The 60,948-nt window shown below is 41.3% G+C and overlaps 2 protein-coding genes across 3 annotated transcripts in view; one reads left to right on the top strand and one right to left on the bottom strand.

Annotated features, from left to right (window-relative positions):
• Positions 1-5,804: 5,804 nt before the first annotated feature.
• On the bottom strand, positions 5,805-38,119 carry phc2b (polyhomeotic homolog 2b (Drosophila)). Of its 2 annotated transcripts, none has more exons than XM_053441652.1 (15): positions 37,990-38,119; positions 27,565-27,889; positions 24,437-24,598; positions 24,244-24,321; positions 23,625-23,786; positions 22,582-22,716; positions 22,002-22,296; positions 15,518-15,846; positions 14,539-14,917; positions 11,245-11,456; positions 10,617-10,746; positions 10,021-10,126; positions 9,815-9,929; positions 8,534-8,858; positions 5,805-8,411 (listed from the first exon to the last, which is right to left on the bottom strand). In XM_053441652.1, the coding sequence occupies exons 2-15, from the start codon at positions 27,829-27,831 to the stop codon at positions 8,257-8,259; spliced, it is 2,850 nt and encodes a 949-aa protein (XP_053297627.1). In that variant the 5' UTR covers positions 27,832-27,889; positions 37,990-38,119; the 3' UTR covers positions 5,805-8,256. The 2 variants fall into 2 exon arrangements, with proteins under 2 accessions (XP_053297627.1, XP_053297634.1); XM_053441659.1 differs by having other exon boundaries at positions 15,518-15,831.
• Positions 38,120-60,034: 21,915 nt separating this feature from the next.
• slc2a1b (solute carrier family 2 member 1b) overlaps positions 60,035-60,948 on the top strand; it is an 18,900-nt gene continuing 17,986 nt past the window's right edge. The window contains exon 1 of the mRNA XM_053433457.1: positions 60,035-60,412. Within this exon, the coding sequence (XP_053289432.1) occupies positions 60,398-60,412 (15 nt within the window). The 5' untranslated portion in view covers positions 60,035-60,397. The remainder of the gene's footprint in view (positions 60,413-60,948) is intronic.

The raw sequence follows: 60,948 nt of genomic DNA, 5'->3' as shown, positions 1-60,948 counted from the left end.
GATTCAATTTGGGTTTTTAAGCCCAGATGAGCAGCTGTTGAATAATAACACAGCCGTCACTAATATCAAGTCTGTGTTTGGTTTGTGATTTTAAGAAAATCAATAGGGGTTTTGAGGAAAAAGAAAAAAGTGCAAACTAATTGTGAACATATTTCTTGGTACTTTGTTTTTCCTGTTGACAGTGGACCAATCAACCAATATAATTGTAATGGTATAGCCCCGGAAAAACCCTATTAACACACATTACCCACCAAACTGCAACACCCTCTAATAATAATAATTCAGTACTTGAACTATCCTCAGGGGGGTCCAGATCTCCTTTGGCGGGACCGGCCTGCAGCAAGGCCCAGAGGAAGCCCTTCACCCTTCCTCCTGTGTTTGATGGAGAGAGAGAGAGAAAGTCAGTTTTCTGCAGCAGCAGCAGAGATAACCGATGCTACATGACGTTATAAGACATTTTTCTTTTGTTGAATAAAAATCAGAACGGACCAAGATATATCAAAACTTTCTAAAATGCAGTTTTAGCCCTGAAGGTTTTTTCTATCAAACTGAAATGTCAGAATTTTTGAAATATAAGGTGACGACCCTCAACCAGTGGTTAGCTGAATAAAGTTTTCAACATGGGATCAAACAATTAAAACAAAAAAATAAATATATAACATATATTACCATTGACAATTTTTGACAATTAATCAAATTTAATATATTTTAAGGTAAAACCACTGAACCTCTCCTGGTACCAGCTCCTAACACGTGAGGATCTAAAGCTTTAATGTAACACATGGTTTCAAACATACAAACATTAGTTCATCATTAGAAAAGAGCTGCAGCGATGGACAGTCTGAGGAAAGTCATGTGACTTCTATCAGAGCACGTGAACCTTTTCAAGTCTTAAGGAAGTTAAAATTATGACCCTGAATATGAGCAGAATAATAATGTCGACCCCAATAATAAATATTGACTGAGCTTTGAGGGGTTTGTATTCTCTATCATCTGTAAAACAATGTCCTGAGTACTCCTGAAATTAAATGAAAAAATAGCCACCTCTGATATCCAGCTATAAATACATGGAAATGTAAATATGACATAAGGAGTTAATGCATTTCCCCCTCATTGGTTCACCTGCAGCACAAGTTTCTCCCCGAGGCCCCAGGAGCGCCTCCTTCAGGTCCTCCTCCCTCCAGCAGCCACAAGCAGGCTTCATTAGATGTGCATTAGGTCACAGGGCAATTCACAAGCAATGCTGAGAGGTCTGGGACTCGCGCAGGTCAATAAATTTGGGTCTTAATAACATCTCGGTCTCTCAGGAGGTTTAGATTGAATAAAATTACATTTTAATAAAAGGTGATTAAGGAAGAAATGGCCTGTGCTACATGTTTTACTGCAGCTCAGCTCCGAGTGTGAACAGGCCTTTGGACTCACAAGCTGCTGTTCCTCATTTATCTACTAATCATGACAGGGCTTCTCCTGAACAGAAAGAATGAGGTCAGCTGGATCCGTTCTGACAGGCCTCTAGCCTCCTGTCACCTCCGTTGGTTTTCCTACTCGTACGACACCCGTTAGTCTTGACAGCCGGTGCATGCATCACCGTGTGCCCCTCTTACCTGGCCTGACTGTCCTCCAGCAAGGCAGCGGTGGATCTGCTTCAGCTCATCAACAAACCCCCTGCAGAAAGAAAACGCCTCCAGGACCAGGATCTGCAGCCGGAGGGCCACAGCGTCCAGGCGACCTTTGGTTCAACAGCACCATCTGGGTCGGGGTCACATGTGGTCAATCTCAAGGGGAATTTCAAGCTAAATAAGCCTCTGCATAAAAAAAAAAAACATCCTTATCTAGATGAAAACAATCTGGGTTGATAAAAGATTTGTTGTTTTTCACCAGTTTGTTTGATTCTTAGCAGGAATATGCAAAAAATGTAAAACAGATTAGCGCCAAACGTGTTGGGAGGATGTGATATGAGTCAAGAAAGACTTAATACACCCTGAACAATCAATAACTCATAATTCAAATTAAAAAAGGCCTAGTGTGTGAGGCTGCCGCTGACCTCAGGATACTTCTGGTCCTGCAGGTCCCAGTAGAGAAGACGCATGGTTGATGATGGTGTGGATTCTGACTTGACTCTTACACAGCTGCCTGAAGCCGAGCGATGGAATCATCCAGAACATCTATTAAAGAAAGACAGAAATACTGTAAATAAATGTTCATATGATAAAGAGGATGGATAAACTGCAGAGTCAGTGAATAACTCCCGTGTGGAAAGACCTGGATCATCTCTGAGATTTTGCTAAAGGAGGAAATGAGACCCTTGGTTTGTTTCTATTTGAATTAAACAGACGTAAAATCAATGTTTTCTTTGTTTTCTTGATCGGAAAATATTGAAAGTGTTTGAGCAACAAAGAGATTCTGCTCCGTCTGGAGACAACTGACTTCCGAAGGAAATGATTGAATGTTCTTCTGCTTATCAGCTGAAATTATTACTAAATTTGTCGAGCCGAAGAAAAGTTACAATGTTTTTTCATTATGTTTCAGGCTTTTTTGGACAAATAACACAAAAAAACTATCAAGTAACAATAAAACCCTTGATGATAAAACAATTGTTCGATACGGCAATATTTGACATATCAGCCAAAGTATTGATTTTGCTAATGATATCTGTCTTGGAGGACCGAGTCAGGAACAGACGACACAAAGTCACCTTTAGCATCTATCACTCGCATCGCAGCAGCCGGGGGAACAGAGGTCTGAAAACACATCTCTCCGGTCCAGTGCTGCAGCTCCTCTTTGCAGCCTCTGTCTGAAACACTTGGTTTTAGCGCCTTTCCCTTTTAGACCCGCGTCCCGTTGAAGTTACTGCTGGAAGTTCATTATGCCAATATCAGCCATTGAGATATCTGCCGGAACTACTGACACACAATGTTTCAGGAGCAGTGTTTCCTGCCGGACTACTGAGCTCCCTTTACACTCTGATCTTTCAAACTTTGCCGAACTTTCACATAAAATACTTATATGAGAAACCAAAAAAGCATCACGTGTCTCCTTTAAGCTTATTCTGCCAACATGGTTTGAATCCGAGCGTCACCTCGGCTTCCTCACAGGGTCCTTCAGGTCCCTCAGTAGCAGAATCAGCAGAAGGAACTGATGGGAAACAGGTGCAGTTTACATCCGTCAAGGTGAATGTGAGCATGAGTCCTCTGGATTAGTACAAAGAAGTTTGATCTGATAATAAAAAACAAACATATTATCAGAAGCTGCGCATAAGAATGATTTTATGGCATCATTGTCACTGCAGCTGTCGAAATAAAAACCGTTCATGTGTCTCTGCTGCATCGATGATAGAAAAACACTGATCATGCAGAATAAGCAACATTTTAATTTAGAGATTGGTTGTTATTGTTGATTATTGATTAGTTTGAAGAACTGGGCTTCTGTCAATATTTAACGTTTTTGCTTTATCACTTTTTAGGATATTCCATTACTCTGCTGCTTAAAATAAAATTTAACAAACCACAATTGACAAACGATGCGAAGCCAGTAGTGATGATAAGATTGTATAATATTATGTTTATCACAGAATGTTTTATGTACAATTATATCTCCTGTTTGCCAAAACCATCCAGTTGTGTAATAATAGTTCCTGGTGTCAGAATAAATTAAAGAGTAATGCTGAACTCTAGATCATTTAGAAAGTCATTAAAACAATGTTTCTTTTCTAATATTCAGATATAAAACTTTTAAAATATGAAGAAGTCTAAACAGAGTTTGGTTTATTCGTCAAAGGTGCAGCTCTTCTGGTTCAGGAGGCCGGGGGATCATGGGTAATATCATACATTTGCTTGTGTGTCAGTCAGAGTGATTGTGTTGTTTTTTCTCTTCATGAAAAGTCGTGAAAAGTCATGAAAGTGAACTTTCAGTCACTGTCTAAAAAATGATAATTAAGCAGCCTCCTGCACAAACGATCCAATATAACAACAACCTCACCTTAACTTAATGCACAAATAGCCCACTAGTATAGAAAAACACTTTATACAGCTAAATGTATTCAAGACTTCTGGACTTTAAAGGAAATTAGGATTAGAAGGAAGGAAGGAACTCTCAGATGGATTTTTAAAAACAAGAGTAACCAAGGTCAGGTGACTGAGGTGGAGTTTGCCGTGCCTGCCCGTGGGAGTCTTCTGGAATTCGAAGAAGCAGTTTAGGTTTCGTCACCATCTCGTACGCGAGGCTCATGTTGGAAAAAACGATTCTTCAGCTCCATCAGTCTGGATAATGAGGCGTAGGGCCGGCTCTCTGACACCACAGACAGAACCCACACCCACAGATAATTAAAACTGCCACCGTGGTTATAATTCAATCACTAATGGTCCCTGAACGTGCCTTAAAAACAATAAGTGCTATGATAAAGCTGCACACCTGCAGGAGGGTCACGCACATCCAGCTGGGGAAGGTCGTCTGCAGCCTTGTTGCTTTGATTTGCCATTTCAGCAACAGTCCAAACATTTCAAACAGTGAATCATAAATAAGACACAACTTGATGAAACTGGTCTTTGAGCAATTCAGCAATTTGGAGCAACAGTGATCAGTTGAGTGATCGATGATTTGATGAACAGAAAATCAATCAGAGCTTTGAAAAATTACTAAAGTGATCAATGAATTGACTTTGATCTTTTCAAAATGTGACAGTTTGCTGCTTTTCTTTGTTTTAAACAACAACAAACAGGATAGTGACGAGGTGTTCACTGTCTGTGGGACAAATGGAAACTTGTGATGGTGTCATTTCAATGTGGGTAGTATCAGATTCAGGAAACTGGAAGTCGTTGGGCGGATGGTCAGACAAAAGTAAACATTGGTTTGTGAGTCCTTTGATAGGAAATGATTCCACAACTCTGATGTTCTAAAAACTAAACAATCAATCAATAATGAAATATAATCTCTAGTCTACTTCTAATTTTGGAAGTTGTACATTATCTAAATCATATATTTAAGTAACTAAATTCAGTGCAGGTCTATAATATGACACAGTGGGATGTTTGTGCTTTGAACCTTTTCACAAATTAAGCATCATGATCGATGCCTCGTTATCATTTCTAAGTCTGAGTGAAGTTGTGGATTTAAATATTGTAGTACAAGATTTCATTATGTTGTGATGAGAATTGATGTTATTGCCCTAATCTGAGTATTGCCTATATGACCTGAACGCTTCATAGACTGTGTTTTGGATGTATATTTTTTTTACTTTTTATACAGTTTCTGAGATTCAAAAAATGTACGTCGATGAAAAAAATAAAATGAGACAAGTTTATTGATCTGATGTGTTTAAGTGTGTGTAATTATGTGCAGCTTGATTGAATTTAACAGAACGGTTGGACCTCGGAGGAGATATGTTCCCTTCTTGGAGATTTTCTGTTTTAGTTTAGGTCCAGATTTTTTTTTCTTTATTACTAGAATTTTATTGTAGTTTTAATAAGTTTTAGTTTTAGTTTTGAAGCAGCGACACTTAAACCTCCCTGTTGGTGACCACATTCAAGTACATCTCGTTTAAATATTATTACTATTAAAAACTACTTTTTTGGCCTGATCAATGATAGAATCATTCAAACATTTGATGTCTGAATGATTAACACATAACATAGAGTAGTAACATGTAACAAATAAAGGCCAACGCCTGAAAATACTTGAGAATAATAATGTTTCCTTTTTTATATACCATAGATGAACATAAGCAACTATAAAACTACCAAGAAGAAAATTCAAACATTTGTTAGTTCTACATACACACACTCAAATAATTTCCCAAGACACAAATGTACTGCAAATGATTTATAATTGCAAAATGTTGTGTAACAAACCATTTCGATAAATACGGGCATTAAACAAAGCATTATCTAAAAAAGTTGACCTTCCATCACAGCCACAGAACACAAATAGATATGAACATATTTTCATTAGAAAAGGAAAATAAAAGCATTAAAAAACAACTCCGGGGCCATATTTATATATTTGCATATTTCAAAATATTAAAACACCAATAAATTTCTGTTTTAAAATAACAAGGATAACTTAGAAAAAATTTCAGTTTCACACTTAGTTACAGTCTCTTTCCTCACTTGAGCTGCTATGTACAAGTACACTCGTTTGAGTCAGTGCGCGGACACGACTCATAAAACCGTAAAAGCAAATGAAAAAGAAAATAAGTGCCAAGAGCAGGGATGTGCAGGACGCAGCACACCCAGATTAGTTGTTTAGATAACTTAGAGTCCTATGAAAAAACAAATCGTAAGCAGTTTGAATCTATGGGAGAAAATTTCCTCATGAGAAAACTCAATGTCACAAAAGAAGCTGCTTGAATCGATTCACTGCATCAAGCTTTATATTCCAGAACAGTGGGAGTGCTGCTGAGAAAAAGGCAAAGGGACACCTACTGAATTAGAATGAGCAAGTTAACACACACCGGGCCTGATCCACTAAGATCCCAAATAAAGAGTGCGTAGTGTGCATTCAAACAGATTGCACACGTTTGGTTTGGGGGCGTTTTTTGCAGGTTAGCTACTAAAGATAATTGCGCAAATGATAACAGGTGCAATCATGGTCGAGGCAGTAGTATTTAAAGGAGTGTTTGGCCGGCGTTACTGGTTTTACTGGAGAGCAGAGTGACCACAAGCGCAAAGTGAAAATTGAATGCCATGGAATTGGAGGTGTTAGTGAAAGAGTCAAACAATCCGGTCGTTGAGCTACAGCTAACACAAATTAATACAGCTCAAAGAAACGCGACATTTGAGAGTACCTGTGAGAAAGTGACTGCTGGGGGTAAAACAAAAATAACAACCGATGAAATTGAGAAGATGGCAGGACATGAGAAAAGCTCATAATACAGGTGAAGTTCACTTTCTGAAGCAGGAGCGCTCAGGCCGGACAGATAGGTGAAATCAACATGTTTAGTAGATGAGCCCAGAGTCTTCTCTCTCATTCACACGCTAACAAAACTGTACGAATAACCTTTTCTAATAACATAACGATGAATCCAGATTTCACTCCCGTGTCTTAATGCCTCAATTCGCCAATGAGTGTGTTTCTGTGTGACCCAACCGACACACAACTGAACATTTTGTCGTACACTTCATCACCTCTTGTTCTTCCAGGCTTAATGTCTCCACTTGGTTTAACTGCCCTATTTACACCTGCTTCTATCATGTGATCTGTGTTCACAAGTGTGATCAGGTTGAAGACATTTGATGAAGACCTGTTAGCCGCTGCCTTCGTCCACACCTGGTATCAGTAAGTGCTTCTCTTATCTTAATTCAACCTGCATTGGGATCAGATCTTAGAACGCTAATGCACAGCAAGGCACGTGAAAGCAGTCTGAGTCGTCTGTTTAGTTGGGTGATCCATCAACTCGCCTTTTCAACCAGGAGGCCCCCCCCCCCCCCCCGACTTTTCTATGACTCACTAGCCAACTTGACTCAAGGCCATGCAGTGCAAACAGGCACAGCAGCCGATCATTTCATTTGGCATGAATGAATTTCTGGTCGTGTTTTTTTATAATTCTGTGAGGGTGACGTCGTTTATTTTTTTGTTGAAGAGAACTTTGTTTGTTGATGGATATCAGGACTTGAAGAGAATGTCAACAAATAAGATAAAAGGTGTTTCAAAAAAAACATTTTCCAACCTTGCCTTGAGCTGTATCTGGATCAGATATCAGCCACATCAAGTATATTCATATACTCATGTATATAATAATCCACGCTGTATAATTTGGCACAACTGTCACCGTGGCTGCAGCTAGTCAGCTGTTTGGCTGTTTCTTTGTTGTGTAGTGTGTTTAAATGCAGGCGACATCTTGCCTGGGGGGGGGATGTGCCCGAGGAAGGGTTGGTTTCGGTTCGAGATATTAATGCATCGTAAATAGATGTGGTGTTGAAGTGCTGGTGGTGAAAACACCATCGGTTCCAGTTCCAACAGTCACACGGTTTCTAAACATGAGCAGTTTGAGGAGTCGGGTCCAGTTAGAGTGAGATTCTGAATCAAGAGCACGAGTCCAGTTGTGGAGAGAAGGTCACAGTGCAGTCAGTGCTCTGTGTCGTCAGTGCTACAGTGACACATCCTCTGCCCTGTGCCAAGGGAAACACACGCAAACACAATCACTCACACACACACACACACACACACACACTCACGCACACACACACACACACACACACACACACATTCCCTCACGCACACAGATGAAGATGCACTGGGATCAATACATTCCTTTCACTGCTACGAGTCTTTAAGCATGTTGATGCGTGCAAAGATCTTGAGTGCAGGCCCCAGTTTAATGTTCATGGTGCTCATCAGGTGGTCTTCCTTCAACAGGAGCAGGGCCTGTCCATCGATCTCCTGAGACCGAAACTCGTCCGCGATCTCCTGACAACCTGCGTGAAGAGGAGGAAGAAAAACAGACTCGTGTCAATCCCAGTCAAACAGGATTCAAAGGCAGAAAGTGATTGATTCAGAATGTAAATCATTTTTTGGATGCACTTCCGGCAAAGCTGACCTTGCAGTGAACAAATGAACTCATAAACTTCCTCCACATTCCACCTGGTGGGGTCGTTGGGTAAGAACCGCTGACAGAGTGACGGTGCGTCTCTCCCAGCGCCGCCCTCCTGCTCCGAGGCTCGGCTCTGCTGCCGGCGAACAGGGACCTGAGCCGGGGCCGGGGTCGGAGCCAGGAGCCCCGAGCTGGCTGCCGACAGGGGAGACGCCGGCTCCTCGTAGCTGGACATGTCCGAGCACGGGCTGGACTCCTCCTGACTGGGCTGCGAGGGATGAGGCGAGGACACGGAGCCGCCTTGTGTCTGCTGCGGTGACGGGGACAGCTTCTGAGAAGGGACACATTCAGGTTTGACTTCAGGGTTCTATGTTTAGAGAAAGGTAACGGCTCATCAGTAAAACACTCCTGGGACATAAAGTTAGTCACAGCAAAGATTAAAAAGGGTAATAAGTAAGATTTATACTGTACATGACTGCTATATACCTGCAGGGAGATGATAGGAGTGCTGGACTGATACCAAAGCCTCAATGATTCATTTGCTTATAAATCTCACCGATTGGTCCAAACACGAGACAAAAGCCCCCCCCCCAACCGGATATTCTAGACCGAACCCTTGAGACATTATATAACTCGAACAGTTTTGGCTTGGAAAGATTGTCCATAAGCCAAATAAATATTTTCCAGCAATAAAGAGTGTAATGTTAGAGACTTTGGTATTTTAAGGGTAAGGGAAGAGCTGATAGAAGTAGACGTTCTGTCAGAGAGCTTAAAAAATGTTTAACTAACATGCGCAGGAGGCAGAAAACCTTAACCGACAGTTTCCCGTTTTTGATGGTCGCCAATAAAGGTTGACAAGGATCATAAAGCACGTAATGACCCTTTAAAGGCAGAGGGAGATGATCAGGCACCGGCACAAATGATGCTTCAATTCATTAAAAGGCACCAGGCGTGAAGAGTGCAGGGTACAAAATGTGCAGGAGAGGCAGAATGTAATGGAGGTAAAGTGTTGATGAGGAAGTTTTACAGCGCGGAAGGACAGTGTGTGTGTGTGTGTGTGTGTGTGTGTGTGTGTGTGTGTGTGTGTGTGTGTGTGTGTACAGTTGTTATAGATCCTGGTTGGGACTTTAGATGAGATACAAACTTTGTCGGGACCAAACATGGGGTCCCTCCAGTTTCTTTTTGAAGGCAGCAACTTGTATTTAGGGTTCTGGTTATTATTATTATTATTATTAGGTAAAGTTGAGATATATATATGTGATGGTTATGGTGTGTGTTTTTCTGTACCTGCTTCTTAGCCTCTACACCGGAACGACCCTGAGATCTTCGTCGCCAGCGGTTGGTTGGTTTACTCCTCTCTGGACGGAAGAGGCCTATCCGCTTCGTGCAGCCCACATTGTACCTGTTCACAAAGATTCATTACAGTTTTCATTTACAGAAGGAACAGCTGATGGTTTAACTTATAGAAAAATATGAAAAAAAAGGTGACTTGCCTCTTTGCACAAACCATGGAGCAGAATCTCTTCGAGGCCTTGAAGGTGTAGGCAAAGTCGACCCAGCCACAGTATTCACACGTCAGCTTCGGCTCTGGTTCTTTGTCTGTGGAAGTGGAAACGATATATAACCATGAGACACACATGAATGGACAGGAGCCAGGCAGGAGTTAGGTGAAGAGAAGCAGAAGCATGAGATTACGCTGAGACACAAAGAGGAGCAGTGAGTACAGCACCATCATCATTCATCTCAGAGGCTCCTGATCTATGTCAGGTCTGTACCACCAGGCATTTCACTACATTAAGTTAAGAACAGATGGGTCTGCTGGGGATGCTGTGTAATTTTGAACATTTATAACCCTTAAAAGAACTGCAAATAAAATGGTCAAGGTCGGTTCGGAGCTCGTAAACTGATATGCACACACACACACACACACACACACACACACACACACACACACACACACACACACACACACACACACACACACACACACACACACACACACACACACACACACACACACACACACACACACACACACACACACACACACACACACACAGGTGTACTTGTCGAATTCTCTTTGGCTCACCTGTCTGGTCCATGTCCTCCGGCTCGGAGTCTGTGTTTGCTGCGTTGCTGACTGGAGTTTGGTCGGGGTCGGAGGAGAGCTGATGATCCAGCTTCTTTGGGCTGTCGATGAGAATCGGCAGACGCTCCACCTGGTGTAGAAAACATTTACTTGTTTACATTTTATTTGTTTGGCTCTTTGTGTTTAGAGTGAGCATTTACACGCAATGTCCAGGAGGAGGCAGTGAGCCCAAAGTCTGAACAAAATGTTTAGTTTAACTTTGTTGTTTCTAAGATATTATTGAGATGCGATGATGCAAAAGTCAATGACAGTTCTGCAGTTACAATGTATAAACAATAACGTGATATTCATGGGAGCGACGAGGAATAAAGAAGGAATTCGATGCCTTAAGGTAAAATAGCTGAGTGACTTTGATGAAGCTCATTATACAAACACCCTCATCCATCTTCAGAGTTCTTACCCGACTATAATTAATGACTGAATCCAACACAAGCTGCGAGCTACCACAGGTAACAGGCCTGTGTCTGCCTGCTGACAGCTCCCTGCAGGCATGTACACTGAAGACACGCGGAGGCTTCAGGATGTTTATCACGTCTCCCTGCTGGCAGAACTGAGATCAGGTACTTACGCAGACCGGGAACGGCTCGGCGCCTTCCTGGATGACAAAGCCTTCGATGACATGTGTGAGGACCTGGGGCTTGACGATGGCCTGGGGCGGTTTGTTCTCCCCGTTGTGCGGCGCGCTGCCTGTCACGCTGGGCGCCTCGCTCTCATTTCCTGAGGTCATGGCTGGAGGTGGAGTCGCAGGTGCAGCGGACGGCTTCTTGGCCGAGCCCCCTCCTGACCGAGACATGAATAAAACACTGAGTGGTTAATATTTAAGAGCGTGTCCTCTTTGAAGAATAGTCCCTGCTGAGGTCAGTTTGAAATGACATCAGGGATAATTAGACAACTTATCATTTCTGTCATTTTGAAAAACAAAAAGCCAGACGTCACAAATCCAAACATTTGATGTTTGTTGGCAATCAATCAATAACTAATTAAAAAAGTGTAATTACCAGCCATTAGATAAATTGTCAGTTATTCTTTGAACAACAAAACAATACTCGGGCTGGGAGATAAATCCATTTGACCATTATTTCAAACTTCATTTAAAGGTTATTTTTTTGCACATTTTAGATTAAACAATTAATCAGCAGATTAATCATTTATTATATGTGATCCTAAATAAAGAACAGGTAAGATTTCAAAAGGTGAATATCCCAGTTTGATTTGAAGAACTATTCCCTGTGGAGAAAGTTAGAAGCTGGTTAATTCACTGTTAATCAGCATAATTAAACTGGTAACATGTCTGGAAACCTTTGACGAGGAACTTAGTTTTTAATTCATTGTATAAGAAGTGATTTGTATTCTTATAATCACACATTGAAGCATCGGGTACTAAACTAAACGTCACGTTAAATCATGCAAACTAACTCCCCAACACGCAGACACTAGATTGGCCATATCCACAACAACACTTTGTCCCTGTGTGAGTGACCCGCTGTCGGTCCCTGAACGCATCATGGATCCGTCGTCTCATGTCGACAACAACCACAAAGCGAAAGTAAACACCCGCCTTGTCTTTGTCCTCTGAAAAGCCTGCAGCGCTGAATGAGAACAGTTTCCTTACCCCATCAACTTCCTCCGCGTTCAGAAGGTGAACACGTGCGGTTTGGTCTGAGCTGGTCTCTGTAACACAACGCTCTCACAGACACACACACACAACGACCCGCTGCAGTTTGGGTCTGATCGGGGTTTTCACGCTGCAGCGCCGCTCGGACCCAGGATCCGCCTCCTGTTTCCTCCCACAGCAGCTCTGAGCCTCCACAGGCTGCTGGTGCAGGACCACATGTTCCAACCATCAATCTTTATGTCCCAGCCTCTAGAAGCAGTTCACCTATGACCACTCATCAAAGAGCCAGACCAACCGAGACACTTCTGCAGGGGCGTAGCACCGTTATCTGGGGCCCACACAGAGGGGGGTCTCTGATATTCTTTATACCTGAGTCCAAACATCCTGATTTTATGACAATAAAATTAGAGTAGCCAAAGCTCAATAGTCCCTTCATAAAGTCAGATTAAATCCACTAGATCTGGATCTTCATTTAGAACAGCACAATAATGTACCCCTAAATATGTCAGAATTTCCCCCCAAAGATTCACATCATTATCTGAGAAATCAATGAAAATGTTGAAAGACACTAACTCACAAGCTTTAAGAAAGAGAAAAACCTGAATCTGCACCAAATGTAATGGCTTTTTCCCCAGACACATACCTCACGACTTCAGCCAAGTTTGTGCTAATCAGTTAAGTTGTTTTTGTGTAAAGCTGCTAATAAATAACCTATCAAACAGATGGGAATTAAATGACCTTCTAGGCAGAGGTTATACTTAATTATTATTACTTGAAATTTCACTTGAATCTAACTTCTCTTATCAGTCTGTGCAGTAGCGATTGTGGTGAAGAGTTGCTATCTCGCCAATACAGGCGCTCGACCAATCAGAAGTCAGTCATAGCTGTCAATCATGAACCTTCAGTCCTTTATCATTGCATCCAATAACAAATTAAAGCTTACTGGAAAATTACCGTATGAAAAAACATCAGTGTGATTAAGAACTACCTTAATTGACAGAAACCAGGTTGGGTTTACAACTTGTACTGCAGCCAGCCACCAGAGAGGCTGTCAGTATGAATTTGCTGACTTACTAAGTGCTGGACACTAAGCATTAATAAACAACACTGCAGAGGTGGAAACATCAATGAAACATGCAAAACAACTTCTGGTTCACAAAGTTTACTGCAGCTGTTGTAGAACTGAAACTGAAACCGCTATTTTTATATTTTGTGTCTCAGTGGGTCAGTCTCTCAAAGCTCATTTGTGTGAACACAGCCGTTCTGACAGCTGTCATTCCTGGAGCAAACATCAGAATTGAGTGTCTGTTAGCATACAGCGCAGTTGACGTCTGAACAACTCAACCAACCAACTTTTTCTCTAGAGGCTCTTTCTTTAACACCACATAAAAACCCAAACCAACAGAAACTTTGTAGATTTGCCGTCATCAGCCCCTGCAGACAGTGGATTACCGAAATAGTTTCCTGCTCTGGTGCTGAGAAGTGTTCCACACATCACACCCAACTCATTGCCCATAAGCAGCAATTTGTGGTTTACAGAATGTTTCATTTTACAAGGAACACAGCGTTAGTACTTATTTTTCAAGCAGTTTGGAGAAACATCACTGTAGAGACTGATCTCTGTCAACATTTATGAGACACAAGTACTCAGTATGTGCTCAGCGAGAGGACTTTAGCTGCTGCACGATCATCCTCTGGCAATATTAGTATTATAGTGCCAAAGTGATGACAACAAAGTCAAATGTCTTATAAATAACTGCTTTTCCATTCTATCCAAATCATCTGGACGACAAAATGTGCACAAGAAGAAGAAGACAGTTCTGGAATTCAGACATAAAATATAAAAAGACAAAGTCCACTAAATGTCCAGTTCCAATTTTCCAGACATTTTCTGATGTGTGCCAAAAAAGTGCCCAGTAACATTTTTAGGTAACTCTTCATGCACAAATATTCCATTATCAGTATAAAGAAGTAAAAACAACAAGTGCTTGAATACAGTTCATAAACCATCAGCATTGATTTCCCTATTCACTGAAGATTTCCAGAGTTGACCAAATCAATGAGAGCAGCGATATCGTTATAGATTCCATGTCGAGGTGACAAGTTGTGGTTAACGCAGATTTTAAACTGCTACCAGACTTCTTGTCCCAGTGGCTAATTATTTAAAGAGTTTATTAACCAAAACATGTAAGTGTTCCACAGGGAGTCAATGTGCAGGTTTGAAAATCATGCTGAATCATTCATTACCTTGTTGCTGAACAGCTGGTGTAACGGTATCGACCTTGGGCTGCTCTACAGGCTTGGCAGGTTGTGATGGTATGGGTGCAGGTTGCTGCAGTTGTTGTTGTTGTTGTTGTTGTTGCAGTTGTTGTTGCTGCTGCTGCAGTTGTTGTTGTTGTTGTTGTTGTTGTTGTTGCTGCTGCTGCTGCTGCTGCTGTTGGTGTAGGTGCTGTAGGTGCTGTAGGTGCTGTAGGTGCGGTTGGTGCGGTTGGTGCTGTAGTTGCGGTTGTTGCTGCGGTTGTTGTTGTTGTTGTTGTTGCGGTTGTTGTGCGGACGGGGCCGGACACGTCTCTCTGACCACCAGTGAGGTTGGCTTGTCTTTATTGTCCTGAAGCAGCCGAGAAGCCTTCAATTGGAATTAGGAATAAAAGCCAGAGGGGAAAAAAACGTGAGAAAGACACATCAGGGGCCATAAGTGGTTTTAATGCCAGCGAGTCAAAAACTGAAAAACCATTAGGTCTGGAAATCATCACACCAGTGGGAAAATATTACAGCAGGAATTCAGAGGATCCCCTATTCACATGTGTGTCTTGGAATTGACATCGATACTGTGGGTGTTGTTGGAACAGTAGTTTTTGTTTTTCTGGTTACCACTTTCAAAATATTAAATGCAAGATTGGGAATGACACAAAAAGTCCGGATGTGAAGTAGAACAGGGAGTCACGCCTCATTAGAAACAAATGGAGGACAAACCCATGAATCACATCCATTTCGCAATCTAGGAAACAAGTAGAATTGGATGATGTTTGGTAAATTATTGTGAGAGAAAGATTGAATCTCAGCTGTTTGTACAAATGTTTGTTTTAGAGAATTTACTTTTATTGGTCTTCATTAAAATGTGAACGTTTTAAACAAAGCAAATAAACCAACATAATAATAACTTTGCTTCCGACTAAGCTACACTTACAAGATCTTTCCTTCAAGATCATATTTCAAGTATACTCACTGTTGGCTGTATTTGAAGGTTGATGGCGGTGAGCTGGACGGGCTGAGCTTTGGCGTGGCTGAGGGAGGAGTGGAGGGCGTGGGGGCTGATGGTGGAGTGGAAGATGGTCGCCTGCTGGCTGGGCATGGAGGGCTGGTGTGGAGCCGGTTTGGGCAGCACAGGGACCGGGTGCTGCGACGGCTGAATGGAGGCCGTCTGCAGCAGCTGACCCGCCGTCTTCTGGGAACCTGGACTCTGATGGACGACAAACTGCTGCTGCTGCTGGAGCTGCTTGTGCTGCTGAACCAGGGACTGCGGCTGAATCTGGGTGTACGCTGGAACGAAAAAGACTGTGACACTTACAATATATAGAAGTTATTCAAGCACCTAACTAATGCCTCCACCATACACAAGTGTTGTTTTGATTCTAAATTACCGAAGCCTTCAATCCTCACTTGCCATTAGTGCATCGCATCAACAAAAGAGAGCTAGAGAAGTTGTTTGAAAGGGCAGATTATTATTTAATCTGGTTTATTTAAGTCAATCGTGAATAATTATAGTAATGAGTATATCAAACATCATCTTTCCTATCTTCTAAAAACTTGAATATTTACAGCTTTCCTAAACAAAAAAAGTTTTTGGATAATTTGAAGACACTCCCCTGGCTTCACAGAATTTTTTCTTCAAATGTTGAAAAGCATTTACTAATTGTAAGATCGATCAATAAAAAAAGAAAGTTTCCGTCCTTATATTTAAAAAATTATACGCAATTTGATCACATATAATTGTCTTGTATAAAGTAGTTTAGAAATATCTTTGCTGCATTGAACTATGACTTGCTCCAGACCATGAGAACCTAGTGTCTATCAGAGTCACAGGCTCAGAACTGATGACAATGTAGATGTCTGTTGTTTAGTGGGCGTCTCTTCACCTTCCTGATGACGGGAGCTAATATTGAGTGCTGGTTGAACGGTACTTTGTCGCTGCAGTTACAGTTTTGGCCTGAACATTACTCACAAATCGTTTCAAAACAGCCTGTCATCACCTGTCAGTGGTGTTGTGGGTAAAGAGACATCCTGAGCTCATAACCTGCCCCGGAGCCCACGACACAGAGCATCAATCTTGCATTGTGGGAGCATGTGTGAGTGGGCGAGTGTTCTGGCGAAGTAGCCCGAGGCTACTCAAACATTAGAAATGCCTCAGGAACGAACATGAGGAGCCAGCAGGCCATGACACAGCCTGTATAGAGGTAATGTTGAGTCAGTGGCTCCCAGTCAGTCAGTCTGCTGCTTCCCTCCTCTCCAATGACTGTACCAGGAGGCAATAAGAACCAACAGACTCAGACATGTTACTGAAATCCAAACAACAAATGAGTTGTCCCTGCAGAGAAGAACTATACGGCAGCTTCTGCTATATGAGCCGCATGAACATGGAGGTGTGTTTAGTAATGTTAATGAACCCCTCTCCAATAAATCCAAGCATGGAAAACTGCCAAGTACATCAGCATTTGTCTCAAATCCCCATGATCCTCACCCTCCTCCTCCTCCTCCTCCTCCTTCTCCTCCTCCTGTTCTTTTCATGATGTTTTGTGTGGGATAGGCTCCATCTGGTTTCAAAGTTTCCCTGCAAGGGTCTAACCGCAGTCTGTGCCCTGCTGCGGAAAATGTAGATGTCTCAATCCAGCGGAGTTTGCATGTCATTAGTCCCTTAAACGCTACAGGATCAGCTGAAAACGGTTTTCTTTTTCACGTGGCGAGACACAGTGGAACCCACCAACAGAAACCTGGGTTAGCTATGGCGTAGGCAGAAGATTATATTTACAGTGTTCAGAGCTGGGTGGATACACACATCAATGCTTGACTTTGGAAATGTTAGTTTGATGAGCCTATAGCTGAAACAATCAGTTGATTGATAAATTAAATAAATAATCTGCAACGATACTGGATCTTCAGTTATTTTCGGTAATTCATCAATACTAAAAATAATCATTTAAGGCCCGTAATGTCAAATATTACTTTCAACTGTTTTACATGGTCTTTATCAGCAGAGGCAGTTTGGTCGTCTCGTGCGTGTTGACAGAGACCAAGACTCCGAAATCCTGTCAACAGTTCTGAGAGGCTGCTGAGCAAAAATGAGGTTTAAATATTTCATGTTGACCATGTTTTCTCCATTTTCAGTGAGAACAAAGTAGAGAGGAGTCTAGTGGGATTGTCTCACTGTGGTAACAATTCATCCAATGTTTGCTGAGATGTGGAAGTCTGGACCAACAGACTGACAAGGTCGCCTCTGCAAGTCTTGACAATACACATGTCAACTGAGGAGCCAATAAGATGAATGGTTCTCCAGCTATGCGAGCCACAAACAGACAAAGACCAGAATTATTAAATAAATCATTATAATCTTGTATAAAATATGGCCCTAAAATTCTAATAACAAACGAAGGCAAACTGCCAAGAGTCAAAAAACAACGATATTTACTTTCTAATTGAATTGCAGTGACCCAAATGGAACTGTGCAGTTTCTACATTCCCCCCCCCCCCCCCCCCCCCCCCCCCGTCCCGTCTGTGCAAATGAAGGGGAATTCTGAATCAGTGCACACCGGATGCAACAAGCCTATCCCATGAATCCTGACAACTTTCTCAAGGCCCTAATGAGGAACAGAGAAAAGTCTTGGAGGAGGAGGTAGACAGGGGAATTCATTTTAACTGCTCTTCCCCCTCAAGGTCTTGGGATTAAGGAAAGGAATGACTCAGGGCCCCCACACCCACACACATTTATATATATACACACACATGCAATCATACAATCTGCAGCTTGGCCTCCCAGCCCACTTAGACATGCATATATATATATATATATATCTATTGGTGCAGAGTTGTGCAATGCTCTGAGGTTGAGGACAGTAAATGCTTTCTAATGAGTTCACAGCACCAGGCCCTGGAAAATCCCTGAGGTTCCACGTTCTCATTGGCTGCTGCTTTGGCTTAATTTCATAAAGGCACATTCCAGCCTTAAACAATAGAGCGGCCTCAGGCCATCTTTCCTCACTTCAAAACAATTCATCAGATACATAATCAAATAGGAGACTTGCACTGACAGAATAATGGAAACATAACAGCCAGGTCGTCCTAAATAAAACCTATTTTACAAATAACTGAAGTAAAAGTCCAGAGCCTAAAGATTGGACAGAAATAAAAGCAGGTAGAAAACCAATTTTGAACTTCATTGGTATTCTGCACAAGCCTGGTCCTTTCAATCCTTTAAATGAAATAACCGAGTGGATATTTCAAAAGACTACAGACAAGGCCAAAACAGGGTGGATTATTTGCTCAGTGAAAAAGTTTTACATACATTTGAAGGCTGGGATTTCATTTTTGTTTAAAGGGTTACTTCATCACTTGGTGTTTTGTCTTTCCAGGTTTTGTTTGGTCATCATATTCAAGTTAAACTGGCAACCGATGCCGTTGCTAGAAGCTGCATAATTTTGCCAAGACGCAGGCATCGTGTTCAGACCTGCTCTTTAATCTGTGAGCATGGTTCTTTTGGGGGTTCCCTGCTGTGGTTTTTATAGTAAGGTGGCTTGTTTCTGCCAAGAGGAGGTGATCAAACACCGACTGCAACAAGCCAGATGGCCAAACGCTGGTATTCAGCCCAATTCCTATTCTTGGAGAAAAAGCAATAGACTTTTAACGTTTGTTAAGTTTTCACATTGCTCCAAAATGAACTGTCGTGTATCGGATAGCGAGATGAAAACCCAAAATAGCAAGCGCGGTTAATCACACCTCCTCTTTTTTGCTATCTTAGCTCGGGCCAGACTTGTTTCTGTTGAGTCACGATGAACACAAATAAAGAAAATATGAGTTTGATGCTTGTTTTAATGTTATATTGTGTTTACCGATATGGTTAATATAAGGTTTGTTATGAAAAGTTATGAACCTCCTCAATTATTCACCAGCATATTATCTCTTTATCGGTTTGATTGTGTCTTCAGGCAGAAGAGGAGACTTGACTTGAGTCAAAGAAGTAAGATGACATTGGAGAAAAAGAAAAAGCCCAGAATTATTAGCTAAATAAAATAAGTCTGTCAGTTACTTAATTAATGTATCATGTCTTATATCTATACGCATCACATCATTAAAAATATACTTACTTTTTTTATTACTTTATCTTTGCTGCTGTTACACAGCAATTTAAACTATAGTGGGACTAAAAAAGGATGATCTTAATGTCTTAGTCCACAATTGACCCAATAAATTTGAGCTTGACAAAACCAATTTAGAGTAGAAAGCAAAAGTAATATAGCAAACGAGGACAATCACTAAAAGGCCATTTTCCGCAGTAATAAGTACATGAATACCATTGAAAAGAAAGAACATTAAAAGACTAATTAATTAAATTACTAATTATATCTAGTCATGAAAGCCAAGGTTAGAGACGGGGTGTGAACTCGTCACCCAGCACCGAACACAGCAGACTTCTATTAGCTGGAACAAGACACAGTTTTATTTACAATAGACAGTGACGGCCCTGCAGAGACACATTTTCGGTGATTTCAGTGAAAGTGCATAATGACCCAGTCACAGTCAAGTTGGATCCATCAGACAGCCCTGTTGCTTGTGCTCTTCCTTCACCACAGTGTATTAACACACCTGTCCCTCATGGGCTGCTGCTATGGCAACTCATGTTAATTTTTTTTTTCGGTGTGCAGTCAGACTTTCGTCTTCCATCCTCCCTTTCATTTTATGTGAATCCATTACTGCAACAAAGCAAGACGCAGTTGTGCGCCGGCACATTCGGATAATCCCCACCCCCGCCACTTTTTCCAGACACATGCTCCAAAAAACACACGGGCACTCAAACGCATCTGAGTAGGCTGACAAAAAAGAGCAGCATGCATTAATAGTGTATTCCAGTGTAAATAAGGTTTACACTCATGTGCACTCCACATACAGTACATTCATACTTCATGATTTTAAGCTCACGAAGCGTCCACACTGTAAAGTATTTTGTGTCTTATCAGGACCCTCTGGAAGATGAGATAATGCATCTGAAGGGACTTATCCTACAGACACTCTGGACTTAATTTGACTTAATCAGCTTGTATTGCTGGCATATCCACACAATTCACACTGCAAGGGAAGAGGAAAAAAAATAACAGCTGCCAACTTCCAATTACACAGTAAGTGGTTTAGAGAGCCTCTTGCGTGGCATTGTGCCTTTCACAGCTTCTGGTTCAGCAGCCCCACTGTTTCAGACGCAACCAAACACACTGTCTTTAATACGCCTGGTTTCACCCCTTTACTGAATGACTGGGTTTGTGATGCAGGCCCCGACATGTCACACTCCCAAGCCAAGAGAAAGCTATTAAAAGTGCAAAGAGTAAAAACACGTCTTCTCATCTGAGCTTACTGTAAACACGCGAGCAAGTTTCTACTGTATATCCGTCAGTGGATTGAAGCCTCAAGTTTATTTAAAGGTTTAAAATGTACATGTGTTGTAAAAAAAAGAAGCAGCAGGCAGCAACTGGAACACAATCTGGCAGCTAAATCTATCTGCCCACAATAAAAGCATTCCTATGGAACACTGAGTGTAGTTGTATGTACAGAAATAACATGGACCTTCTAAAAAGGCAGCTGGTTTAAATTTAACATACCCATAATTTACCGTGTAGCCAGTGTGGACTATCCGTCAGAGACAGGGACAAATACTGACAGGGGATGTACTGAACCTGGGCTGGCACATGGGAAATTTGGAGACAAGCTACTGACTTCAGCTTGTTTGATCAACCGATCGTTATTCAGGATTTCAAAAGTGTGTTGTGAAACACCTGATTTATAAACGTGTATGAAATTTAAAGGACGTTAACCAAGCTATCAGTGTTTCCTTTTGATTTGGGTAACTTATAGAATTGGGGTACCTCAGACAAATGAGGTTTGAGGTTGTGTAAAAAATGTTCATGAAGTTAAAGGAAAAGGTCAATAATAAATAATGAAATCCAGATGTTTAAGGTAATGAATTATTTTTTTATTTCATGCCTCTATCTGCTTACGAGGCTGAGAAAGTTTTTGCGACCGTTGTCAGATCTGTCAACGATTGTCTAAAACAATGTTTAAGTCGTAGAGTCCATTTTTATTCAGGCGCCTGAGGTCTTTATAGGTTACTTGAACGAGCTATAAAATTAGAAATGAAAAGTGAAAAATGCCTATTGCAATTTCCTACAAGCCAAAGTGATTTATCTGTTTCACTATCTTTTAAGATATAAAAAAGGAGTAAATCTTGACATTTTGGCTGCTGCAACTGGCAAATATGTCATCTCTATTATCCTTATCAGTACTATTTATTATTATTATCTTTACTCCCTAAAAAGTGATACATTTTTCTGCAGAGGTCTGGGCCCTTTTGGTTAAGCTGTGATGTCCTCTGCCTCATTGCTAAAAGGCCTCCATTGTACATACTGCACCAGTACTTTAGCTTTTCAGGTAATGGGATTACAAGATTTTCTTACCTGGGGCAATGAGAGGCTGAGCACTAACAGCCGTCACACTGCGGCTCATGTTAATGGCTCGGACTTCTGTGACTGCTGTGCTCTCGCCCTTCTTCCCTCCTTCAGAGGAGCTGTCTAAGGAGCTGGTCCTCCCTCCTGCAGCGACCTGCATGCCCTGGTTAGGATTCTTGATGAGTGGGGTGGGCTGGATGGGCACAGGGCTCTGCTTCAAACTGAGAGCCTGCATGGTCTGAGCCTGTGAGGAAGACGTGGCTGCCCCCTGCTGGCCACGGATGGCAAGGTTCTGAACCTGATTCTGGGCAGAAACATTGAGACAAATTTCACATTAGGGTTAAAGGATTCGATTTTATTAGATTTCCAGAATAATGATAGTGTTTAAAGAAAAAGCAATACTACAATAGTCCAATACATTCGATCTAATAAACGTGTTAAAATATTTAAAACTTCCATTTTAGATTCTCCACGATGACGCTCACCTCTGCATATAACATTGTATTTACAAACAGGACATAAACACTACATTTAAGAGAGTAATTATAATTTTTGTGGAAATAAAGAGGAACAAAAAAACATCCCATACCTGTGAGGAGGCCTGTGAGGAGCCGTCTGACTGGACAGCCGTCACGGTGGCTGTTGGGGTGAAGATCAGCTGAGGGGACAGAGGGACGGCCCGGCCGAGGCTCCTGGCCACCTGCACCAGGTTATTCTGCTGGGCCTGAAGGGAAAAGACCAAAAGGTAAACTGAATGAAAAAGATTTATGGATTTGATTGTTCTTTTATCTACAACAGCTTAAAAGTAATGGTTAAAAAGCCACAACACATAAATACATACATTTCCTTCAAAAAAGTGTCTTTAAACTGAATGTACTGAAGTAATAATATACTTCCACTGTTTTGAACATCAAAAAGTGAATATATGGAAAAACAATCAATTCAAAGAAATGAAATCTCTGTAGGGCGTAATTTCACACTAACTAAGGCATTCATTTAACCTGAGAAGGCTGCACCATAAATAAAAGCTATGAAAATCTAACCTGACAAATGTGTTTTGCTGCCTTTCACAATGATCAAAGACACCCTATAATGCTGGGTACTTGGTTATAATGAGGAGGCAGGAACAGTCTGTTTGTATTGGCAGCTGCATTATTTACAGCAAATTGAAACAAACAAGTTACCGACGACCAGCTGCACCAAAATAGACCAGCGGAGCGAAGTGAAGACTGAATTCATTCATTCAGCAATTCTCAAAAGACGACAGGTTATTAACACACAGACAAGGTAACACATGTGACCTTGTCTGTAGGTCACGAGAAGGGATTTCTGATCACTCATACATATTCAAGGATTTCTCCTGTGTTTGTAATGAGCCCTCTGGGGCCGGAGAGATCCTCCTGACCACCTACTCTGGTGGCAAGATGAACATAAAGCACCAATTACTGTCTGAAGATGTATGCATAACATTCATGCCAAAACTCACCTATTCTGAAGAGAAATTAATCTGAGGAGGAGTATTCTTATTTATTCAAGTTGTGTGTGTGTGTGTGTGTGTGTGTGTCTGCGCTTGTGTTTATGCATATATGCACGCTTATGTAAATGTGCCAGTGGCTATGCCCAAGGTCTCACCATCTGTGCTCGCAGGTACATCTGTGCCTGGCTGGCCGTGAGTGTGGGGCTGGAGGAGCTGCCCAGCAGAACAGCCTGCTGGGAAATACTGGTGGGGGTGGAGCTAATGCTCTGGGCCCGGCTGATCAGCTGAGCTGCCGCCGGGGACGTGCTCAGGTTGATCTAATGGGGGAGCAGATGAGCAGGATAATTAGTTTACACACCTCTGTACATGTATATCATCATACCAATACCAGGGTTTCCACACTTTCCTTCATACCAAATTCAAAGACTTTTCAGCACCAATTACCTCAACATAAAATAGTCAGCCATCACAAATTATTATAATAACACTAAGAGTCTTTATAAGTATGAATATCAATTTCTGCTGTTTTCAAAAAGGTGCTCTGTGCTTTTTGTCAAATACACAATGTCAAGGATTCATTGGACCCAGCACATTTCACAACTTAATTTAACACCAAAACAGCAAAATGCACAGAGCTGCTGCAGTCAGGGGCCCATATTGCTTTAAGTATCTTGATGCTAAATCAACTTAGTTTCTTGATGATCTAATGAACAACTATAAGTTAAACTTAAGCGGCTCTTAGAGGACAGAGCCAACACTCAAAAGTGCACTTACCGTAGCCTGAGTAGATCCTGTTTGCTGAGATGAAGTGCCGTTCTGTGAAGAGCTTTGCCGTCCAGCTGCGATGCTGGCCTATTACAACATGAGAGCAGGAAATAGGTGTAAATGAGAGTGATACCGATTCCTGAAACATATCTTGCACCAAGTCAACAACAGCATTAAGGATTGTTCATGGTCAGTTACTGACTTGCTGTACAGCGGCCAGGCTCTGGAGCTGAGCGGTGCTGAGGTTGTGCTGCTGCTGGAAGGCAGCGGTTTGCATTATCAGATGCTGCTGCTGGGCAGCGTACATCTGCTGCAGGTACTGTGCTGCTGTGTTGGGCTGTCTGTGTAGGGCCTGTTGAAACACCTGAATATAAAGACGGACAAACAAAGAGGTTTGAGTAATGCACTCTGCACAAAACGGGGGGCCAAGACACAGAAAACGCAAAAGACAGAAATTCAGCTATACTGATACACAAATATCTGTCCCAAATCCTGCATGAATAGGAAAATGACTGCATTCATAGAGCAGCTATTCCAGTCTCATCGACCACTCAAAGCACATTCACACATACTTCTGTATACAGAGCTTTTTCTGTCACACACACCATTCATAGAACAGCCGTCGGGGGCAATTTGGGGTTCAGTATCTTGCCTAATGACACTTTGGAATGCTGACTGGAGGCGAGGATTGAACCACCGACCTTCTGGTTAGTGGACAACCCTCTCCACCTCCTGAGCCATGCATGAAATAACAATGCAGCCTTCAGAACCTAAAACACTGTGTGACAAGTATACATTTGTGTGTGTGTGTACATGTTACCTGCCTCTTTCCTACATTCCAAAATAACAAGCCTGCTTCCGGCTATTCCCCCCCCCCCCCCCCCCGACACACACACAGAAACACAGCTGTGTACAACCCTGTGTGAAATCATACCGTTGTATCTGCAGTCTATGAAACGTGCAACAGTATCATAAAATCTGCAGGTGGCCCCACAAATGTCAAAGCAGAGAGAGCATGAAGTTAAATAACTAAGATTGAGACATGATACCCTGTCAGCTGCAATTAAGTGAAAAGGGTATCCTCCTCAGGGTAAGAATGAGGGTCCAGTGACTTACTGCATGTGTTAACTTATGTGACATTACTCTATGGCAGGGGTTTTCAACTGGTTTTGTCCCAGGGACCACCATTCGGACTACAAAATAATCCGCGGCCCACTGATGTGCCTACGCGCGCACGTGCATACGTGTTTGCTTGCATGTGGATAGAAGGAAGTTTTAACATTTGGTTTTCCATGTTGGTTTTATTTAAAAACCTAAAACAAATCTAGAAAAATCTGTGTAAAAAAACAACATAAACGGTTGATTTTCAGTGGTTAAGAATTGAAAACAAAATTAAAATGCAGTTTGTAGTTGTACTGCATCTCAGAACCATAAGTACATCAATATATAACATTCATGACTTAAATGTTCAGACATGTAGCTGTCATGTTGAGAGAACGTTAGAGTAACGGTGATCAATAACAATCAACATAAACTGGGGCTACAACTGAAGAGTAAGATGACAAAGTAATGCAGAATATGTCACAAATGATAATCATACAATATCACACAAACAATTGGGCCGTGCTTAGGCCCGATTTAAGCGTGTCTATTCATTCTGTCGGGAGAACTGCTACTGGATAGACGTAAGCTCTCCTAAGAAATTGTTTCTCAACCAGCGAACGTGGTAAAGTTGACTGTTATTGCAAGTAATTGTTTTGGCTATTATGCCAATTTATTTGTCTTATTATAAACTATTTGTTTTTCGTTCTTTTATTTAATACTTCCAGTATTAATTCTGCTCTTTTGGGCCTTTTTTTTAGCAAATAAGAATTTCCTTCATACAAACTAAATCTTCAAGACCTCCTGAGAGTTGTTCTACCTAGCTCAACCGCTCTTCTACATCTACCTTTAACACGCATGCACAGGGGAAAACTACTGGCAGTTTCTAGCCCCAAGCTGGTTTCAAGGTTCCCCTCATCAGCTTTATTTAATTTTAGACATATTTTTCTTATTTTAGATATTTTTCACGAAATTCAAGAGTAATCTGGAAATGTGCTGAAATATCAAAGCAAATTTCGCGGACCCCTGCAATGCCGTCGCGGACCACCAGGGGGCCACGGACCCCCGGTTGAAAACTCCTGCTCTATGGGATAATTTGGAAAAATATAAATCATAACTTTTTTAGTTATGGAATATATTTTAACAAAACAGATTTAACAATTAGTTAATTCAATCAATTCATTGATCACCACAACGTCACTTTTAAGCATCACCTTTGTCACAGAGCTTTAAATGGGAATTTATGATTAATATATGTTTTTTTCCCCCAATGATTTATAGTTAAATTAATAATGATTTGTAAACATCAGTAGATAAAATAATTAAAATCTGAATTTGTTGCTGCAGTGTGTGTTTACATGTATTTGCAGACAAAATAAGCCCAATTGGAGTTTTTCAAAGGAGTTAAACTGGTGTTTGCTGCAAACAGACACAAATACAATCTCAATCACAGTCAGCAACAAAAGTCTCATCAATTCTTTGACCAGAGTTTAACAAAGCTAAACCACTGGGAATAAATCCTCACCCTTCACCTCTGGAAGGGCCCTCTGCCTTGTTGTCAAGCCACCAGAAAGGATGTTGACCTGTGGTCTGTGGTGTCAGTGGACCATACAGACCCACATCTCTTAGAAGGAGGGTACAATTAGCAGGGATGCAACACATGCATGCATTCAGCTCTCATTGGCCACAGATGACCAGCAGTCCCTTAAGCTCAGAGGGCTTTTTGCTGTCAATAGGGTTTGCCCTCTAACTTTCAGCCGGGTGAGCGCGAGGAAAGGAGGGTGAGATGATACAAAAACCCTGCTGTCACAGGATCAGCCCTAAAAGTTGAGAGGACCTTATTCAGGGAGCGTAATCCCCTGCAGAGGTTTATCCCAGGGTCAAAGGGTCAAGAGCACTAAAGGACTGAACGCATTCCTTCCTCCAACTTGAACAAATCCTGTGTTGTGACGGTTTGTTTGAGCTGCCGTCATCAGTGTACTGATCAGAGAGAGAAGTGCCTCGTATTTCATCAACTGCTCTGGTGAGGAAATGCACAGACTTCTATTGGAAGTTTCTTGTGCACCAGCAGGGGGCAGTAGAGCAGAGGAAAGTGGGCTTCTTTATGTGCATCTCAATGTGAATGCAGCCTGAGTTTGTATCTCACAGACAGACAGACAGACAGAAGGACAGACGGACAGGCGGACAGAAGGACAGACAGACGGACAATTGTATTCAAGCCAAGCTCACCTGCACTGTTTGTCGGTCAGGCATCCCGCTGTACACAGATATCTGAGGCACTGTCTGTCTTCCTGTTGTCGTACTACTACCGGAACTACTGGTAGTGTTACTAATACTGCTGCTATTATTAATACTACTACTGGCGGAAGTGGTAGAAGTAGTAGCAGTAGTGTTGGAGGTATTACTACTGCTGCTGCTGACAGCTGTGGTGGTGGAGGAAGTGGCGGTCCCGGTGCTGTTAGCCGTGGAGGCAGGGGCCCCCGGCTCACTCTCCATGGTGCCCTCTGCTCTTCTCACCTTTGATCCCCGGCTCTTCTGAATGGCTCTCCTGTGCCTGGAAGAGAGAGAGAGAGACAGAGGGGGATGAGAAAAAGGACACACTATTTTCCTTCTTTATACCAAACCCAATTAATTTGTTTTAGTCCCAACACAACTGAAGCTAAAATTCCCCTGTGCACGACATTTCAAGAACCACTCAACTTCAGGAAAATGTGACACATTAAATGAAATGTGAGCAGTGAAAATGTATATATTCACTACAGATAAGTTTATTTATTCAAGTCCTTTTCCATCTTAAGCAGATTCGAATAGTTCTATGACCTGACGAAATGTTCTGCAACCAAAGGCACTGCTCTAATTCAATCAAAACATTAAGCAAGGTTAAACTCATATTTAGCAAAATAGCTCAATAAACAGTTTCTGGGAATGTCAATAAAGAAAAATATGTATTGTTATTACTGAAAGCCTTAATTTACAATATGCTCTTTAATTGATCATTGTAAATGTATGCATTTAATCTAAAACTAAACTAAATTAAATTACAGAAATTCGGTGACAGCCCTGACACCTTCATGGATGTGCTGTCTGCCCGGACACCTCAACCAGCTTTGCCACAAGACTTTAAACCAGTTATATTCCCATTATAATCCATGTGACTACAGATGTGAACACAGCTGTGAACACTACAGCAAGGATCATAGGGGCATTCAACAAATCTGCAGAACGACCTGAGCCTCAAGTGGGAAACGACTAGTTCCTCTGAAGTCTGTTGTTTTAATGCATGACAGGAAAAAAACAGAAACTCCATCTAAATTTAGGAGCCAGTATTAAACTACTCCTCTAGTAGCCTAAGATGACAAACACTAACTCGGAGACTCTACTCTTTGAGTCTGACCTCATTCTCAAAAACTAAAAGTGGGGCAAGGCAGAGCGAGGCTGGTTAGAGTAGCACACAAAAATGCAATTTGGGAATCTAATGAAATCCAGTAAAATCCAGCTCAAAAAGACAGAGTAGCAGTACACTTTATTACTGAACTGTATCTCAAGCAGTGGGGATTTTAACCTAAAGGAGAACATGCATATTTGATCAAAGCTCAATGTGAAGTCAACAGAGGCTGTTATAAAACAAGCATATCAAAAACAGACCAATCATTATAGGCCTAACGATTACTCAAAATCCTATAATTAAGAGTCCCGTCTATTTGTTTGGAAAAAAAAGTAATTAATTTATATAAAACAACATTAATCACATAGGCCATCTCTACTTCTACATCCGTTTACTCTTGTCAATCATGGTCAAGGACAAAAAAAAAGCACAATGATTTAAGGCCCTTCTATAAAAGCCTTCTTAAGGGTTGGTCTCCTGGTGCTCCGCTCTCCATTAGCACAGGAGAAACAAGGTCCAGAGCTCTCAGAGCAGATGAGACGGGGAGTAGCTTAGAATGAGAAGTGAGAAGAAGCGTATGGGAGGAGACAAAGCAAAGATGAAGTTGTGAAAAGGATATGAGGCAACTTCAGAAGGCTCTGATGAAGCTGAGCTCTAACAAAAAAAGATAAGAATAACACGTTTTAAAACAGATTGAGATGCTGGTTTAGAGAAGAAGGAGGGTTTAATGAGAGTGTGGGGAGTTGAATTCAAACAGCGTGACAGCTGAGGTAACAGAGCTGAAAAGAAAGGCCAAAACGGGGAGGATGGAATTTCTAGCCCTGAGGTTAGAGGTGTACACGTGAAGTTATTTTGGGGGGGGATGGCTGGAGGGGAAAGAGCAGGTGAAGGTCGAGGGTTTTCAACGGGCTTGAGTAAAGAGAGAGGGTGTGATGGAAGTAATTAAATAAGGAGCAATGCTGCCGCCATGCCGCAACTCTTAAGCTATTTCCTCCTCCTCATTATTCTTTTGAGCGGATTAGGGGCCATGCACAGCTCGATGGCCCACTTATCCTACAAAGCAGACTTGGAAACAAACTGCAATCTCACTAAACCATATGCTTTTCCCTAAAATGGCAGCTTGAAAGAACCTAAACAGCTTTAAAATGTCTACGTAAACAAATCAGGCACCAAATAAACTAAATGACCTCAAAATGAAAACTTGAAATGATTCTAAATAATTTTAATTAAATTAGAGTAAATATTAATATATCAATTAAGAAAATTATACAAAATGCAAAGCAGGACGTTTTAGAATTATTGAAGCAAGATTATAAGGAAATACTATTTACTATATATCTATTTCGGAACAATACAAAAATAAATTTAAAAAAATCCCAACACAAGAAAACAATGAGTGCTTTTCATGACTTGAACGTTTCCCATCCACATATTTGTTTCTATGAAAAAGCTGATATCCAGATAAGGAAAGGGTGATTTTGTGGTTGTAAACAAAGCACAGCTGCTGCCAAAGCCTGCCTGCCTGTATGTATTCATTAGCCTACATCCCAGTCTGCTTCCCATTGCTTCCCCGCATGTGTAGATGAGAGGGAATCCCCTCTGGTAATAATGCCTTCAGTTCAGCCACAGTCATTCTGAGAGGAGTCACTCATCCATCAGTGAACGGGGTATGATGGAGAACCCCCAACCCCCATACACACACACACACACACACACACACACTCTGGTTTTAACCCTACATCCAGCCTTGAGCCGATACCAGGGAAAACCTGGTACCCATGAGAAGTGGCAGAGCCAAAGTGTATGAGAGCACATCAAAGCAGCCCCGGCAGTGTGCAGTGCATTTGCAAAGACCCGGTCAAAACCATAACAACACAATTTCAGCCCTTTACATCCCTCTCAAGAGGACATATTGATCGACTCATGCCGGCGCTGCAGGACCGCAGGAACCGGCTGTCAGGTTCGTGTCTAGAGGATTTGCATGGCCTGCAGGAAGATGAGAGCTGTTAAGAGTCTGTCAGACAGACTGGCTGTCTCTGCAGAGCTAAGATCACAGTGAGGAAGTGCAGGAGCCTCAATCAGTTTTCACATTAAGGAAAACTCTGATGAGCCACAGCAAAATTTACCACAAGAAAACATTTGTCAGCTGCCCCAATCGATTGATGTGTGATAATGGCTTCAACAGCTAGCAGCTAAGAGATCATAACAGAAATGTATGCCTGTGTGTGGATGGGGTACTCTGCTGCTGCTGAGACAAAGCCCCCTAACCCTGGTGCTCCTACCTCCTCCGGCCCCCCCAACGCGATGCAGGGGTATGATGCCCCATCCCCCGGGAGTGTGCGGTCCTCCTGCAGGATGTTGCTCTTCTTTGTCTGCCAAACTGAGTGGCTGGCTGGTTGGCTGACTGACTGAGTGAGCGTGTGCGAGTGTGTTCCTGTGCTGTATCCAAATCCCCGGCCCCGCTTGTCTACCCCCAACACACAGCGAGCTCGTCGTCCCAGCATCAACACCCCACTCCACCAACCAGGCCGCGGCTCGCCTCCTGATTATGTGGTATCCTAGCGACAGCCAACGGGGTGCCTATGGATTCCCCGTGCAGAGCAGCCTTCTGATTGGACAACAGGATGCTCTCTAATGAAGATGATGGTAATGATTTTACTCCGTCTCTCCCCTCCCCCTCGGCTGGTGCCTGAATTTTTTTGGGGGGATACATAGACCCTCTAACATAAGGTGGACTGTCATCATCACCTTGATTATTTTTTTTTATGAAAAGCCACACACCAAAGGTAATGAGGCATTTCATTAAAATGACAGCGCTGAGATGGCATATCCTTTATTTTGCCTACTCTTGGTCTGGACAGCTGAAAATTGAAGGCTCAATTTTCATTTCAGTGACTCAAATTTGGAGACTGCAGGTTTTAAACCATTTACACAAAGCAAATTTCCACAAATAACCTAAAACTGAACATCTAACCCACCATCTAAGCAGCAGGCCAGTATCAGAATCAATTTGAGACATTACTGACATTGAGGTTTGAGGAAAAAATATTGATTCACCTAGACAGCCATTACCAAGTATCTGCCACCAATGTGAGGTAATGGCAGACTATACCTTTAGCAAAAACGTACCATAAACCTGCTGAACACCTGCTAAAACAGGCACCATTAAAAGTAAATGGGAACCTGGAGACATATTTCTGCCAATTCACAGCACAACATTGACCAACCACCAATTAAAGGAATTTGTGAAAATGAAATGCAAAACAATGGAAGAAGAAAATTGCAAATCCCTCATAAATCTGAAACGCTTTGCATTTGAATTCAAACCTCTCCTTGATGACAAATGAATGCATTTAGGTGGAATATGGAAGATAAGACCAGAGGATAATAGCATACTTATGGTCTGCTCCGCCACATTAACACGCCACCCAACTGTCTACATGTATGAAATGAAGCCATTTGAATGGTTTGCTGGTGCAATGTGGTATTGATTGGGGCCAACCATGCGTGAACCTCATTGATTATTATCTTGTCATTAGCATATAGATTAGCTGGCGGTGGAGCCAGACATGCAAGCCTTGAGTCTCACATTTGGCGAGCAGAGCATGTGTGCGGCAGAGGAAGGGGGGGGGGGGGTGTCAAAACAAGAGGAAGAGAACAGAGATGATGTGGATTTGTTTGGTATGAGCTGCTTGATGTTGGACGTCAAGATCTGAAGGCATTGGACCCTACACTGCTTTGAGGTACAAGAATAAACAGAGTGGTCCCAGTGAAGTGGGGGGTCAGGGGTGATCTAGCAAGAGGCTTGAGGACAAATAAAGTCAACATTTTTTTCACCAAAGAAGACTGATGCCTAACAAGCTCTTCTGGGGAGAAGTGTAATAATAAATGATGAAAGCACCATAGGAGGCTTCCTTTTTGATTTCTTTATCAAAGACCCTGCCAGCCCATGTTCTCGTAGTTAGCTTGAAAATATATCAGTAAAGTTCTCCCTCCTCATTAGGATTCATTTGAAAAGTCTGAAATGAAAGAAAAAGATTCATCTGTGGCATAACGAGTTCCAAAAGAACGAATTGTACAGAAACAGCCCTCATTGATTCAGCCCTTATGGAGGTGAATAAATTAATTAGATACTCTCCATGTCTGTCTCCACTTATTTTTGGGGGGGAGGGCCCATTGGATATCGTTCGCCAGCCAGACTCATAAATCTCTAGTATGGAAAGAGCAGTCAAGCGCGTTCAAATGTTTTTTCCCCAGTAAATGACATGTCAGACATGCACTGAAGTGACATTTTCTTAAAATGTTTGGGAATGTTAGTTGCTCCAGATATTTCTCTAAAACATTTCCTGCCAGCCCCCTCCCCCCACCATTGTGCATCAATATATTAGCATTTCAAAAAAAAGACAACCATGCAGCTTGTTTCTATAAGTGAAACGTTGATGAGTCCAGCAGCAAAACATTTAAGATCAAATTAAGCACGTATCTGGTATTGAGCCAACCAAAGGTTTTGGTGTAGTCAGTAAGACTGGTGTCTTCACGAGTTTCTACATATCGTGACATCCCTAGTATCTTTACAGATAAAGCAATATGTCATTAACTCTCACCTGATTCCTAATAAAAAGAGCTTGCCTATGAATCGCTAATGCAAAAGTAATCTTCCACATCCCATGCTCTAAAAAGCAGCACTTCTCCTGCAAGGTTAGGAGAGGGGGGGTCATCCCCAGAGGCAGATGATGGTCAATGGGTCTTGTCCAAACATAACAAGCAGGGCAGTGCCTTTGTAAGAGTGTGTAAGACATAGATATCCACTGATCCCAGGGCAAGATTGTTCAGCTAGACGTAAATTGAGCTATCTGGCTCAGATGGACCTCGCCTACTACAGCGAGTGGACCAGTACAAAGACACTCTGGCTGCTTTCCAGGTTAAGTGTGCTAAGCGTGTGCCATTCCGGCACATGTAGCCTCACGCTGTGAAAATACAAAACACGTTCACTTGACTCTTCTGAGAGGCCTTTGATCTTTTTCTGTTCAGCTCCATTTAGAAAGACCCTCGCCCTCCGACGCTTAACAACTCTCAAAATAAATATGGGAGAAGTGGACAGAAAAGCACAGGCAAAGAGAGGGCCAGTGGGATGACAGACAAAATGAAATATTCTCCATCTGATCTAAAAATACCACGGTTAAATTGTTCTGGCAAAGCTCACAGATTAGCAGCACACTTCCATTCGCACTGTTCTTTCACAGCAGTCTCTGAGGCATCGCTCTCAGGAGTCGATCGCACCAACTGGAAAAAAAATAGGTCAGGTATGAGCTGAGAGGAGCCGCAGCCCAGATAAACATAGTGCTTCATGGCCTCTCAGAAACAAGCTTCCACAAGTGAACAATCATTCAACGGGTCACTTGACTCAGAAAGATTAAGCGTTATATAAGCAAATATACATTTATTCATTACTTTTTTATGGACTAGATGAAACGTGCATTACAGTTGTTTCATTTTATGATAATAGCAAATCCTGCTTGAAATCATTGTTATTTTGAAATCCTTGTTTCATTGTTAGACTGTAACACTAAGTGCAAAAGACAACATAATCAGCTTTAAGCCTCTTTTCTAAGCATTCACAGGTCATCACGGGGGCAGAGGGGTCTTTGACCTGATTTGACATGTGTTGTATCATGTGCTGTTCTCTTGAGATTATCTCAACATCCGAAGGCTTTGGAATGATGTTAAGTTTCAGAGATATGGAATGATAGGGACAGTTGGACACATGTCAATATTAATAAGTGGATAGTCTTATTCTGCTTGGTGCAGATGCATAATAAGCCATGCTTTTCGTCTTTGCCAAAATCAAAGACAACCAACAACCAAGCAAATCATCTAGAACAACAAGACTAACTTGTAAGCATTAAGAGGCTGTGTCAATTTTCCTATTCAAGACTTTAATTGTGAACAAATCTGAATTGGTACCTTGAAGTACGTCTTCCTGCAAACATTAGGTTTTTAGATTTATTAATTTACTTTAGGCTAAATGGACCAACTGCAAACAGTGAACTGTAAACTGAACCAGGGTAGTAAACAGAGATTATCCTTACAACTAAATTGATTTGTTGAAAAGTTACATCTGCTCCCTTCAATCATCAAAATGATTTATCAGAGCACAAACTGGATGTTGATTTGACCCATTCAAACAAAGTTGTCACAATTTAACAGAAATAGACTGTCTTAAAATATAAACACACCTTGTCAACTTATAATTGCCCAATGAACCATGAAATTGACACAACATAATCAAGCAAACCTGACCTTGACAACTTTTCTCTTTGAATCAATTATTTCCTGATATGATGCATGGCTACTCACAACCTGTCTGTGATTGTGGAAATGCTCTCTGTTGCTGGGACTGAAACTGGCACCTTGAACATATGGGAGCACAGCTGGTGAGTATCCTGCCAACAAAAATATATCCTGGTATGCTGAGTCGGCACAAGCAAAAGTTAATTTTAAAGTAAAGAATAAAGCAGCTCTGATGCTGATCATGATCGAGTCTAATAGATTGTCATGCAAGAGGCCAGTTAATACAAACTGGGTAGAGATTGGTCAGTGGGACCATCTCACATGTAAATAATCACCTGTCTAAACTAAATATTTGAATAATGTCTGGCCGTATGAAGCTCATCAGATTTCATAACACTTAGATAACTCTCAACAGACACCACTTCAACCTGCTCTTATAACAAGCATCCACCTGAAATTAACCCAAGACGAGCATAAGAAAATCAATGTTTTTTTTGCCAAGTGTGTTGCTGCTTCTAAACAGACATCCCATGATATTGCTGTTAAGAAGAGCCGCCCACCATTAGGTCATCTTTGCTTGCTTACACTGAAGGGTTAGGGTAAGGGTTAGAAGGGCCAGCATATAAGAGTTCCTGTGTGTGCTTTTAGATTGCATGTCAGGGTTTCAGAATCCGAGGCATGAAAGGTAAAAGCAAAACATCGGTATCTGTCTGACACCTATCCAGCTACTACATCCCATGCTGGCTTACAGTGTAACAACAAGGGCCCTCCATTAATTGTTGGTACCTTTAATACAGAGCAGCAAGGTGGAAAAATTCCACCACGTCTATATAAAAGGGGTTCATATGAGCAGGTGTCCAGCATTGGCTATAATTAGCTGGGGTCCCAATAGACAAACGTGACCCTATATGAACAATAGTAGCATTGTCTAGTAAATGTAAAGACAAAATTCTGCATAGAAAAGTCGATAAGTTCGAAAATGATGTCATGCACAGTTCAATAAGTCATTTTCCGAGGTAACTTATAGAAACAACCTCAAGCTTGCATAGATCGTAAAAGTTTAGACTATGGTAAGAAATGCATCATCATGATGTCACTATGAATAGTGTAGTGTAGTAATGCAATCATTTTCTCAAACAATAATATTAGAGCCATTATCTTAAGTTTACTTGGATTAACCAATCATTCATCATGACATTAAATTATAAAAAGTTACCAAATTGGGTGACATGCAGTGTGTGCTCAGGGTTAACAGTATCCCTCTAATGCTTTTTATGGGTGTTTCTCTTTTTTACTGGTGAACTGACTGACCCAATCCTTTTGTGAGAATTTGCATATTGGGCAACCTCAAAAGAGAAGAGGACACTTGGGGCCTGTGGTGAGAGCCAGGGCTGAAACTTTCAAATTGTCAACTTGTTTTTCGATATCAAAAGAAACTGACAACTATTTAATAAGCAACGAATTTGTCATGCAGTTACTCAATCATTTCCCAAGCTAAATAAAAATGATCATGTGCTTTTCTTTTAGATTGATGATAAAAATAAGGATGTTTGGGTGCTTTCTCACTTTTTTATGATCTTTTATAGAATAAACACTTCAAGATACAACTAACCAAAGAAGAAGATAACTGCTGATTATCTTAAATAATTATATGGTCTATATTCAAAGTAGTAATCATTTTCAATTGTCATGTATAATCTACACACCATTACATCTGGCCCAGGATGTTTCATACGCTGTTTTGACTTTTGTTCCGAACAATAGCTGGACTTTCAGGAGTAAACAGTGTTGCAGCCAAATCCAATAACGTTGGCCAATTCTTCAAATGTATAAAAAAACATAACATTCCTCCGTACTGCTCATGTGGTGTCATCCGCAGCCCTCAAGTCCAACTTAAGACAAGATGTTTACAATATGATTTTTGTTGTTGTTGTTGTTGTGTTATACATTTGAAGAATTGGTCACTGTTATTGGATTTGGCTGCAACGCTGTTTACCCCTCAAACTCCAAAAGTGTTTTGTGGACTCAAACACTTCACCCCACCCCTCCATCGGCATAGTGGTGAGGAGATAATGAGGTAATTTACATTTTTGGGTAAACTATCCCTTTAACTATTTTAATTAATTGATAATAAAATCTAATTACTGGTACAGTTTATTTAATTTGCCTAATACATACATTGCCAAATCCTTGAAGCCTTGATGCAAAACCTACAGATGTTTATAATAGAAGACAGAGAACAACAACAAGTCGTTACTGCTTGGAAAACAAGACACAAACGGTTAATCGGTTTACAAAACAAGACTAAAGTCGACTAACATACCGACACACACACTGGCTGAACACAGGGGAGGGGGTTCTGACTGTGGCACTTCTTTGCCCACACAGGGGTCACTCTGGGCGGCCATGGCCACAGTAAACAAGTCGGGACCATCCAAGAGTTGTTCCAAAAAAGTAAAAACAACTGGTTCCTGATTTCCCCCCCAAGGTCACGACCCGAGCCCTACGGAGTTCCTCCAGCAAGCACCTGGCTAAGTTGAGCTAAAACAACCGGGGGGGGGGGGGGGGCTGAGGTCAGAAAAGTTCCTCCGCTCTCACGGTCACGTTCAGCCGGAGCTGCCGCCGAGCGGATTCCACCACAACACTGTTAGCTCCCGCTGTTAGCCACACTTCACCCGCCACCATGTTGGGTTTTATTCCGGTTCTCTTTCTGTTCAGCGACACGAGGCTCCGCGCACTCAACTCAGCCGTGGAAGTGGCGTGAGCGAGCCGAACCGGAGCCCCCCCCCCGCCCCACCTCCGCTGCCGGGGGCTGGGGCCCCCCCCCCCGAGGAGACGTTAGCTTGTGTGACCGTTCCTCTCCCCTCACGCGTTCCGACACACACACACAAACACACGCCGTGCCCGCTCCCCTACCTCCCTCCCTCCCCCGGTGCCCCACTACCGTGACCGAGCGGTGAGTGTCTCCGTCATCTCACCGTTTAGTCGTGGGTCCCCGCGGGGGCTCGCTCCTCTCGCTGGCCGGGATCCCTCACCGTTTCTCCGGCGCTTCTCCTCTCATCAGTGTCCGGAGGCTCCGCGCTGCTCCTGCTGCTGCTGCGTCAGACCCGCGCAGGAGGAGCAGGGGGCGTGGCCCGGCCACTCGTGTCATTTTGCATTCCAAACTGATAACGTGACTCGGATCTGGCCAATGAGCGGCAAGGGTTGTGTTATACCCCGCCCTCTTTTGCTGTCAATCAACAGCGACCCCCCCCCCCCCTTTACTCCATTGCTCCTGTCAAGGTGGCCGCTGTCCTCATCACCATGGCAACACCCGAGAATTGAACCCATGCACTGTTCTGTTTATAGTTCTGCGAAAACAACACGTGGGGTGTTCGAGGGTTGAGCTGAGGACACCGGCAAGTACATTTACTCAAGTACTACACGTAGTACTATAAAAGTACAGGTTCTGAAATTAACTATAAGCTATACAAAAAAAAATTCAAGCAGTATCTGTGCAAAGCCACCTGAGAGTACTCGTATTTGAAGGATCACATGGGTTCTTCACGGTGTGAGCTGAGGACACAGGCAAGTACATTTACTCAAGTACTACACGTAGTACTATACAAGTACAGGTTCTAAAATTAACTATAAGCTATTAAAAAATATATCAAACTGTATCTGTGCAAAGCCACCTGAGAGTACTCGTATTTGAAGGATCACATGGGTTCTTCACGGTGTGAGCTGAGGACAGAAGCAACTATATTTACACTGGTGCAAATTAACTGGGTACATTCACTCAAGAACTATACTAAATACTATCAAAGTAAAGGTTCTGAAATGCATTCGAAGTATAAAAACGTTTTCTTCAAGCTGTATCTGCAAATCAAACATGTCAGATTTATATAGTTTGAAGGCTCACCATGGATTCTTCGTGGTGTTAGCTGAGGACAGAAGCAACTATTTCTATACTAGTGCAAATTAACTGAGTAAATGTAAACGTAAAAGCAGAATTCCCCATGTGTTTTACTTGTAGAGGTGGTACTCTGCTCAAGAAGTGCAGATACTTGTGTTAAAGACGACTCATGTAAAAGTATAAAAGTACAGGTTCTGAAATGAATTCAAAATATAAAAGTAAAACATTTTCTTCCAGCTGTATCTGTGCAAAGCAAACTGAGACTTGTGTCACATTAATACAGTTTGAAAGCTCACATGGGTTCTTGACGGTGTGAGCTGAGTACATGTAATCACCTAGGTACATGTACTCAAGTACTGTACGAGAGTAAATGTAAACGTAAAAGCAGAATGTTGCATTTATTTTACTTGCATGGGTGGTAAAAGTACACATTCTTTACTCAAGTAAGTACAAAAACGACTCAAGTCAAAGTATAAATGTATAGGTTCTGAAATGCACTCAAAGTGTTTTGCCTTAATACAAAATCTCACAATTGTTTAGACCAGGAGTCTTCAACGTTTTTCAGGCCAAGGTCCCCCAAACTGAGGGCGAGATGGAGCAAGGACCCCCTACTATATAAATTGCATAAAATAGTGTTTATATTATTCTGGGCCTAGTGCCATATATAAACATAGCTACCCTGTTATTGTGCATTCAATACTACCCTTGTGGTTAGTAGCATGCTAACATTAGAAAGGTGGCTCAGACACCTCGCAAATCCTCTCAGACTATATCAGTGTCTATTTCTCGGTAATTTTTTTTAAATCTAAACCAAAAAAAGTCAAACAAACAACTTTTAGGTACAAATACGACCATCTACGGAGTTTGGTCCGCCATCTTTTATTTTTGAGCTTCGCACTCTTTAGACGTGAGCATAAACGCGATCTGATTGGCTAGTGCCTGTGCTGTCGTATTTGCATGAAAGGGGCTGTGAACCGGTGCCCAGCTTGAGAGAGCTCCTGTGTGTAGCTGAATGTGTGCATTGCTGACTGAAAGATAATGACTTCTGCCTCAATTTATCTGTTCGCTACAATATGTTGGATTCATGTCAATGTGTAGCTAAAGACAATATATACAATTCTGGCTCTGAAGAAGTGCATTTTGTGGAAAAAACATTTTTGAAAAAAAAAAATATATATAAAAATTTGTCTTATCAACCAAAAATTTGGCGACCCCCCTGCAGTACCCCCGCGTACCCCCTAGGGGTCGGGGACCCCCTGTTGAAGACCACTGGTTTAGACATTGAATCTCTAATGTGTATCCAGATGGAAGTGACCAGGTAAGGCAATAAAACGGACAGCAATGAATCGCTAATGCTTCAGCGGTGTCCTTATTGAGCTCCCTGCAATATGAGCAGGGCGTGTGTTCATCCGCCTGCAAATACTGAATAATTAATCAGAATATGACTTATTTGGTTGGCCCCCCCGAGTTAATTATCTGCTCTTTCATAGCTCCCCCGACACGTTCCCTGCAGCATCAGCACGAACACAGTATCGTTCCAGTAACTTGGTTGATCCCCAAAGACACGTTATTGGCTCGCAGCCAGGCGAGGCCGTGTGATAGTAATGATGAAGTACAGGAAACACTGAGCTGCTGGGCCACAGCATACCTTCAAAGTGATGTGTATTAAATATCCCGGGCCACATGTAATGCTGTGTAGATTATACATGAGAATCTTAATGGAATATTTATGTGGGCTCTCGATCAGCTTGACTGGTCGTCGGTTTCAACAAAGTCAGAGATGAGGTGTTTTGTGATCCAGTGTCTCCACAGCTCACTGCTTCTAAAAGGAACAGCAGGAGACAGAGTGAAAACATGACACTGCGTGAGTGGGTCACCAAGCCTTTGTTACCTGATCCTCTTAAATGTAAATATATAGAAATACAGAAATATTTATTTATTATGAATATACATGTATTTATACTATAAAACCAAAAACACAGCCACAAAGAGACAGTACTGCGTGTACATAGTTGTTTTTTAGTAAGTTGTGTTTCTGAATCTTTCAGCAAGTGAAGCCTCTTTGGTCACATGGTCACAGTCACAACATCCCCAGTATTTAAAACATAGTGAAGCAGCATTAGTTTCAGTATAATGTTCCACACGACTTAAACAAACTTACATTATGAAAAATAAGCCCTGCATTATGTCAACTTTTAAAATATCAAAAATCTATGAAATATTATATACACTGTTAATATATAAAATTCATCAGAATTTATTCTGCTCTCCTTTTTCATCTATAACTTCTTAATTGTCCTTATTTCTGACTGATTATATAAACATATTTTAAATATCTAAGATTATTCCATAAATGATGAATAAAAATTGATTAAGATAGACAAAAGTATTATTTCTGCATTCTAGTTATCTTTTTAATTTATTTATTAAATTGCTTAAATATTCTTTTCAGTTGAACTTATTTAAGTGTCTCGTATTTCTTATTCAATGTCTTTCATTAAAACATTGTGAAAAAATTAGATTAGACTCATTCGCTGTTCTGGAGGTAAATATTATAGCGTAATTATTGTTATTATTCATGTAATCCGATTTATTTGATTGTTTACTGAGGATCCAGGTGGATATTAAGTAAATAAATTCTGTATCAACAACAACAGACAACAACACACAATCTGGCAGATAAAGATAATAATAAAGGTACTGAGTTTTTATTTTTATGATAATACATCTTACAGGGCAAATAATAATAAAGGTTGAATCTTCAGTGAAAGTGACGACTCTTGATTGGAGAGTTGTCACTGTGGAGAATCTCAGGCCTTGAACTTCTCTTACACATCTACTGTGTTTACAGGTCATGTCATTACTACATATGCGGAAAAAAAACAAGTTCCCCTTTGTGGCTTCTCTGTCTATGAATGAATGGAAGTCACTTCCCCCGGGATATTGTACAGCAATCATCACATAACAAGGATCTTTACTACAGGGAACACTTCTGCTTTGAAAACACTCCAGTGACACTAAGATGAGTTTTTTTTTTTTTTTTGTGTTGTTGCTTAAATGTCATAGTGGACTAATATTCATCTAAAAAACTAAATTCAAGGTTCAAAATGAGATGTTCAGGAGTGGACATGTGACTGACCCCCCCCCCCCCCCCCCCCTTTGTTGACAGACAGTTCAGTAATTAGTGGCAAAAGAAAACCTGCTTACGCTGTCAGTTTCATCAGAGCAAATATGACAGGCATGAGGAAACGTTCTGTGCTCTGAAGAGGTTTGGCTCAGACCTGACTGGTTGGACTTGACTGGAATGGTTTTGTTGGTAATGCATCCTCAGTATCTAAGTGGTTTTAGAAGCCTGACGTGCGGTTTTAAAAATGCTGAACATCTGCGTCAGAGTTTATTCTGCTGAAGTTAGGACTTGAAATGTCCACAGGTCGAAACTCTAGTCTGCTTTAAAGTCAAACTGTCCTGAATTAGTTCTCTCAATAACTGCAACCTTGTCAAACTGTCCCGGGACCTTTTGACCTGATAGTTGTGTAGCCACACACACACCGTTCCCTTTTTTTTTGGCCCACATGCTGCCGATGAGTTTCAGTGTCGTAACTAATCTCAGAAATCTTTCACCCGGTTATTGCAGAGTGAATAACTCCTAACCCTTCACACTATTGTTTTGTTCCTGTTATGTCTCAACGTTGTGCAAACACTTCAACAGAGAGGTTGTATTACAGGATGACGCAACCCAGGTCTGACCAATGCAGATCCCAGCGACCATCATCAATTTATGGGTTTTCCCCTTAAGAAGACGTAATTATCAATGAGCAACATAATCACGCTTGAGATCAGCAGAGGGACGTGTGATATCATGGCAGTTAAATTAGTAACAGGATAAAAAGTAAACATCACAGGACCGATGAGGTTTAGCAAGAGGATGAAGGGTAAAGGGTGTGTTTTTTATAACCTTTATTCATCCTGGACATTGTTCTCTAGACGATATTGTGTCATTCAGAAATTCCCCACGTGTACCCACTTACTGTATATTAGACTGTATAGATTTGAGTAGGGATGCGTTGTTGCATTTGTCATCCAGAAGAGGGTGCTACCATGTTACTGGTGTGCACAGGACAAGCAGCTCAGGATCACTTGTACAGGAAATAAAGTCACAACTAAAAATAAAGTGTAGGAAGTAGTGAGACAGAATGAGCAGGACTCATTTGACACCTTTAAATAGAGGAGTCTTATGGTTTCTTGAAAATATATGTTTGTATGAGTATGAACACACAAAATCCAAGGATTGTTTCATGTGTAAAACTGAGATTTGAATCTACCAACATTTAGAACATGTAAATGTTCAACCTGTAGTTTATGTCTGGTCTATAATCTAAAACAGTTTCTGAGAATATTTCAGTAGTATATTATATATTCAGTACAATATTTCAGGAAAAGTGAATGTGTTTAAAATAGAATCCAGGGACAAGGTGAATTGTTCCCATGAAACAATGAGAGTCAAAGGCTGTGCGCAGTTGCTTCCCCACTGGCCTCTGCTGTTGTGTGTTTGCTTTTATTATTTTCTTCAAAGCGAATCGACACCACCACCTTGATGCCTTTTTGGAACTGCTTTTGAAAAGAGCCAGGGAGTGACGGCCTAGCATCAAAGTTTGCTTATTGGTTTGTGAGTTACTCGCTTTTTTTCGCTCATTGTTGATTTGTCTCACTCTGTGCTTGTACAGTGGGGATGACAATTGTGAGGAAGGATATTTAGTCTGATTCAGCTGCAGCAGACATCCCCTCCCTGCTGAATGAGACAGATTTCCCCCCCCAAAAAAAAAACAGTTTGGCAAATACAGACATCCTGGTGCGTTGACCTCTGCGTCAGATGCTTAATCACGGTGCACTGGTATCACTATCTCCAATATTTACCCGACAGTCATTTACAAGCAGTGTGAGGCAATCAAAGGAACTGCCAAGCCCACATTCACACAGGCGAAGTGACCATAGGGCCAGTTTGTTCCAGTGGCTGTTCTGGACGTGAGTTAAGATTCTTCTGTGGCTTCCTGGAAAGCGTTCACAAGGATTTCCTCTGCATCACGTCCCTTTCTGTCGGCTCCTATCTCCACTCGAGCCGCCTGACGTCTCCTTTTCCTTCTATTTATTCTTTAATAAGACAATGTGCTTCTTTAAAGGACCATTAGTGGGGGGGAAAGCTCAGCTGAATTACAGTGGCCTGCAGTGTCTCCTGCTTCTCGGCAGACACTGAATGGCCGTCGAACCAACGGGCTCATTACTTCAATTTCCTGACACCCGATCAAAATAATAGGATTCTTGCCATGGACATTACGACACGCTGAGTAAAGTGGGCAGGGATGTGTGTCTGTGTGTGTGTGTGTGTGTGTGCGTGTGTGTGTGTGTGACGAACAAGGGTCCAGTTTCAGTGCTGGTGAATGGGTGGTGCAACTGGTTTGTGTCCTGTTGCTGCACCGTGTTTTTACATTTACTTTCATCAGTTTCTCAGCTGCCAGAAAGATATACATGAATCTATAATGTTGTATCACTTCTAACACACACACACACACACAAACACACACACACACACACACACACACACACACACACACACACACACACAAGACTAATATGACAAATATAAAATTATATAAAACACAATGTAAATCTGCTCCATTAGGATTTCTTTACTTCTGATGATGTCTATTATAAAAGCAGAACCCCAGATTTGAATACCTTACCCACCACTTCCTGCCTTTGTTTTCATCTACAACTTAACTCCTGTGATGTAAAAGGGTATTGAACCTGTCACTGTTCCTGTTCTTTTGGATGGGTGATGAAACATGAGATAAACCTCCTCAACGTTATTATCTTGAATGAGGTAATGAGCTCACCGGCCCACGTGGAGCTGTCTTTAGATAAATGTGAAGCTATGTGCTGTGTAAGTCTTGCAGCTTACCGTATAAAGGAGAATCTTTGAATCAGTGATATTCAAGTTGACATTTTGGCAGGAATTATCTTTGTCTGAGTCTGAAATCATAAAATATCTAAACATATAAATTACAGGCACGTCAATTATTTAGTTTATGCATGGCAGAGAGAATGCTCAGGTCGGGTTTTGATATTTCTTGGTTGTTTTCAGTATCTAGGTCGTTATCACACTGGCAAAAAAAAAGGTTAGCCCTGGACTGGTCACGGTTTGGGTTAGGAACAAGGTTTGGTTAGGTAGTCCACTATGGATGATGTCTATGCATTCCTACTTAGCATAGCTGTGCATACCTCTGCATACCTCGGTGTGTACTTTTAACCCCTAACCCTAGCCCTAACCCTTTTGAAGGACCTTTATGAGCTTGGACCTAGTGGAGTGAGGATATTTGAGGAAAGTGAGGACCTACCTCAAAGGGATATTTGAGGGTTAACACTTGCTTTTCAGGTAAGAGTTACAAGGGTAAGGGGCTACGGGGAATGCATTATGCCAATGAGTGCCCCTTACTGAGACACAAGTACAGTTATGTGTGTATGTAAGGTTAAATGAGGTGACTTCACAGGATGGGGGTGGGGACATAAAAGCAGCTCTGCACACCCACACACCACAACACACACACACACACCCAAGAGGTTGTGGGTTGGCCTAACACAAAGTTTGATCAATTTTATAAAAAAAAAAAAAAAAAAACTGAGCACATTTGTATTTCATAAGTAGTGCAGGTGCAGTCTGGTAGTTCCCCCTGTGATGTCCATCCTGGGTAAGAGTGAAGTCTATCAGAACAGTCTTCTCAGCACCTCGCTGAGTAGGTACGACATGGCTGCCTGCACGCACACATTCTGCTATTTCCATGTAAGTGTGAGAGCGTGGTGGCGGTTTGAACCACAGGGACCTGTGAGCTGCGAGGAGGCGGAACGGTAAAGTCTCTCTCTTCTGGCAAACGACAGTGACTCAGAGAGTGAACATGAGGCCTGCTGCACGTCTGCCATGAACGCCTGAGAGAAGCAGAATCACACAGAAAAGAGATGTGAGCAAACTACTCTCCAGCTGCACTGCATCATAACTGAGTTAAGAACAAGATTAACCAAATTAAAAAGGTAATATGATCATGCTTAGTTATCTAAATGAATTCTTATCACCACATCAGCCTGACTCCTCCAATCTCTACAATAGAGTATTTATTTTTAGATTACCTCTGCCAAGAAGGTTATGTCCCCCCCCCCTGAAATTTCTAAACAGATTTCCATTTAACTTGGTGGAAGGAAGGAACAACGGTCAGGAAGAACACTTAAAATAAAATTGCTCTTTTGTTTTAAACAATACTGTGAAGAAACAGGAAATTAGGTATGAAACACAGATTTGAGATGACCATTTTTATATGACTCCTCACACCAGTAAATTCCTAACATGAATAGTCATGTAGTGTCGTATGATCTGGCTCGAAGCAGAAATATCTGGTGAGACCGGTTTCATGAGATGCAACTTCAGTGACACACTAGGTGTGATGAAATGAACACGAACGCCTCATCTCAAATAAATAACAAGGATATTCACCAAGGCAACGGACAGCGGAGCAGTGCGGTATGCCAACGTGTGTGTTGCCCTTTAAGAGAGCTGGCACCGCCGCTGGTCATACTGGTTCGTTTAGACTCATTCATTTCACTTCACCCAACTTCCAAGAGGTTGTGAAACTGACTGGTTGAGATGAAGCACATGTCTGACAAAAGTAAAACTAAATCTCAATCATATTTTATGTTTTCTACTCTCACATAGGTCCTTTAACTTCACTCTGTCATGTTTCAGTCGTGCTAAACGTTGGTTTAGATAAGATCTTATCAACCTCAAACTGGAGGCTTACGTGAAAGGTGCCGATAGGTCACAGTGTTTGCAAAGTGATTGATCACAATGGATTTTGATAAACTTAGAAACAACATTCCGGGAAATGTTGCTCAACTCTTTTCTTGACCTATGCAATGCCTAAATAAAATGAATTGAATTTGTAAATTGCCTGGCTCCTTTCTTTGTATTCTCTGTCTCTTGAGCACGTCTAAGCACTAAAGGCTATTCACTGCTCCCTGCCAGCACAGTACCAACCAGAAGCCCTCGGAACAAATGGGTCCAGCTTTGGGCAGTGTGGTCACTGAATTACCACTCTAAATCCAACCAGTACCAACCAGTTGGTTCTGAAGCAGGCAGATTCCCCACGGAGGGACTGAATGCCCGCTGACACTCTCCTCCTCGCCTCATCTATCTTTGCAAACTCACCGCGGTACAACAAGGTCTTGATTCACTGTAAACGGCCCCGTAACTCTGCCCAGTCGCCCAACACAAACCCAGTTGACCAGGCCGCAGGCGAGGGGCCAAACTAGGCTGAGGCTGTCAGCTAAAATCGCTGACACACTCCTTTCCTTTCTTTGCAGGGCCCACAAAAGGCTGCACCCCCAGTGCCACGGTCCTCCTAAGTCCGCCCTGATTGAGATGCCCGTGAGGTGCATGGAGGGGAGAGCAAACTGGGGAGAGCGAAAAAGTGTCTAATCCCACAGTAATTAAACAGTCAGCGACAAAGGGAGGGCGGTATGAAGTATTCCACTTTAATGTAAATGTTTAGTGGTAAACTTTCCCATGACCCTCGTGCCTTTGTCAGACTTTGCCTGTAACTTACATCACCTGAAATTATCGGGTAATGCATTTCAGTTTCCGAACGTCCACTTGCTGAGCTAAGAGGCGTCAGCTGAGACCCTCTGATGGTGTAATGTGTTTGAAAAAGAAAGGCTTCCTGTAGAATACCACTGTTGCTACTTTGATGGACCTCGTTATGTTGACACGTTTCATACAGGAGTCGAGAGTCATTCAGTTCTCACTCTTCTCCAACTTCTGTAGAGGTAGAAGAACCAGGACAACAGAAGTCCAGATCAGAATCAGGTTTTACTGCCAAGCAGAGATAAACATACAGAGAATTTGCTGTGGTGTTTGTGCAAGTATTAATATTGAAAATATAAGAAAAGAAAACACAAAATAAATGTAAAAAATAAAAATACTATAAGCACCAGAGGAGGGATTGTGCAATATGTACAGTAAGTGTTATTTGTGTGAGAAAAGTTTTTCTGAGTGTCACAGTTCCAGGCATGGTGTCAGATGAGCAAAAAGAGGAAGAGATGATGCGATGCTCACATCCTCCACTAAGTAGGTCATGGTTTCATGTCAGCTTCTCTGACTGTTAGCAGGTGAATGAAAAAAACTACTGATATAATTTTATTTTAACTTGGTGAAAGGGGCAAAGAAGGATCCATATACTTTAGTGGTGAACACATTTTTCTGTTCTTTAATGTGTATTTTAAAACTATTTTGTAGATTTCTCAAGAAGTCATATTTAGGAGAGTGAAATCTTTCATGGTGTCCAATCTGTTGCAGCTTTCCTCAACTCAAAGTTTTAGTTTATGTGTACATTGCATTGAAAAACAGTTACCAGACAGATTTCCAATAGACTTGGTGCATGAATGAGGCCTGAGAAGTACGGATATGGATTGAGAGTTTAATTTTGTTTTATCTATTAGATTTTCACTGAACAAAATACACATCAAAACAACATGAAAAATATGCAGATAGTTAAGAATTAATCAATAAATCAATACATCAATAAATCAATAAATAAAAACATTCTTATCAAACCACCTGAGAACTTTTCCGAGCCTTTTTCTTGGATGTTGTCTTTTTAGCGCAGCTTTATATTTGGATCTCTGCTTCATTCATAGACCAATATGTTTTATGACTAATAAAGGTGCTCAGTCTACTTCCTTTTTAGGTTTTGTTTCTAACACAAGGGTTTTAAAAATCATGTGCAGGATTCTTTGGCCATGGCAGAGAAGTGAGTTCCACTGAGTGCTGTTGTAGTTATTGGATCTAAATGTAGTAGTTGATTGTGATACAGCTGAAAATGTGATATTAGGTCATAATCGAGATTTTCATGAAATAAAGTATCATGGAGGAGCTGCACATTGTCTTTGATAAGAGGAGCGAGCAGTGAGCTCATTACAATCTCAAACAGGGAACACCACCTCCGTCCCTCCTCATCATTATGTCCAATTAGAGACATGTCACTCCCGCTGCTGCCTCCAGAACCGTGCAAAATAGAAAAACAGATTGTCACATGGCATCAGCGCGCCACGCCAGTGTTTGCAGAAATCCACTGGAGCATCTCGGAGGTCTGCAGCCCGAGCCAAATGAGGCTGAGAGGGGAGCCGAGCCAAACGGAGGACATGCGAGCCAGGCCCCTGGTCCTCCTGTGAAACGGACTTCTGTCTCATCAACCATAGGTGTGTGAGGATGCTGTGGATAACTCTTAGGTACCATACATGTACAAAGATGAAGCCGACGGAAGTTCTGCTTGGTCATAATGTCCCTGTCCCCACATGACCCCCACTTCTCTTACAAAACCATAAGCTCTCACTAAGCTACCACTGTTATTGCAATGCATTCCCACAAAGGGAAACCAAGACTCCTGCCACTTCAAACCATCATGTCAATAACCCATAATTGAAAAGAACAAGCTGACCATCGGGGGCCATTACAGTGAGATATTTGCTTCCTTTCCCCCTGTGTCTTTCCAGATATGTAATTCCTGCATCGCTGCTGACAGTAAAGGCACTGGGGATGTTAGCATCACCATTTTTATTTTCTGTCACACGCCAAGCAGAACTAATATGTGGTTAAAGGCCTTTGTTTGCGTTTCATCACACGGTGGCGAAAGCCGTGTAAACCTGAAGTGACGAGAAGCCGAGGGAAACCTGAGGCCGGTTGGTGTCGGTGAGAGTGAATAATTCAAACATCATTGGTCGAGGAGGAACCAGTTCAACAGCAGCCAGCACGTTCAGGACTCCACTGGTCCAGCTTCTCTCTCGGTGCATGTGACCGTGACTCACCAACCTGGCCACATGTCTGCCAACACGTCTCTCTCTCTTTTTTATTTTTTCTCAACTATCGTTTCATGTCTCTAATAGTTTTCAATATTTTCTTTTCCTATTTCTGTTTTATAATGGTTTAATTTATTTACACAGTGACGTTCAGGTTTAACAAATGTGAAACAGACAGAATTATCTGGTTTTCATTCATTGTATGACCGGACCTCTGCCCCATTCAAAATAAGGCTTCCCTCCACAATTCATAATGAGACATGAGACCAGACCAGTGTGTGGTTAAGATTGACACTGTATACTCTTTAATTGATACGTATATACGTGTAATATATATAAACGTCATGTAAAATACCACGCAAAGGTAATAAAGTAATAATGAAAGGATAACCTAACGTCTTAGTACTTATTGTACCTGGTAGTGCTTCAGCATCAAAAGTATGATCCAAATTGTAGCACCAGGTGATATGGCTGCTTCTGGTCCATCATTGTTCAAGACAAAAAATAATAAACAACACATCTAGTTTTAAACAAATATGTTTTGTTTTAAAATATGTATACAGATAACCACTTCACGTTTGAACAGTATTCAATAACAATGCTCTATGTCATCACCTTGGTACTTCTGCAGGGACAAAAGAAAAGTGCGACGGCAGGTTTTCTTGCACTGAAGTAAAACTTACATACATAACTTTTCACAATAGAATTACTTCCTGGCTCCTTTGATGCAGAGCCATCGATCCCTAACCTATTGTATCTGACATGGACCATTAACCACCAGCAGGCAGTGTGCGGAGATCTCAAACACAGTTAGTGGAAAACAAATGTATGAGCACAAAGGCCAAGTCTGTGTTAGTGACATAAGAGCTTAGCAGAGTTGGAGTAAACAAATGCATGAAACAATGGCCATGTGTTCCCACGTGAATATGTTCATCAGCCCACTCTACACTTACTGTACAACTAAGCTGAATGACGCCGAACTGATATCCAGGAAATGAGTCTGTAGCTGTCATGTTTTAAGAATGGGATGCTTTGTGCAAGACAGCGTGTCAGAGTTTCCCAGTACGTTTTCATACTGGGCTGAAATGACTATGCTGTGAAAATATATTTAGCAGTAAATGTGACTCATACGACTTAAACTGGAAAAGTAGCATTAGACAATTTTAAATATGTTTTGATTACAGGTTAATGAATAAAATAATAAAATAAAAATAACCCAAATAGTCATTTTTTTGTCCTCTGTATAAGATATAGGGACATATATAACTGGAATTCACGTGAAGCAGGTAAAGCATGTGAAACCACTGCACTGTTTTTCCGTGTGTCTATAATTACACTGCTTATTATAGTTATTGACGCCGCAATACTTCCCAGAACCATTCCACTATTTGTAGGGTTATTTACACATCTGTCCCGGAACTCAGGGCTTTCCATAGGATAGGATAGGATAACACAGATATGTTATCATGTAGCATAAACTCCCATAATGATGAAAAGGATGTTATTCAATGCTTTTTGGGCTGATGTCCTTGGGAGTTGCTGTGTCCTGAATTTGGGCAATAAATACTGGATAGAACCGGACGACAACCCCCCCAACCTGTAATCACAGACCTCATTAAAACGAGCGTCTGACTGACCCTTCAGTTTGCAGTGGTTCTGTTTAAAAGCACCCGGAGATCACCTGACCGTGCAGTGACCGCAGAGCAAAGACTTGGCGTTTGTTTTCAACAAAAGTCGAGAGTGGTAACTTTGCCAAGGAACAGCTTTAACCCTCTTATGTCATAAACCACGGGTTTTGGCACAAGTCGTGAAGATTTCTTCGTAGGTGTGCATGTTCCCTCATCACTGGGACTGCTGTCTCAAATACAGATGGAAATAAGCTGCTTCCCTGGACAAGTTGGTTAACTCTTAGAATACATATACTGTATTTATAGATACATGGCTCAGTATCTATGAAAGGAAGTATTTTAATAGCAAACAAAATGTCCAAGAACTAATTTACATATAAACAAATAAATTAGAACTTGAATGTGATCACCTGAGTGTGAATGTTACGGCTGCCAACATGACTCGGATGAACACGTGCTTCAATTGTTTTCGTGGCCGTCAGAATTCCAGCTGTTATGTAACATATTTATTGCTAATCCTCTGGGTTGAATGAAAGCAACATGAAAACAAACAGGCAAAGCAGACTTTATGTTTTTTTTAGATCCACACCTCTCCCTCCCTGTTCTCTCCACCGACCTGTTCCCAGCAGCAGAATAACCCCGTTGGCACTTCTGTGTCGAAAGAGTCGTCGGATTTGAAGAAGTAGAACTTTGCTTTCACCTCCTTTACCTTGGAAGAGGCTGGGAAAAGGCTTCTTGGACGAGAGCCACGATAATAAGCAGTTGAGAGGGATTCAGATTTGCATGCCACAGCTTTATGAGGTCACAACAGAGGTTCGATTGTATAGCACCTCTGAGAAGAGTGGAGGATTAATGGGGGGGGATAGAACTCCTTTCTTATTATTTTTTAATTGTATTGAAAAAACTTGCGAAAAGCATATAAACATTGTCAGCTGAGGCCAGGGGCAGAGGTCAATAGGCAAGAGGTTATCAGTGGTCTCCAGTGCAGCAGCCTGTCAAATGTAATAAGGCACAGTTCACCCAAAATATGTGTTGCAACATTTAATATTATACAATTATACAAAACAAAGCAGATATGGTATAAATATGAAATGAATGACAATAATATAAATACAAATGTGAAAATCGCACAGATTATCAGTCTTTTCACACTAATTTGTTCCAACAACATTTTTCAAGCTTTTCATTGTTGCTGGTTTCATGACATTGCATATTGTTCGCTTGGTTACATGTCTTTGAAAAAAGGAGACTAAAGGACTTCAAACAGAGAAAGTCACCATCTGGACTTTAAAACACCTGGAAACATTCCTCCCCTCAGATAAATCAGTCACACGACCTTCCTGATCACGGCCCTGTCTGTTGTCTCATTGTTACCTTTTTGGCCACAGTGACACTACACTGTCTGTTCACCACCTTGAATCAGACTGTAATATCTGAACATCTACTGGATGGATTGTGGAGACATTTTAGACAGATGTTCATGGTCCTCTGAGGATGAACTTTGGTGAACCCCTGTCTATTACAATATGTAATTCATGCACAGACATGCGCATAAGGAAATAGAGCCCCCCCCCAGACAATATTGAATGCTGATTTGATACTGCCACTAATGTCAATGTAATAAAGTTCGTTGAATTGGATGCATCTCTTCTAAATACATTTGCCTTTAGACCGGCTATCTGTCCAGGGTTGACCACACCTCTTGCCCAATGTCTAATGGATGAATGGGAGTTAGATATTCTTCTTCTATGGCTTTTGACCAAACAACCTGCAAGACTCAAGACATAACATTATCATTATATATTATTAGTATTACACTATGTAGATGTTAGCATAGTATTACACTATGCTAACATCTAGCAGGTAGCAGCATTGTTAGCAGTCTCATGCTTGCTTGACCCCAGAGGATCTTTGCAGACTGGCCCTGCTCCAGTGTAATCTAGGCTTTAACCATTGTCTTGCGACAGAGGCAGCAGCAGAATGTGAACTGCAAGGAAACTCCAGCAGACAGTGCTCAATATTCCCGTTGAGTGTAGATATATAACCTATTGTTGTTTTCTCAGGGGTATGTATCAAAGCTGATTGGTTTATCTTAGTGACAGATTGGATGTTTCAATGGGGATATGTGAGTGTGTGCGCACAACCCTAACCCACACAGTCCACGGTATCAGTCCCTGCTGATAGGAATAGCACAATAGAGATTAGCCAAAAGAGATGTCCCAATTTTAGACGTGTTGACATTGTCCTGCATCAGCTCTCGTTTCACAGCTCAGAGGAGGGTGAATGAGGTGATGGAGTATAAAAATGAAGTATTCATAGGCACTGGGCCCTTGCTTGCTACTGTTGTTTTTTTGCTGTTGAGTATATGGAAGAGTTTTGGTATTCAATTTCAGTTGATGAGACACGACAATTTCCTGACAGACAGAAACAGTTGTGTCTTAATGCTGCAGTGAACGGAGAGGAACTTACATGGGTGGGAAGAACAAGACTCCTTCCTCGTAACAGGGGCCTTGCAACAGGATAGGGAAAGCAGGCAATAGTGTGGGGGCCCGAGCTAAGTGGGGGCCTCAATTTCAGCAGAATAGATCAGTCCACAGCAACAACAATTTAGTCTACGATCAACTTCGAAGCCTCTAACAAGGCCCAATGCCAATAACTTTCTACCACAAGTTTCGTCATTTAGAGGTTTGGCGTACGACTAAAATGTCTAAATTTGTGTGTATGATGTGCCTAGGATTGGGCGGAGTCATGATTGTGTTATATTAATATTTATTCGATGTGTATACAAATTTTTGATACTTATTTAGAGGGGTTCCGGTTCGGTTGGATGTGGGCCCCCACCTCCAAAGCCTCTTTAAATGCTCCTGGGAACATGATATTTCAGTCTGGACCAACCGACAGACATACATTGCTATCCCCAGCCATATCAATAGCAAGCCTTGAAAAGGTGTTCCAATAACTGTGGTTCATTCCCTTTGTCCCAGAATACATTTGTTTACATTTGCAGTTTCCATGGTTTTACAAGTAATGCAGCCCGGAGTAATGGTCGCCCAGTACAAGCCCCTTTCAGAGGGTTGGCATAACTGGCAGCAGTACTAGGCCCATCTTGGCATTAGGTCCAGTTGGCCAATTAAATCCCAAATGCTTAGAGAGATGAATGACAGGTCAGCTTAAGGGCTTGGCCAACCAGACATGTAAGTGATGAGCCAAGGGGTAAACTTTCAACAAAGAGGCAAAGTCCATAACTCTTCGCCAGTGGCAGAAAACCAGGTCCACTGGAGGGTCACTGCTCCATTACAAGGCTTCTGTGTTCACAGCTCAAATATGGAAGATCCACAAATGTGACATAATAATAGAATCATAGAAACAATGTCATCCTATAGAATCGTTTTAATTTACAAAACAAACCCTGATTTAAATATTTTTGGGGGAAATCAGTGTGCTTATGCTCAAATGTATCTTAAAGTCCCTTGCGGCAGTATATACAATAAAGCCTTTAAATTATATCCTTATCAGAAAACGTTATCTGTAATCTGATCAATTTAACAACTGAATCTTGTGACGTGTAATGTCCGAAGATAACAACATATCTGACATCTCACGGTCTAATATCCCATGTACTGTAAACAGTAGTGACGAGAACAACAGACACAGACAGTGATGTACTGTTGTGACCCCAGGATAAAAGAAGGACTTTGAAGCATTCCGTGTTGTTCTGGACCACAACCCAGGTTTATTTGTGTATTTGATAGAAGCCCCGGCTCTTGGGAGTGTCCACATTGCATCTGCATGCTCGGTTAACGGAAGAGCTCCTGCAAAGAGGTGGAAGCCGTAATACGTATCCTGTTGTCGCATTTCCGCTCACAGAAAACCTCGATGACGTTCGTCATCAATATACTGTGATCAGATAAGATCAGTTTAAGAATGGAAGACATTCTTATGCAGAGATAAACTCAAACGATTAGCTACTGAGACTTTAAAGGAATCATTTGATGTATTTTGAATATTTGTTTATTGGCCACTTGAATTAGATGAAAAGGTTGACTCGCTCATATTTGGACGATAAACATGTTGCTTCAGCTAGTAGCATTAATGCAGCTCATTGCTCATTAGATCTGGCTCAATGTTATTGTACAGATATGCTTGTCTGTAAGAAATTAACCTGAGTATTTCAAACTATTCGTTTAAAACCCATGACTGCTCCATGCTAACACTGCAGTGATTTTCCACTGTCCTGCATACCTGTAATATTCCATTGGAAATCACTCTTCCAGCCATGTGCATTGGGGTTTAAATACTCCACCGCCCACATTCATGCCCTACCTATTAACACATACCAACACAGGCTGAAATTAGGTTGGATGCTCTCCAAAAGACTTCACCTGATCATTTGGCTTTTGTGTTTGACACTTTAAGGTGTGTAAACTGTTTCAACGTCAATCCAGTAAATTACAAATGTAAATTCAATCTTTCTCTAGCGTTGAAGCTATAGTTTATCATCGGTTTCATTAGGTTAGTTGTCTTATTCACTCATTTTAGTACCAGTTATCTGATGTGAGGTTTGCTCTGTAAGAGAAGTCAGTTACCATTCATGCATGAAGCCCAAAACACCCATTTGAGTACATTCCCAGACTATCACCTGTATTAGGCTTCCTAGACATTGGGAGTGACTCAGAGTTTGCGGATATGAGGAGGATGCTTGCTGCTGATTATTTTCACAAGGTACAGATTGGGTGTAGCTCACTGTTTTTACAACAGATGCAAACAGAGGAGTCACTGAAGAGCAATGGAGAGAAAACTCTGAGCTCCCAGAGCATTGAAAGCTCGTTCCGAGAAGAGTATTAGCCAAACAAAGGCCGGTGCTGGACACTGACCCGTGAGAATAACATGGCAGGGGAGCCTACGTGCACGAGGATAAAGCGAGTCCGAGGCTCTTATTGTGAACACGAGAATTTGAGCTGCCAGTTGACTCAGATGAAAATTTGCCAACACAAAAAAGAAACGTGTAAAGAGGGGAGCGTCTGACGTAATCTACAATGCAAAAACTTCTACGATGAAATAAACAGCAAATACCACAGAGGGTGACGTGTTGTAAATGGAATAGTCCGAAACTTGGCCCAAACTTCTTGTCCACTTTCTTGTTGCAAGGTAGATGACGAGACTATACCAGTGTTATGCCTGTGATGGACATTTGATCTCACTATCCCGAGATGAGGCGACAATATCGAGGATATGAATGTGCTAATCGTGAGCCAGACAGGTCATGAGGAGAGTCTGCTCAGTGGCAAATGGGAGCTGGAACCTTGGTCGTGAGGCCACATGGAAACACATGCTCTACTATTTGACCTTTTTAGTTTGGCCAGTGTCCCTTCCACTGACACTATGGTTGTAGATAAGCGAGAGCAAGCAGGTGGTTATCTCAGAGCAGCATAAAAATTAGATGCAGAGAGAAGTAGCCAGCCTAGTTTTGGTCACATCTTGTTTGTATAAAATATAAAAACCACAAATGTAAACTTGTTTACATTCTTTAAATGATGAGAGAACTCTTACTCAGCTTTACTTTCGACTAGAACAGGAGCACCCAGCCAGTTTGCCAGCTTCGTTGAGAGTATATTATGTAATATAATCCACCTACCAGCACTGTTTATTTACAACCTTTTGCCTTTAAATTTTAGAGTTTGTAAGGATTAAACAACTGACGTACAACATGTGTGTTAGTGACCAATAGAGGTGCTATCTTATTTACCATTGAGCCAGCTGACTGGTGATTTATACTGTATTTACTGTACAGGTCATCAGTTGTATCAACCAGGTCATTTAACTTTATACGTGAAAGGGAGTCATGAGTGTTTTTTTCGTAAAAAATTTCTCCCTATTCTTTGAAAATGTGTCATTTCTAATTCCTTTAAATTTTCTTTGACTCCAATGGCATTTGTGTAAAAGAGGATTCATCTTTGAACAAGTAACCCAATCTTTCTGAATTATTGTGTGCCGCAAAACTTATGAACAGTTAATAATGCCATGTATTTTATTTGTTATTTGTTAAACAGGACAAAAGTTGGGACTCCTCGCGACTGGCATCCTGAGCGTTTGATTTAGTGCACAATACCATCCTTCAGAACCTTCGCCTAAGTCTTTGTTCCATAAAATGTCTGTTATTGTTTTTGTTGGGCTTTCAAAGGATTAGCATGTTAGAAATGAAACATCAACAAACTGGGACACTTTTTCTCCTTGTCCGCTTGCAGTCGTATGAATGTAGACGCACTTCCTCTTTTACTATAACGATTATTTTCTTTCCATTCCATTGTAGCGAGAGGCGTGCATCACAGGTACAGTCATGATGGCACTTCATATTTGGTTGTGTATGGGATGTAGACTACAGTGGTTGTGGACAGGAAGAGGATGCGGGGGGAAATATTTTACATTGGTTCAAAACGTCTTTATTTAAGAATTAGTTCACAAACTACATATGAATGTTGAATAGAAGATACATGCTTGTATTTCAGGGCTTAAACAGGGTGAACCTGTCTTGTTAACATTTATACAAATATATGACTGATTTAGTGTAAGTGAGTGAGAAGGACGAGTGATACCTGGACAAATGGTAGTGATGATGTTTGACAGTGAGTCCAAACTTAAAGTAGCTGAATTTGTTTCCATTTATTTATTTAATTTGGTGGGAAATATAGTTTTATCCATTTGTGGTCCCCTCTCTTCCTCATTATTTCCCTTTTATCATTTTCCCAAGGTTTCAAAAGGCAGCAGATATAATATGAAGGGAACAAATTTTGACAAATTCAACCAGTTACCCTGCGTGCTTTCATACGCTGTGTAAACACACAAATTTCCGTTTTGGCTACTCCAATTATTTTCTTAATTTTTTTCTCATATTCACTCTGTTAATCCCAGACAAAAGGTAGTGCGTAGTTTTCATTTTGTACTTTCTTTTTTTTTTCAAGCCTTTGCAAACAAGCAGTGCAGATCACAGGAGGTGAAATGGAGGGCAGACATGTGGAACGATTCACTTATTATTAAAAGGCTGAGAGCTGAAGATGCTGCACTTTTAAAACCATTTCAACACAACATGGAATAAAGATCCGTATAGAATAGAAATATCTGCTGTAGTTGCTACATATTCAGTATATTCATATATATATATCAAATAAAGTGGAAAGATCAGAAATACATACTAGTAGCTCTGACATAAATGTTTTTTTTACTAATCTGGCAGTTATATGAAATCCCTCATTAAATTCAAAGTAACAACCTATGGCTTAATTGAATAAACACTGGCACTGACTTAACAATACATGGTATTTAATAACTAGTTATAATCCTTTAGTTAAGAAAAAGTAGTATACTGCTGTTGTGTAATCACTCTATTATCAGGTACTATTGCAAACTTAGGCTGTCAATATACAACAACCGCCGTATAGAAATACTCCATTACAAGTAAAACTCCTACACTTACATGTAAAAGTTAAATGTATTATCAACCAAACGTATATTACAAATAAATTATGAATTTTTCGATAAAACATACCCCATTTCTGTATTGGATTATTATTTGGATGCATTAATGTGAGTGTGATGTTTTTTTCTTTTATATAATTATACATTTTTATACACTTGTAAATTAAAAAAAGAGAAATTATGTAAACAAGTGAAAAAGTAGTATTTACAGACACTTAAAGGTTCAGTGGGTAATATTTAGGTGAAAGGGATCTATTGGCAGAATTGAATATAAAATAATCCTGGTGATGTTTTGTTTGAATTTTCGTTTTTTCTTGACCCTAGAATAGACCCTTTATAATCAATTACTTTATATTTACCTCGGGAGTGGCTCCTCTCTACGGAGGCGGCCATGTTTTTTCTTTACAGTAGCCCTGACTTGACCAACTAAAAACCTTTTGAGTTTTTATGACACCTGAAGGCTACCACAGGTTCCTGTTTGGAAGCGGAGGGTGATGAGAGGGGTATTCAGCCGCGAAATGAAACCTCACCACTAGATGTCACTACATTCTGCACACTTAACCTTTAATGATTTAATCTACGTGTTCGAAAAGGAGTGATTAGAAGTGCAAACCTATTTAATTTCATCCCTTCTCCGTAAGTCATCAATTAACAATTATCTTGTACAATACAAATAAATAATAAAGATGAGTCTATGTATATATATATTTATGACATTGTATATCCTAAATGGTGGAATGAGCTCCCAATCGACATCCGGACTTCAGAAAGTTGACACATCTTCCGCCGCAAACTAAAAACACACCTCTTCCGACTATACCTTGAATCATTTTTTAGGGGAAATTAACAATTAGTAGCACTTAAATGGCACTTACTAATAGCACTTTGTAGTTTTGCTTTATTTTGGAAGAAATTGTACTTTCTTAATTCTTGTTGTTCTGGGTCTGTACCTTCGGGGTTGAATGCACTTATTGTAAGTTGGTTTGGAAAAAAAGCCTCAGCTAAATGAAAAATGTAAATGTAAATAATCCAATTTAGTTTAGCTCATAAATGCTTTAGGCAGAATGCACATTTCTGGTGAACGGGGGCGGGGCTCTGATGGAGACACGCCCACACAGGCGTTGCGTCAGCCCCAATATTTGTAGCAGGTCCGAGGCTCCGGGGACAGGACTCCTCTGAGCCGAAGCCACGGTGCAGCCTCCGGAGCCAGAAGCTCACATCTTGGGGGGAGAGACTTTCCACACGTCGGCCGAAAACTGAGCGGAGAGAGACTCACAGAGGCTGAAGAAGACCAGAACTCCCAATTTAAGTTTAAAACCCAACCTCCATGATGAGCGACTCCTTCTGAGAGACCCCACCGGGAGACCCTCGCCTCTGCTGCCGCCTTCGCCACCACCGCCTTCTCCCACTCCTTCCCCGGAGGAAGCTCTTCCATCTCGGGCAACTTTGTCAAGGAGGAAAGAGGACTGAGTCTATTTCCTCCGTATCGCTGCCATTATGGACTCGGGAAAGGTAAATTACTTCCTTGACTCTTTGTTGTCAACGAGCCTTGCGATGAGACCCGGTGTGTCCCCTAAATAGTCCCCCCCACTCTATCGACTTCTAGTTCCGCTGCTCACGTGGGTTAGAAATATGTATTTGTTGTGCTTCATGTGAAATGATGGAGGGTCAACATCAAATTGACTATATCCGCTGCGTCTCGTATTTGTTGAGTATTATTTTAGTAGTATTTAACTTAAAGAGGACTTGGATATTTTTATTCTACTACTGCTACTACAACTAGTATCCAGTTATTGTTTTAAAATTTTCAGAGGGAAATATTGTACTTTTATTACTGTATATATTCATGTATATAGTATAGGAGCAGCTGAGGAACAAATGGCTAACTGTGATTTATTCCAGAGGTAAAATGGCAAAACAACAATGTAAAAATATTAAATACCATGTAAGTCTGCATTTTTGCTTGATAACAACTTCTAAAAAAATTAAATGCACTGATCGGTTAAACAATAGTTTCAGCTTGTGTTTTGTTTTTTGACTGTTTGTTC

This window comes from Pleuronectes platessa, chromosome 2, assembly GCF_947347685.1.
Source record: "Pleuronectes platessa chromosome 2, fPlePla1.1, whole genome shotgun sequence".
Classification (NCBI taxonomy): Eukaryota; Metazoa; Chordata; class Actinopteri; order Pleuronectiformes; family Pleuronectidae; genus Pleuronectes; species Pleuronectes platessa.
The sequence above is the reverse complement of the archived record's forward strand: the minus strand, read 5'-3'. Positions and strand labels throughout refer to the sequence as shown.

Coding starts and splice junctions, on each gene's coding strand:
- phc2b (XM_053441652.1), bottom strand. CDS start 27,831: ATGGAGAGTGAGCCGGGGGCCCCTGCCTCCACGGCTAACAGCACCGGG. Junction 22,297..22,581: donor CCTCACAGGCCTCCTCACAG/GTATGGGATGTT, acceptor GTTTCTGCCCAG/AATCAGGTTCAGAACCTTGC. Junction 9,930..10,020: donor TCCATGGTTTGTGCAAAGAG/GCAAGTCACCTT, acceptor CTTTGTGAACAG/GTACAATGTGGGCTGCACGA.